Source organism: Engystomops pustulosus, chromosome 11 (genome assembly GCF_040894005.1).
Source record: "Engystomops pustulosus chromosome 11, aEngPut4.maternal, whole genome shotgun sequence".
Lineage (NCBI taxonomy): Eukaryota > Metazoa > Chordata > Amphibia > Anura > Leptodactylidae > Engystomops > Engystomops pustulosus.
This window is the reverse complement of record NC_092421.1, coordinates 62,233,455-62,305,543: the sequence shown is the minus strand read 5'-3', so window position 1 is coordinate 62,305,543 and position 72,089 is coordinate 62,233,455. Positions and strand designations below refer to the sequence as shown.

The 72,089-nt window shown below is 43.2% G+C and overlaps 1 protein-coding gene across 1 annotated transcript; it reads left to right on the top strand.

Moving 5' to 3' along the window:
• Nucleotides 1–31,860: 31,860 nt before the first annotated feature.
• LOC140105883 (opsin-VA-like) lies at nt 31,861–70,507 on the top strand. The gene is made up of 5 exons (XM_072130007.1): nt 31,861–32,699; nt 35,123–35,333; nt 64,697–64,814; nt 65,722–65,961; nt 69,442–70,507. The coding sequence occupies exons 1-5, from the start codon at nt 32,354–32,356 to the stop codon at nt 69,673–69,675; spliced, it is 1,149 nt and encodes a 382-aa protein (XP_071986108.1). The 5' UTR covers nt 31,861–32,353; the 3' UTR covers nt 69,676–70,507.
• Nucleotides 70,508–72,089: the final 1,582 nt, after the last annotated feature.

Genomic DNA, 72,089 nt, shown 5'->3' with positions numbered 1-72,089 from the left:
TTTCTGTTGGGTCGGTTCTGTGACGGCATCTAGACTTTCCCACGATTATGCAGTACAGATTTTGGGGCACATTTACTAAGGGTCCGCGGAACGCATTTTCAGCGGGTTTCCCGAATTTTTTAGTTTTGTGCCACATTTAACTGGGGTTTTTGGCGCATGCGAACGAATTTTGGCGCATCGGTACCGGCTTTCATGTGACAGAAATTGGGGGGCGGGCCGACGGATACGGACGCTGGATTTAACGCGGGATTCGGACGCAGGATTTAACATCTCAGATTGTGTCAGAAGCCAAGCACTTACATGAACCAGGAAGAAGAAGGTGAACTCCGGTGGACCTCAGCGGGGAAGCGACACATGCAGGATCTCGGTCACACGATCTTGGTGAATCGTGCCGGACTTCACCTTCGTCCACCGTCCGGATGGGGGATAGCGACAGGACTGGGTAAGTTAATGTGCCCCATTGTCTTATGAACACAGCTTTAACCCTGGCTTAGTCCCTGGCTTGCCCTCCTCTTTAGTCTGTCTGATGCTTTATGGATTATGACTTTCTTTTGCATTCCTCTGGTCATTACCCTCGGACTTTCCTAGGATTATGCCTCCGAATGAAACGTTTCTTTTACACCCACTGACCCACATTTATCAAAAATAGTGCAGTTTGTCTGTAGAGGGTGCAGTGTGCAACATATTCACAAATTGTGGCACGTTCTTCATGAATCTGGCTCCCCATGCACTTCTCCAGGAGAATACACCAACTTTTATTTGGCGCCCTTTCAACATAGAGCGTGCAGCACAATTCTGTTGGATATCACGTGATAAATGTGTTGCAAACTCTGACTGTGCACCGAAACTCCCCTCTAAGTGCCAGTCCAATGCCACTCCAGAGTGCCAACATGACCTAGTGATTCTATGCAGAAAACTAGAATTCCCAAGGGTTAACGCGTGCCGAACAGAACATTCAGGTTCGGGTTTGTCAGAAATTGGTCGGACCCAAACTTGAACGTGTCCGATTATCCCTACCTAGCACCACATGATTCCATTATTTGGAAAACTGAGCATTATTTGTAGTTTGATCTCATTTGGCTCTTTCTCCTCCTTCTGCTTCTCTCACCATAAGCTTTCATTGGTAAGTAATCTGATCCCTCTGTGAGCTGGCAGCAAAAATCCTCATATCCTCTCCCAAAGATTTTGCAGAGAATAAATACTAAATGTGGCATCTGTGCTGGGGTTGTTTGGAATGTGGCTAATTACCCTGATTTTATCTATGCATGTCATTTTACTGCTGTGTGTGAACACAGGTTTGGTTATATTGCTGTTTGGAGGCAGCTAATTGCACCACACCCATCTCCTCTGCAGCTCACCTCTGGTCCAGCAATAGTTAACCCAGGGCCGGCTCCAGGTTTTAGTGGGCCCCTGGGTGACAGAGCCTTAGTGGTCCCCCCTCCAGTGGCCACACTGCCCCCCTCCCTCCCCGCTCCCCCTGCGGACACACTGACCACCTCCCTCCCCTGTGGAGACACTGACCCGACCTCCCCCTGAGGACACATTGACCCCCCCCCTGAGGACACACTGACCCCCTCCCTCCCCTCCCCTCTCCATCCCCCTCCCCCTGCGGACACACTGCCCCCTCCCTCTCCATCCCCCCTGCCCCTGCGGACATACTGACCCTCCCCTTCGGACACACTGACCCCCTACTCCCGCGGAGAAACTGACCCACCCTCCCCCTGAGGACACACAGACCGCCCTGCAGACACAATGATTCAGTTTGGTGCTGGTTAAAGTCTATCTTGACTCGCTCCATTCCTTGTGAGACAGACTCTGTTTGATGACTTTCTAGTATTCGGGACTTGACTCCTGTTCAGACTTTTTCTTCTTATGTTTTGCATATTAGTACTTCGTAGCTATCTCTGTTGTGACTCTGCTTGTTGACTATACTTGTCTGTTTGTGTTGTTTGTCTTGTTACATGTTTACATTTTGCCATAGGGAGGGCTATCAATCAGTTACTCGCCATCGTTTAGGGTGAATAGTTTAAGCAGACAGGACCTTTTGGGGGGCTTGAGTTTGGGGCTCACTATCCTGTTTGTTTTACCTGAACCTAGTCCCTTCTTTAAAATAAATGAGCAGTTGTGGTCAGGGGAGGAGTAACAAAGCTTGTTAACTAAAAAATGAAGTACTTTGTGGTTTTATTGCCTTAGTTTTGGTTGTGGCTGTGCCTAGTATTACAACTCAATCCCATTGGCTTGGGAGGGGCAGCCTCATTCAGATGTTCGGATAAATAGAACAGGGGATGTCGTCCTTTGTTGTTGAAAATAGTTTTTAAAAAAATTGAAATTTTTTGAAATTAAAGAGATGTTGGATTATTTACATGGGATTGTATGTACATTACCATGTTTAATTGAGATTTGTGGTTCAAAGTATAGTTACGATGTTTACTTTGAGTCCTAGAAGAAGGCATCTAATAATACATCTACTGAGCCCCCAACCGCTGCTGCGGTCAGGAAAAAGGGATATGTAATGATAACTTTAAGGTAAGTTCTCAGTACGTTTTCAATTTTTCAGAGATCAAGGACCCTTAAAGATGCTGAAATCCTAAAGGATGATTAGGAACCATTCTAAGAATCCAGATGTATCTGTTTTTCTAACCTCGAAAAATGTTTATAAGAAGTGACAGAATCTGGCATTCACTTGAAGCTAATTCTTCGGGATTACTTCCATATAAGTACAACATGTAGGTTAGAAGATGTTTTATTATGATATGTGTTTTTATTATTTATCCATTTCTATGTTTCCAGGGTTTTTTTTTGTTTCACTGATTAAGAACAGGTGAGTGGCAGTATTTCCCCCGAAGAGTCCCACGTACAGTAAATGACCTAAGTGTCTGTGATTTGGTGAAAAGCACTGACATGATGAAAATATTAGGATAAAGTATGCTGCAAAGCCAAGGTATATTACATGAAGAACATTCCAGAAACACTTCTATATGTTCTATTTTTTCCATCTTTTTCCTTGTCCTTACAACTCATCATGCCTTGAGGGCACGGTGCACTTACTGTATATCGGCAGCAAGTAAAAGATCTGTGCCATTAAACTTGCATCCTTAGATGGGTTTTCCCAAAAAGAAAAGTTATGCCCTACCCACGGGATAGGGCCTAACTTGCTGATTAGTGGGGGTCTCACACTCCTCCTCTGCCTCCTGCTTGTAACAGCTGAAAGGAAGAAACCTATTGAGTAGTGTATAAGCAGGAGGCAGTATTTTGTAGGATACAGAAGAGATTCTGCACACAAGTATTCAAGGATATCAAGGAGAAAAGTATTCAAGGAGAAAAACAATGTAAATCCCTTTAAAATTCTGTGGGTTTCTTTCTGTTTTTTGATGTTTGTTTGCTGCCAGCATCTGTTCTGGATTAATAGGATTCTCAGAATCCAAGGTTGTTCTATGAACCATTTTTCACATCATCCTGCAGCAGCGAGTAATGGAAAAGAAGAATCTTGTAGAATGGAGGAAAGTGGGTAAGATGAATAGACTGTGACACCAAGTCTATCATAAGGTTAGAGATCAGAGTAGGTAAGCAGAAAAATCCATCCAATATATATTAGGAATGATGAAGCGAGTATGAAGTAATAGGTGTATGCGTTATTCTATGGGGACTGCTTGGCGTATCTTTTTGCATACTCTTCATCAACTAATAACTGAAAGGACATCTTCCACTAAAGTTAAGCTAAATGAAACTATATACACTCACCTATGCTTCAAATTTGACATGTTGGGATCACCTGAAAATAGGAGTTTTAAAAACCAGCTGCGGGCTGTTAATTATTCACGCCTCTTAATCATGGGTGAAGGAGATGACCTCATGCGAGAGGCGTGAATAGTTAAATACCTGCTTTTTATAACTCTTATTTTCAGGCGATCCTGGTGTGTTAAGCTTAAGGGACAGGAGCATAACTACAGTGGTAGCAGCCATAGGGACCGCTATGGGGCCCAAAGTGTCAGGGGCCCCCGGCATCCAACCTGCCACACTAAAGAATGCTGAATGCACACCATTACATACATAAATTGTACAGCAAATACATATATAACAGTGAAATCTTCTACAGTACACAGCTGAGTTGGGAAATCAGATAAGAAATGTCATTTCTTATGTAATGCTGGGGCCCCCTGACACTTCGGGTCCCATAGTGGTCACTTTGGTTGCTACCACTGTAGTTACGCCCCTGTCCCTTAAGCTTCTTATTTTCAGACAATGCCTGATGTTAAGCTTAAAGTATAGGTGAGTATTTGTAGTTTAATTTAGCTTAACTTTAGTGGTCGATTTCCTTTATTGCTAAGGTTCTAGGAAAACATGCATACCACGGCATGCAAGACCCCATTGCAACATCTACAATTGGACCCCCACATACCATGTGTCCAAGGTCGGCTTCAGGTTTCAGTAAGCCCCTGGGTGACAGAGCCTCATCGGGCCCCTTTGCAGTGAACTTATGTGGCAGCATTAAAAATTCAAGAAAACAGTCTCCTGTTCCCTAAAATATTGCCTAGTTTATCTACCCAAACAGCCTCTTCATTGTTATTTTATTTTAAGAAGTGCCGCGACCCTTTGTTACTTTGGATTGTTATTTTATATAAGCCCACATCACCCCCTATGGATTTATTAGACACAGTCCCTCACCCCCTTATTTACAGCAAACTATACTATACAGCTATATGTATCATTCTATACATTCTAACAGGACTCTACTTATATCACTGCAATCCATAGCGTAGAAGTGGTCAATATATCTTATTGAAGTCTAAGGCTAAGGGCAACACAATGGGGCAGATTTACTTACCCGGTCCATTCACGATCCAGCGGCGCGTTCTCTGCGGTGGATTCGGGTCCGGCCGAGATTCATTAAGGCAGTTCCTCCAACGTCCACCAGGTGGCGCTGCTGCGCTGAACAGCATCGGAACGCGCTCAAGTTCACCGGCCTATTCCTAGTGAAGATAAGTGCAAGCTCCGTGACACATTTTTTTTTAAATGCGGCGGTTTTTTCGAATCCGTCGGGTTTTTCGTTCGGCCACGCCCCCCCCCGATTTCTGTCGTGGGCATGCCAGCGCCGAAGCGCCAAAATCCGATCGCGTGCACCAAAATCCCGGGGCAATTCAGGGGAAATCGGCGCAAAATGGAAATATTCGGGTAACACGTCGGGAAAACACGAATCGGGCGCTTAGTAAATGACCCCCAAATGCTGGGATGCTTCTCTGTTTTTTTCAAGCAATAATTACAGGAGAAGGTCTTCAAGTAAAAAAAACGCCTGGTCGTGGGTAGAGGATCAGCTGACCCCCGTTCTCAAAAACTCTATCTTTCCAATCAAAATCCAAGAGGTGAACGTCCAGACAAAATATTGGCATCAACAAGTTGACTCATCATAACTTCTATCAGTCCTGGATCCACAAGCACGGCAGTGATAGTGGGTCATATGCTTTGTAATAGTCGGATCACAGGCGTCTGTACAAGAACTGTGCTACCGGTATTACACAGGTCTGGAGTGATGGCCCGGAAAAAGATGAAGAAGCCTCAACTTCAATATTTTCAGAAGAGTATATCGCCTTAAGTTTGCAAAAAAAGTTTGAAAGGTGAACAGTAGAAGATTAAAAACTGGTGATTTGGAGTGATGAGACGAAAGTCGATAGTTTGGGCATTGATGGGTGCAAATGGGTCTGGAAGAATCAAGGGAAAAAGGGGCTAACGGATTGAGGAATTGTAGGAAGAGGCAAGTGCGGTGGAGGAAAGCCTGATGATATAGAGTTGTTTCACAGTCCAATGCGTTGGATACTTGACCAGGATAGACCAGAATAGATGGTGGTCTCAATGCTGAGCTCTATGGGTATGAAAAGGACAACTAAGTGTTAAAGGAAATCTACCACCAGGATGCAGGATTGTAAATCAAGCACACTGACCTACTGGTGTGTGCTCCTTCTGACCTGCTCTTCTTGTAGCTTTGTATGCCTTTGGTTTTAAGAAAAAGAGGTTAAAAAAATTATGCAGGCGAGCTCCAAGCTCCATTGACATATATAGAGTCTGGAGCCCCTGAGGCTCATTTGCATAATTTGTGGACCATTTTTATTGTAAAAACAAGGTCCTAAGAAACTAAAAGAAAAGCAGAACCTGCCAGAGAGGGCATACTCACCAATATGTCAGTGTGCTTGGTTTACAATTTTTTATCCTGGTGGTAGATTTCCTTTAAAGCATACATGAAGATTGGTTAAGAAGTGGTTCAATGACAATGAAGTAGAGTTTCTAGATTGGCCCTCAAAGTTACCAGACCTCAACCTAATCAAACACTTGAGGGTAGAGCTGAAAGTCAAAAGTACCCATTTTACACTACGTTAAAGCTGGAGGGTCCCATCTATAAGGAATCACTTGTACTGGGCTCTTCATAGTGTGGGCCCCCTATGGCTCCGGGATCTGGGTGCAAATGTACCTTCTGCACCCTCTCAAGTTATACTGTGGCCCAGACCCGCCCCAGTATAATTATATACGTGGGATGTCAATGAGATAATTTATTAGTATTTTGCTCTTATCTCCTCGCTCAGAGTTTCTTCTTCTCCAAATTCCATTACCTAAACTCTAAAAGTCTCCGGAGCCGCTGATCACATTTAAATAGGAGTTTCACATTCCAGTCATCCCCCATAATACCGGGAGCTAATGTGGACATCATGTTTTCTGGCGGATTTCAGTCACAAGTGGATTTTCAATCGTTGTTATTCTCCAGTAAATGTGAAAAAAAAGAAATATTTCTTATCAAGGCCGACTTTAGTAACTCGCCTCCTGGAATTATTTGAGGTCGACACATGAATATTTAAAGGTTCTCTTCGTCGCTAAACTCGACTTCAGCAGATTTTCTGGCGTTTGTCTGCAGCTTTATGGGACACTTCACTTGTGAGGGACTTCATTATTAAATGATTTGATTTGCTCTTAGTTCAGGGTCTGTCTTCTCCGTGGTTCAGTCAAGGTCTGGTCAGCTGGTGGGGTGAGGATGTCAGTCGGACCCCTTGTTCTCTCTATCTGCAGGGGTCTCAGCACTGACACCCCCACTGATCAGCAAGTTAGGTCTTATCCTATGGATAGGGCATAACTTGCCATTGTGGGAAAACCCCTTTAAGGGGCCCCCCAATGAACACTCTATGTGTACATAGTGACGTCACATTCTTAGTCATGTGGACGGAGCTATGATATCAAAAGATTCAAGGCACAGCTGAGCTGAGGTGGTAATGCTGAAATAGCAGAGGCGGAGAGTGACTTGAAGCAAATTCTGCTTCAGTCCTCCCCAAATATTAAGTATCATTTATAGAACTGATCTCTTCATATGGCATAGAGGCACCTTATTGGCACCCTAAGGCACCTGGATGTTGATATAACTACACCCAGGAGTTAATAGGAGCTGGCTGCTGGGAGCGCAGGTAGGAGTATTATTTATTTTTTTTGCTGTGCCATAACTACCTATCTACTAAGGGCCATTTACTGTGGCTACCTATATACTGGGGAGATGTGCTGTGGCTACCTATATACTGGGGAGATGTGCTGTGGCTACCTATATACTGGGGAGATGTGTTGTGGCTACCTAAATACTTGGGAAGATGTGCTGTGGCTACCTATATACTGGGGAGATGTGCTGTGGCTACCTATATACTTGGGGAGATGTGCTGTGGCTACCTATATACTGGAAGAGATGTGCTGTGGCTACCTATATAGTGGGGGATGTGCTGTGGCTACCTATATACTGGAAGAGATGTGTTGTGGCTACCTATATAGTGGGGGGATGTGCTGTGGCTACCTATATACTCTAGGAAAAAATACAAAAAAGTACTATTAATGAAATTAGGAATTTTTGTCACATTTTTGATCCATATTATGCCTTAATGTATGTATATACATCACTTCTTGTTTTTTTTTACATATGTATAGTGTAACTATGCATTTTTATTATGTTTCTTATTATGCTGCTTTTATTTGATTAAGTACACCATGTTTCCTACTCTTTTTACATTTGACTATTTGATCATATAGGATCTGATGAAGAGGGATGTCCTCCCTCAAAACGTGTCATCCTCATATTAATAAATACATTATTCTGTCTAAGTGGAGGTGACGCTTTGGAGTCCCATTTTTGTTTTCCGGATTTTATATATACTGGAGGGGATGTGCTGTGGCTACCTATATACTGGAGGGGAGGGGGTGTGGCTAACTATATACTGGGCGGGATGTGCTTCAGCTACCTATATACTGGGGAGCATGTGCTTTAGCTACCTATATACTGGAGGGGATGTGCTATGGCTACCCATATACTGGAGGGAATGTGCTTTAGCTACCTATACACAGCAGGGGATGTGCTGTAGCTACCTATATAATGGGGAGATGTTCTGTGGCTCCCTATATACTGGGGGGATGTGCTGTGGCTACCTATATACTAGAGGGGTTGTGCTGTGGCTACCTATATACTGGAGGGGATGTGCTGTGGCTACCTATATACTGTGTGTGTGTGCTTTAGCTACCTGTATGCAGGAGGGGATGTGTTGGGGCTACCTATATACTGGGGGGCATGTGCTGTCACTGCCTATATACTGGGGGGCATGGGCTGTGACTACCTATACTGGGAGTAAAGTATTGTTTATGTATTCTGTATTTTATGTTATATGAACACACCCTTAATTAATTAATTGGGGATATTGTAGGTAATCAGGATGTGCAGTATATATATAATATATCGGGAGTGCTGTATTCCAAGAATCTATATATGGAAGAATGAAGTGATGGCACTTACATGCGATGTAGTATAATTGTATAATATAGTAACTGAAGTTGCTGTCAGTGAGGGGCAGATTCCTAGTGGCAGTCCTGGCAGTGCTGATGCAGTGAAGATGGCCCTGGCATCCCTAATGCAGTGGAACTGGTTATTGCAGTGTTTAGGTAGCAGAGCGGACGCAGCAGAACCTTGGCGTGCTTTTTTCTCAAACCGTAGCACAAAAACAGCTTCCTTTTTATTTTAGAAATCCTGTATATTTTAACCTTGTTGCAATCTGTCACATGTGTTTTTGTTCCTATTTCTGCTGCTTTTTGTGCTTGAGCTACATTAATAAAGATAATTATGTCTTTGCAGGTAGACGGGAGACCGAAAAGTGCAACATGGAAGGGACCGGATGGATGTTTGTTGGTGCTGATTAAAGGAGCGAAGACGGAACGCGTCAGGACTGATACACTAATGAACATCCCAATTATTGGCTCTGAGAGGGAGAGGTCAGCGCTAAAATAATGTACATAGGCACAAGACGACACTTCATAATGTTCCCAGAAAGGTGATGGAAATCATTAGATGTTCTTACATTGAGAAGCAGCGACGCCTCTCAACGAATAATCTAAAAACACACTGATATTTTGGCCCCCTATCCTCCCTCCCCCTCATACTGTGCCCCACCCCCCGGTCCCTCATGACTTTCATATTGTGGCCAATTGTGCCCCACACCCCTCATATTGTGTCCTCCGGTCCTCCATCCTCCCTCATACTGTGGCCTCCGGTCCTCCATCCTCCCTCATACTGTGGCCTCCTCTCCTCCATTCCCCCTCATATTGTGTCCTCCTATCCTCCATCCTTCTCATATTGTGTCCTCCTCTCCTCCATTCTTCCTCATACTGTGCCCTCCTTTCCTCCATTCTTCCTCATACTGTGGCCTCTTGTCCTCCATTTTTCCTCATACTGTGGCCTCCTGTCCTCCATTCTTCCTTATACTGTGGCCTCCCCTTCTCCATTCTTCCTCATACTGTGGCCCCTTGTCCTCCATTTTTCCTCATACTGTGACCTCCCCTTCTCCATTCTTCCTCATACTGTGGCCCCTTGTCCTCCATTTTTCCTCATACTGTGGCCTCCTTTCCTCCATTCTTCCTTATACTGTGGCCTCCTCTCCTCCATTCTTCCTCATACTGTGTCCTCCTTTCCTCCATCCTCCCTCATACTGTGGCCTCCTTTCCTCCATTCTTCCTCATACTGTGGCCTCCTGTCCTCCATTCTTCCTCATACTGTGGCCTCCTTTCCTCCATTCTTCCTTATACTGTGACCTCCCCTTCTCCATTCTCCTCATACTGTGGCCTCCTTTCCTCCATTCTTCCTCATACCGTGACCTCCTTTCCTCCATTCTTCCTCATACTGTGGCCTCCTTTCCTCCATTCTTCCTCATTCTGTGGCCTCCTTTCCTCCATTCTTCCTCATACTGTGCCCTCCTTTCCTCCATTATTTCTCATACTGTGGCCTCCTTTCCTCCATTCTTCCTCATACTGTGGCCTCCTTTCCTCCATTCTTCCTCATACTGTGGCCTCCTTTCCTCCATTCTTCCTCATTCTGTGGCCTCCTTTCCTCCATTCTTCCTTATACTGTGGCCTCCTTTCCTCCATTCTTCCTCATACTGTGCCCTCCTTTCCTCCATTATTTCTCATACTGTGGCCTCCTTTCCTCCATTCTTCCTCATACTGTGGCCTCCTTTCCTCCATTCTTCCTCATACTGTGGCCTCCTTTCCTCCATTCTTCCTCATACTGTGGCCTCCTTTCCTCCATTCTTCCTCATACTGTGGCCTCCTTTCCTCCATTCTTCCTTATACTGTGGCCTCCTTTCCTCCATTCTTCCGCATACTGTGGCCTCCTTTCCTCCATTGTTCCTTATACTGTGGCCTCATTTCCTCCATTGTTCTTTATACTGTGGCCTCCTGTCCTCCATCCTCCCTCATACTGTGACCTCCTTTCCTCCATTCTTCCTCATACTGTGGCCTCCTTTCCTCCATTGTTCCTTATACTGTGGCCTCCTTTCCTCCATTGTTCTTTATACTGTGACCTCCTTTCCTCCATTCTTCCTTATACTGTGACCTCCTTTCCTCCATTCTTCCTTATACTGTGACCTCCTTTCCTCCATTCTTCCTTATACTGTGGCCTCCTTTCCTCCATTGTTCTTTATACTGTGACCTCCTTTCCTCCATTCTTCCTTATACTGTGACCTCCTTTCCTCCATTCTTCCTTATACTGTGGCCTCCTTTCCTCCATTCTTCCTTATACTGTGGCCTCCTTTCCTCCATTGTTCTTTATACTGTGACCTCCTTTCCTCCATTCTTCCTTATACTGTGACCTCCTTTCCTCCATTCTTCCTTATACTGTGGCCTCCTTTCCTCCATTGTTCTTTATACTGTGACCTCCTTTCCTCCATTCTTCCTTATACTGTGACCTCCTTTCCTCCATTCTTCCTTATACTGTGGCCTCCTTTCCTCCATTCTTCCTCATACTGTGGCCTCCTTTCCTCCATTCTTCCTTATACTGTGGCCTCCTTTCCTCCATTCTTCCGCATACTGTGGCCTCCTTTCCTCCATTGTTCCTTATACTGTGGCCTCATTTCCTCCATTGTTCTTTATACTGTGGCCTCCTGTCCTCCATCCTCCCTCATACTGTGACCTCCTTTCCTCCATTCTTCCTCATACTGTGGCCTCCTTTCCTCCATTGTTCCTTATACTGTGGCCTCCTTTCCTCCATTGTTCTTTATACTGTGACCTCCTTTCCTCCATTCTTCCTTATACTGTGACCTCCTTTCCTCCATTCTTCCTTATACTGTGACCTCCTTTCCTCCATTCTTCCTTATACTGTGGCCTCCTTTCCTCCATTGTTCTTTATACTGTGACCTCCTTTCCTCCATTCTTCCTTATACTGTGGCCTCCTTTCCTCCATTGTTCTTTATACTGTGGCCTCCTTTCCTCCATTGTTCTTTATACTGTGGCCTCCTGTCCTCCATCCTCCCTCATACTGTGGCCTCCTGTCCTCCATCCTCCCTCATACTGTGGCCTCCTGTCCTCCATTGTTCCTTATACTGTCGTCCATCCTCCACTGGGACCAGGAGGCAGGTCCATGCGGGACATTCTCCTAACCTGAGATTGGGACTTTCCTGCTTATTCTGGGATGGTTGAGGGGCATGCTGCCTCACTATGACTTCTCATGCTCATATACCAAACCGGATCTAATTTGACAAAGGTCGAGATGACTGAAATGTCGACAGTGTGTACTACTAAAACCTAAACCTAAATTTTAAACATGTCAGGCATTGCTGCGTCTCAAAATTTCTGATCCTTAAAACTTTCACACCCACACACAAAAGATATGAGGTAAAGTGGCCAACCCCTTTAAGGTTTGTTTCTTTAAAATTCATCCACCCAATCAAAAAAGATATGACCCCTGGCCTTTTGTATGTGAATAATCTCATACTAGCCAAGGGGGCACTAACTTTGTATTTACATAAATTCCACAGACGCCCATCAGCGCGTGCTTGCATTGCGTTTCTATAGAAATGCCGATGCGATGGGGCCGCGGCCCGCCCCGGTGGGTGCGGCTTGGTCTGCGTTTGCAAACAAAGCGGCATGTCTGACATCACCCTTAGGGCGCATTCACACATTGCGTTTTGGTTGCGTTTTCACTGCGTTTAAAACGCATTACAACAGCTGTGGAGAGGTGATTTGCCTAATGACATTACTATTTACATTTGTTAACGCTATGTTAACTCATGCGTTAACAAAACACATGTGTTAACACATTGTTAACTCATATGTTAACATCGCGTTTACAATGCGTTTTGTAAACGCAAATGTCAACAGTGATGTAATTAGGCAAATCACCTCTCCCCAGCTGTTGTAATACGCTTTAAAACGCAATGAAAACGCAAACAAAAGCGCAACGTGTGAACGCGCCCTCAGGCACAAAAAAAGGCTCAAAAGTTCACATGCAGCTCAAAAGTTGCAAAAAAAAAATTGCCTGGCAAAAGAAAAGATACATGTGCCCAACTATCTATAGGCAAGTTTTTTTTGGGGGGGGGGGTGCCTAAATTTGTTGGACAGCCCAGGGCCTACGGTCTACCTATTCCACCACTGGTGATGGGTTTTACATCCTTTGTCCAGTTGCGGGTCATAATCAGAGGGAAAAATCTTTCCAATTGTTCAATCCACACCGGATTTTGGCTTCAAACTCTGCATTGAAAATCCTAAATGTATCTGCCCCGCCCCCTGAAGAGGAGGGGCTAATGTTCTCAGGTGTCGCAGGTTCATCTCCAGGAGCTTCCTGCACCATGTGACCCCAGAACGAGAGAAAGGAGAAGGTGTAAAGTCATAGGTAACAGGTGAGTAGCCGCCTGATCCTGTACAGACTGAGCGAGGATTTACAGTGTGGGGTCTGTGGGTGTCCAGGGAGGCACGGAGTATATCACAGGGCCACAGGAAGAGCGATCCATCAGGGTGCAGCGACACAGGGCGTCCTGGCGCAGGAGATTTTTCGTCAATTTTGCTTTTTTGTTTGAATATTTGATCTGTTTAAACAAAGTCGGGGTGTAATAGTGATGTCACAGGGAGGGATTAATACACACAGTGATGTCACAGGACGGGGTAATGCAAACACCATATCATAGCTAACACACCAAATGTCAGCCAGGTACTGGTGGTAGGGGATACTACTATTAGGGGTCATACAGGGTCATCTGTGACTGTGAAAATGTTGCAAAGCTGCCATTGTTACCGTAGCAACCAGTCATCACACGACACATTTTATATTCAATCATTAAAATAATAAAAGTCCTGCAAAGGACACGGTGTACAACATACTCAGCTCCTCCTGCTCTATAACATGCTGCATGCAGATAGGACACTATGTACAATATACTCAGATCCTCCTGCTCTATAACGGGCTGCCTGCAGATATGACAGTGTGTACAATATACTCAGATCCTCCTGCTCTATAACATGCTACCTGCAGATAGGACACTATGTACAATATACTCAGATCCTCCTGCTCTATAACATGCTACCTGCAGATAGGACACTATGTACAATATACTCAGATCCTCCTGCTCTATAACATGCTACCTGCAGATAGGACACTATGTACAATATACTCAGATCCTCCTGCTCTATAACATGCTGCCTGCAGATAGGACACTATGTACAATATACTCAGATCCTCCTGCTCTATAACATGCTACCTGCAGATAGGACACTATGTACAATCTGCTCAGCTCCTCCTGCTCTATAACATGCTGCCTGCAGATAGGACACTATATACAATCTGCTCAGCTCCTCCTGCTCTATAACATGCTGCCTGCAGATAGGACACTATATACAATCTGCTCAGCTCCTCCTGCTCTATAACATGCTGCCTGCAGATAGGACACAATGTACAAACTGCTCAGCTCCTCCTGCTCTATAACATGCTGCCTGCAGATAGGACACTATGTACAAACTGCTCAGCTCCCCCTGCTCTATAACATGCTGCCTGCAGATAGGACACTATATACAATCTGCTCATTCCTTTTTTCCCTACAATAAGGTGATGGTAGATTGTTGTATAGAGATGGAACAGTCTATGAGGATGAGGGGTGACACAAAAGCTTACAGTTTATGAGGATGAGGGGGTGACACAAGAGCTTACAGTCTATGAGGATGAGGGGATGACACAAGAGCTTACAGTCTATGAGGATGAGGGGGGTGACACAAGAGCTTACAGTCTATGAGGATGAAAGGGGTGACACAAGAGCTTACAGTCTATGAGGGGGTGACACAAGAGCTTACAGTCTATGAGGATGAGGGGTGACACAAGAGCTTACAGTCTATGAGGATGAGGGGGTGACACAAGAGCCTACAGTCTATGAGGATGAGGGGGTGACACAAGAGCCTACAGTCTATGAGGATGAGGGGGTGACACAAGAGCCTACAGTCTATGAGGATGAGGGGGTGACACAAGAGCTTACAGTCTATGAGGATGAGGGGTGACACAAGAGCTTACAGTCTATGAGAATGAGGGGTGACACAAGAGCTTACAGTCTATGAGGATGAGGGGTGACACAAGAGCTTACAGTCTATGAGGATGAGGGGATGGCACAAGAGCTTACAGTCTATGAGGATGAGGGGTGACATAAGAGCTTACAGTCTATGAGGATGAGGGTGGGACACAAGAGCTTACAGTCTATGAGCATGAGGAGGTGACACAAGAGCTTACAGTCTATGAGGATGAGGGGTGACACGAGCTTACAGTCTATGAGGATGGGGGGGTGACACAAGAGCTTACAGTCTATGAGGATGGGGGGGGGGTGACACAAGAGCTTACAGTCTATGAGGATGAGGAGGTGACACAAGCGCTTACAGTCTATGAGGATGAGGTGACACAAGAGCTTACAGTCTATGAGGATGAGGGGTGACACGAGCTTACAGTCTATGAGGATGAGGGGTGACACAAGAGCTTACAGTCTATGAGGATGAGGGGGTGACAAGAGCTTACAGTCTATGAGGATGAGGGCGTGACACAAGAGCTTACAGTCTATGAGGATGAGGGCGTGACACAAGAGCTTACAGTCTATGAGGATGAGGGGTGACACAAGAGCTTACAGTCTATGAGGATGAGGGGTGACACAAGAGCTTACAGTCTATGAGGATGAGGGGGTGACACAAGAGCTTACAGTCTATGAGGATGAGGGGTTACACAAGAGCTTACAGTCTATGAGGATGAGGAGTGACACAAGAGCTTACAGTCTATGAGGATGAGGGCGTGACACAAGAGCTTACAGTCTATGAGGACAGGGGGTGACACAAGAGCTTACAGTCTATTTATTTAATCAAAATAATCCCCTCTCCATATCCTTCACCTAAAAGAAAAAGTTGTAAATATATAAAATGACTACATGGGGTCTCTTTTAGCTTTGAGTCCTTGGTGCTGAGGTGGAAGTTATATGGAGAACGTAATGACTGGTGAAATAAACTTCACAAACAATACAAACCTGTCCTCAGAAGACGTGATGAAGCTTCTTGTCTGCTTCTCTTTGTTTTGAAGAACGCTGGAAGGAAAACTTCCTGGAGAAAGATGAAAGAAACGTTGTCATATTTACTTTATGGAATCTATGATAGAAATACAATATGGATTCCACAGCGTTCAGTATGTGTCTCCTCCTATAAAAGTCTTCTGAAATCAATAGTGATAGAACTTCTATCAGGACCTTGTAGTGACCTTAGAAAGTTTAGTTAGATGCCTTCAAGGGCATCTACCACCAGGACGAAGGTGGTAGATGCCAATGGAGCCTGGAGCCCCTCCGGCACATTTGCATACAGTCCTTCATCCTGGTGGTAGATGAGCGATAACCAGTATTAGTACGAGTCCATTGATGGAGTATGTAGCGCGCTAAAAGGCTGAGCCCTCTCCATACAAGGCGGGTGCTGACCCTTAGATTGCCACTGGCGGTGCATGGGTCCCACCTTATTGGCTTTGCTCATCGCTCCCTATGATGTCATCGTGGAGCAGCGATCAGTTGACGTGATGGCCTGGAGCCTTTATAAGACAATTTCTCCATATACTACAATACAGTAGTATATCAGTATATGGTAGGATCCAATAGGACAACCTTCATTTAAAGTACCCAAGGGGGTCTAGAAAATAGTAAAAAAATATAAATAAAGTTGAAATCCCCCTTTCCTAATAAAAATAAACAAAATCATAAACATAAATCATAGACCTGATCTATCAAAATACAAAATTTATTCTCAATGTTGAACCCTGCTGCTGCTGTCAACAGATTGGTAGCAATGAAAACATCAGCTTGTCCGGCAAAAATGACACCTCGCACAGCTCCAGACACCGAAGTAGGAGAAAGTTATTGGCGTCAGAAGATGGCAAATATTTTGTACAAAAAAAGTATTTGCCATATTGTCAAATCCTGAGGCCAGTAACTTTTTCACACTTTTGGTGCACGGACCTGTGTAAGTGTCACGTTTTGCAGTACAGGCTGGCGTATTATCTTATCTTGGGATGTATATGACTGTTTGATCACTTTTATATTCATGAATGGAAAAATTTCAGAAAAGTATCGATTGGCACATTTGGGCCAGTGGCGTAACTAGGAGAGGCAGGGCCCCATAGCAGACTTCTGAAGGGGACCCCCACCCGGCTTAAAAATATACATATATTACATTCCTATATACATAACCATACAGTTCATCACTCATACATACACATTTGTACACTGTTACACACATATAGAGCATATACACATCACATATACACACATACAGTGCCATATACAGACATACAGCATACATACACACATAATGTACTGTATTTATACACACCATACACCATATACACATACAGCATATACACATCACAGATACGCACACATAAACACTATATATACCACAATGTGCAGCATAATATGTATATAATGGTGCACATTCTTCATTCTTTAGTGTCAGGTCGGATGACGGGGCCCCCTGACACTGAGGGCCCCATAGCGGCTGCTACGACTGCTACCGCTGTAGTTACACCCCTGATTTGGACGCTGTTTTCCGTACGGTGTTCACAGCCAGGAGTTATTTTTTTTAATTTTTATTTCTTAGGTTTTGATTTTTTGATCGATCGGGCATTTTGGGACGTGGCGATACCTAACATGTTTCTGATTTTTACTGTTTATTTTTTATGTGTTTTAGGCAAAGGAAGGGGGATTTTAAACTTTTACAGTTTTTCGATCGCCGCCCTCAGATGATGTCATGGGGAGCAGCGAATGGGCCATCTGACAGAAATGTTAGGTGCAATGGTTAGGTTAGAAGCTCTTAACAGGTTAACTGCGGCAGTAACAAGCGGCTGTATTATACAGCTGACATCCAAAGACAATATTGAAACAGGAGGGACGGGATCATCACATTACTATTGTCCACTTGTATGGATCCCCAGATATTGCAGCCAAAGTTATGGCTGATAACTATGCATCAATCCTATTATACCCAAAGGAAGGATCCCTTAAAGGAGAAAAGCCAAACTAAAAGAATGTATACACATAAAATTATTTTATGTGTATACATTCTTTTAGTTTGGCTTTTCTCCTTTAAGGGATCCTTCCCTTTGGGTATAATATGTTTGATACAGCTGACATCCGCGGTGTATAGAGAGAGAGCTCAGCTTGTGAAGCAATCAGAGCTGTGTGATGGTAACAAGGCGTGCACCTGTGTGACATCACATGACCAGGGATATAATGAGCCATGCACCTGTGTGACAGCACATGACCAGGGATATAACGAGCTGTGCACCTGTGTGACATCACACGACCAGGGATATAACGACCCGTGCACCTGTGTGACATCACACGACCAGGGATATAACTAGCAGTGTGCCCCTGTGTGACATCACATGACCAGGGATATAATGAGCCGTGCACCAGTGTGACATCACACGACCAGGGATATAATGAGCAGTGCACCTGTGTGACATCACATGACCAGGGATATAATGAGCCATGCACCTGTGTGACAGCACATGACCAGGGATATAATGAGCCATGCACCTGTGTGACAGCACATGACCAGGAATATAATGAGCCATGCACCTGTGCGACAGCACATGACCAGGGATATAACGAGCTGTGCACCTGTGTGACATCACACGACCAGGGATATAACTAGCAGTGTGCCTGTGCGACATCACATGACCAGGGATATAATGAGCCAAGCACCTGTGTGACATCACACGACCAGGGATATAACTAGCAGTGTGCCTGTGTGACATCATATGACCAGGGATATAATGAGCCATGCACCTGTGTGACATCACATGACCAGGGATATAATAAGCTGTGCACCGGTGTGACATCACATGACCAGGGATATAATGAGCCATGCACCTGTGCGACATCACATGACCAGGGATATAATAAGCTGTGCACCTGTGTGACATCACATGACCAGGGATGTAACGAGCCATGCTCCTGTGTGACATCACATGACCAAGGAAATACTGAGACATGCACCTGTGTGACATCACATGACCAGGGATATAACGAGCCGTGCACCTGTGTGACATCACATGACCAGGGATATAACGAGCCATGCATCTGTGTGACATCACATGACCAGGGATATAACGAGCCCTGCACCTGTGTGACATCACATGACCAGGGATATAACGAGCCATGCATCTGTATGACATCACATGACCAGGGATATAATAAGCCGCGCAACTGTGTGACATCAGATGAGCAGTAATATAACGAGGTGTGCACCTGTGTGACATGACATGACTAGGGATAGGTATTTATGGTAGTTATCAATGAAGCTTCCTTTATGACAGAAAGCAGAGGTCTAGAAAACCATGAGGAATTGGTAGAGATGGCATATTGGAAAATTATATAACTTATTGTTCACAAACAATATTATTTATCTGCTGTGATGTACTTAAAGTGGACAGCCCCTTAAAATGATCAAATCTGAGGAAGTTTTAGATAAGTAGCCAGAGAAGTGTAGAAGTTTATAGTGAGTAATGGATGTAACACACAGACAGAAATCCATCCATTAAACCTGCTCCAATCCACGAGGGAAACATACAGGAGAGCATCAAGAAAGCGCAGCTCAGGTACAGCCATTGAACTGGATATCAAAGCCTGATGGGAAATTCCCTTGTTTCTCCGCTCGAAGAGAGATGAAAAAGCAGTAAGTGAGCACCTCGCAGCACATGACCCCCGATCCGTGCAGCAGGGAAACGCGGGACTAATCTTCATGGCCACCACCTGCTCTCTCCTCTCCTAGATGTAGTCATCACATATCATCTATCCCCATCTTAAACCTCATATTTATCAATCTATATCTACCAACTATAAGGGACTGATGTGGCAGCCGTGTGCAGCGCTGCGTAATCTGTGTGCGCTATATAAATTATGTCATTATTATCTACCATCTAATATCTATCTTTCTATGTAAAATATCCCCGCTGTATCTGTGTTACCATCTATCCATGAACCCATCCGTTTATTTATTTTATATTAAAATAGATGTATATGTATCTATCTACTAATCTATACTTACTACTTATCCATAATATCTATCTCATATCTATCTCATATCTATCTCATATCTATCTCATATCTATCTCATATCTATCTATCTATCTATCTCATATCTATCTATCTATCTATCTATCTATCTATCTATCTATCTATCTATCTATCTATCTATTAATCTATACTTACTACTTATCCATAATTTATCTAATTATGTATTTATCTATAGATAATCTGACAGGGATAGCACCAACTCCAGGCAATAAACTATAAGGCTACATTCACACGAACGTATGGAGGACGTATATACGGCCAATATACGTCCCCCATACACTCCTATGGGCGCACGGCACCCTACGGGAGCGGTACGGTGCAGCACACGTGCGGCACCGTACCGTTCCGTACCCGGGAAAAAGATAGGACATGTCCTATCTTTCCCCGTAATACGGCGCCGTGCGCCATAGGTTGCTATGGAAAGGGGCGGGGGTGAGCTGCGCTCACCTCCTCCTCCTCTCCCCGTACACTGCCGTTGCCCGCTACGGTACGGTACGGGCGGGCAACGGCAGTGTGAATATAGCCTCAAAGGATTTAAACAAGTTCAAAGTAACCTATCACATCTATCATTTCTCATATATGTATGTCTATCTATCTATCTATCTATCACCACACTGTGATTTGGTGCCATAGGGGGCCATGATCAGGTCACCAGTCTTGCGGTCCATTAGGCAGGTATCTGTTACATGTGGCTTTTTTTTAAACGGGAAAGTTCTACAGTCTCCATCACTTTTCACAAGCAAAAAACACAAGCATAACCAATACTTGTCTAAACGCAACATAACAGATGACATAATACTTAGATGTCAATGGGATTTTTAATTGATGCGTTAAACCTCCTATCGTTAATTTTTTTTTTTTTAAACGGAGGAAGGTTGAGCAGTAGAATTAATTTAGCCTTTTTTTATCATTAAAGATTATAATAATAATAATTCCTTTATTTATACAGCGCACACAGATTATGCAGCGCTGCACAGAGCTTTCCAAATCAGTCCCTGTCCCCAATGGGGCTCACAACCTAATAAACCTGCCAGTATGTGGAGTGTGGGAGGAAACCAGAGGACCCGGAGGAAACCGACACAAACACGGAGAGAACATACAAACTCTTTGCAGATGTTCACCTGGGTGGGATTCAAACCCAGGACCCCAGCGCTGCAAGGCAGAAGTGCTACTCACTCAGCCACCGTGCCGCCCTCTAATCACTAATAATAAGCAATAATGATTAGTAGTAGTGTTTGATATTCAGTATGTTAATATAGATTTGTATTTTAATGCTAGTAATCATTTTAAACTATTTTATTATATGTTTTAAGAAAATAATAAAGTTCCGACAAGAGATGTGCAGTTTAGAGAGAGATTTTATTAAAAATATTTTAAAAAACATATATATAAAATATTCAAGTACAAATGACATCCACCAACTCCTATGATGGCAGCTGAGGGAGTGTGCCGCCTTGGACTGTGGCCCGTCCTGCCTATTCCTCGTCTTTGAAGCTCACTCTCCCATTACAGCTAATAACTTCTCTGTTATCTCAGGGTTCAGGGATATAAAGGAACATCTTCAAATAATAAAGGCAATTCCATGGAGACCAAAGCTTTATAGGAGGTCGTCTCAGGACATGTGATGGAGGCCTGGAGATCAGTGCACAAAAAGCTTTATAAAAAGATATAGTATATAACTATTACTGTATATACACACATAGGATATAGATGCATAACCACACGTGGAATATCATTTATAGGTCTGGCGCCACCTTGTGGGTATCCTTGAAATTGCAACCTAATTAATCCTACTCGTCACCTGATCAAATCATTGCAAAAATCAAACCTTAAAAATAGGTTTACTACCAGGATGAAGGATTGTAAACCGTGCACACTGACATACTGGTGTATGCTCGCTCTGGCAGAATCTTCTGTTCTTATAGATTCCTATGCCCTGGTTTTTTTAAAAAAAAAGCTTTTAAAATTATGCAAATGAGCCTGAGGGGCTCCAGGCTCCATAGGTATTAATAGAGCCTAAAGCTTATTTATTTATTTATTTTTTAATTATGATGGGCTTTAGGCTCCAGGAGCTCCTGAGGCTCATTTGCATTATTTTAAAAGCTTTGAAAAAAAAAAAAAAAAAAACGGGGAATAGGAAGCTAAATGAAGAGCAGATCCTGCCAGTGGGGGCACGCACCAGTACGTCTGTGTGCTTGGTTTACAATCCTTCATCCTGGTGGTAGATGTCCTTTAAGTGGATAATAGCCAGAATCCCTCATGAGTAGCCGCATATAAAGATGTAGAGCATTCAGTACTGTTATCGCTGTGACATGTATACAGTTTGCCTGCCGCATGAGAGAAAAAAAATCTACATTGATGTAGAAAAAATATATAATAATATAATATATATAGCTGCTCCACAAAATAATAACGGCAGGTCAAACACACGTCTTGCAGCTCCATTCATTGGTATTGGAGTGGAGTAAATTGCAGAGCACAGCGCCCGGGTATCTCCAGCAGTCACATACACAGCGAATGGGACCACTCCAATATTATCGGTTTAGGATTAAACTTGTCCAGTCCTAGTCCCCACGAGTTGTGGTCGCACTTAGACCCAGGAGTTTTCAGCTATCTGCATCGAAAACGCACAGTCATTATGGGGGAGATTTATCATAGGTCTCTTCGAGCAGAACTGTTCTAGTTACCTATGACAACCAATCAGAGCTCAGCTTTCATTTTCCCACAGCTGTTTATAAAATTAAAGACTTCAGTGTAAAAAAAAAAAACATGTAAAAGTCTGCTAGGACGCACCAGAGAAGCAGCACGGTCATTATTTTATTTTCCGCACTGAGAAACAATTTCTATGTGGGAAATAAATTTGTCTACATTACTTAGTGAAAATCGCAATCACTTTAACTCCTTTGCGGCGCAGCATTTTTTCGTTCTTTTCTCGCTCTCCACCTTCAAAAATCCATACGTTTTTCATTTTTCCGTGTACAGAGCTGTGTGAGGGCTTATTCTCTGCGTAACAAATTTTACATCTTAGTGACATCATTTATTATTCCATGCCGTGTACTGCCGTTTATAAAGGTTTTAATGCGTTTTAATGCGTTTTTAATTTTTTTTAAAATTAAAACAATGGGGCACATTTACTTACCCGTCTCGTTGACGCCGCCGATCCGGAATGTCCGACGAGGATTCGGACCTGCCGTGATTTACTAAGATTGTGCGTCCAATTTCCTGTATGTGCTGCTTCCCCGCTGAGGTCCACCGGAGTTCACCATCTTCTTCCCGGTGCATGTAAGTGCTGATCTTGCGACACAATTTGCTTTTTAAATTCCACGGTTTGTCCGAATCAGATGCGCCACAATCCGATCGCGTGCGCCAAAAATCCGGGGCAATTCAGGGCAAAACAGTAAAAAGTCGTGAAACCCGATGCCCCAACGTGTACGAAAATAACATTTTTAGTTTCAATATCTTCTGACACTAATAACTTTTTCATACTCTGGTGTACGGCGCTGTGTAAGACGTCATTTTTGGCGACATGAGCTGATGTTTTCATTGCTACCGTTTTGAGGACTGTGTGACCTTTTGAAAATCACTTTTTATAAAATATCGTTATGTAAATTTGGCATAAGAGTGGCGGTTTGAAAATTGGACGCTATTTTCCGTCATGGGTTTCACCGCAGGGAATTACCGGTTTTTAATATTTTGATCAGGCATTTTGAGACGCAGCAAAACCATACAGTCTTTGTAAGACCCGAGGCTGTCATGGGACCATCTACTGCTGCTTCCTTATGAACAGATGAGGACTGTTAAAGGGGTTGTCCAAGATTGGGGCGGTTGGGGGCTCCATAAAAAAATAAACTTGTACTCACCTCGTCCGACACTCTACTCTCCCGTCCCCCTGTTTGTTGAACGGGACACTGTTTGCACGGGCGGCAGCGCAGCCCCCGCCACCTGATACAGCACCATGTCAATAGTGTCAGGTGGGCGTGGCCAAATGCTATCTGAGCGGAGTACAACAAACGGTTACGGCATGGAGGGACCGTGGCTCGGAATATCAGGATGTCAGACGAGGTGAGCGCAAGTTTGCTTTTTTATGCAGCCCCCAGGCCGCCTCCATATTTTTTCCCTCCTTACCAACAACCCTCTTTAAAGGTCATGGTACAGAATTTGTGGTCCAGCAAGTTAAGCTTCTAGAGATGTCTATCAGCGACTTTCTCCCCCCTCCTGATTTGGGACACATGCATGCTCAGCCATCTATATAGCTGCGCCGGATACTGAGGACGCCGTATACCGAGCCGTATAGTGAGCTGTATACCGAGCCGTATAGTGAGCTGTATACCGAGCCGTATAGTGAGCTGTATACCGAGCCGTATAGTGAGCTGTATACCGAGCCGTATAGTGAGCTGTATACCGAGCCGTATAGTGAGCTGTATACCGAGCCGTATAGTGAGCTGTATACCGAGCCGTATAGTGAGCTGTATACCGAGCCGTATAGTGAGCTGTATACCGAGCCGTATAGTGAGCTGTATACCGAGCCGTATAGTGAGCTGTATACCGAGCCGTATAGTGAGCTGTATACCGAGCCGTATAGTGAGCTGTATACCGAGCCGTATAGTGAGCTGTATACCGAGCCGTATAGTGAGCTGTATACCGAGCCGTATAGTGAGCTGTATACCGAGCCGTATAGTGAGCTGTATACCGAGCCGTATAGTGAGCTGTGGACTGAGCTGTAATGGTTGCAGGGAATTCTGTATTTGCAGAGATTTAATAATGTGAAGACTTGTGATCCTCCACAGGGGGCTCGGCAGCTATACCCAGATGTATACATAGGGGGGGTTCGGAATTCTCCTCCGATCAATAGACAATACACATAATAGTTAACCACTTATCTGCTGTGCTCTCATTACAGACTGGTAAATGCCTGGAGCTGTATCTATATGTGATGCCGCTGCGCCTCCAGCAATCTGCTCATTTACTGACTTACTGTCCCATGAGGACCTCCACTATGAGGACCTCCCCGGGGTCAGGTCACCTGCTCAGGTGATACCAGTCCTTACAACATTAAGTGATTCCATCCTTCAGGTATCGCTATTCCATGTATCATTCAACATTCGGCACGACAAGAGTTAATTGTCCAGATATCCAAGGTGCAGGGGGTGCAGGGACCTTCCGTCATGTTATCGCCTGTCACCGAGCAGGGAGTTTAAAGGTCCGATTGTCTGCGGCGCCTGCACTACGCAGCTAGCGTGTTATTGTATTGTTCCCATTAATATGATTCATTCCTTAACCTTTGGTTATAATAGACTTTTTAACTTGAACAGCATTTGCCACCAAGGACAGAATGTTAAATAACTTCCCTCATTTCATAGCCACTACGGCCCTTAAAGGGGTTTTACTAACCATGCAAGTAATCCAGCTGGTGGGGGTCCCATTCACTAATTGGTGGTGCTGTAGGTTGAGTGTGTTGAGTGCCTAACACAGCGCTCAGGTATCTCTAGCACTCATGTGCATTGTTAATGAGAATGTATTAGATACTGAGCGCTGTGCTCAGCAATTTCCAACTCTACCATACAGTTGAACGTGACAGGCACTTGTCCTGCCACTCCACCCATTAGTGAGAACGGGATCCCTGTTCACCAGATCATTGGCGTCAGATCAGTGGGTGTCCCAGCCATCTGACCCTCCCACCGATCACCTTGTTATTCTCTATCCGGAGGATCCCCATTCAACAACCAGGTACATCTCCACGTTGAGGACCAAGCCCCATTTTTCAAATCTGACTTTAAGGGCATCTACCACCAGGATGAAAGACTGTATGCAAATGAGCCTGAGGGGCTCCAGGCTCCATTAATACCAATGGAGCCTGGGGCCCTTCAGGCTCATTTGCATACAGTCTTTCATCCTGGTGGTAGATGTTCTTTAATGTAATATTCATTTTAGAACCTTATTCTTAGAGAGTTTTTCATGGCACATTTTTGTTTATTTTCTCCCTTTTTTAGACAGATATTCTGTTACTAACTTACATATTTTTAAAAAATGTTGTCTTGTTACAACGCTACAAAGATTACATATTGAACAGCAGATTTCAAAGGGACTAAAGAAAAGGATAGGGCTGAATGGTTTTGGATGTAACTTTATTCAAATGATGTAACAATAAAAGGGATAATAAACCAAAGCTAAAATGTTGTTAAAAAATTCTAATAACATAAAGATAATAAAGAAAAGATACAATTGTAAATTACTCAAAAATCCAGTCACCCCCTTGCCCCGATATATATAAAATATTTGCTTGTAGAGATTGGACGCAAGAAAACATTTTTTATTTATTCCTGTTCTTGTTGAGAAATGTAGTTTAAGGATGAGCCTGCAATAAATATTATAGATGTTATAAATGTTGGATATAGAGCAGGATGTAGTTTGGAGGGGGACAAGGCTACAGAGAGGGGGAGGGGGTTATCGGAATCACAGGAACCATTAACACTTATACACACACGTATCCCAAACATACAAACTGCTCTCATCAGATTCCAAGGCATAAAAGTCAATGGGGCTCATTTTACTAAGGGTCCGAATCGCGTTTTTCGGCCGGATTTCCCGAATTTTTCCGTTTTGCGCAGAATTGCCCTGGATTTTGGTGCCTACGATCAGATTGTGGCGCATCGTCGCTGGCTTTCACGTGACAGAAATCGGGGGACGTGGCCGTCGGAAAACCTGACGGATTCGGAAAAAACGCGGAATTTAAAAATAAAAATTGTGTCGCAAAAATAGCACTCACATACACCGCAGCAGCGACACCTAGTGGACATCGGGCGCACGACCTTAGTGAATCCCGGCAGAACATGAATCCGCGTCGAAGAACGCACCGCTGGATCGCGACTGGACCGGGTAAGTTAATCTACCCCACTATCATCAAAAGTTGGTGGTTTTGTTTCTGTCAATTAAAATTGTGTGAAATATAATAAAATTTAGAAATAAATATTTCTGAATAACCATGAAAGCCAATAACTTGCAATCTATGAAGAGCAGGACAGCACCTTAAAGGGGGCATGTCAACCCCTCCACCAACTCCAAGTCTTGGCACTCTTTAATATGTGTCGTTCCACTGGTTCGGCAGAAATGTAAACAAGGAAGCATGTGTAATGTAGCAAAACAACACAAGGTTACTTTATTAAAGAATTGGATATAAAACAAACATCAGCAGGACAAAAAATGAATAAAACCATTTAAAAAGGGATGCACCCCAATGCACCCATCAATGCAAAATCAACTGGAGCCCGACACCTGATAATGTCAGGTTATCCAGACCTGAGCCACTCACAGACCCATCTCACAACCTAAGCTCCGAAATATATGAGTGTAGAGGTAGGGCATGTGTCTGTGGGTTATGGTGGTGAGGTCACTATCAGCAAATCCGGCCTGAGGATGTGTGGAAATGAATGCACCAATGTGCATAATCTTCCTCTGTACCGGAATGGCTGGTGTGCTATGATAGACCCGCAAAACACTAATCCAGGCTAAAGATTTTTTACCGGAGGATGTGAGGTGGAGGTGAGGGCTCAGGACAGGTCGCCCACTGGTTCCACTGGTTCTGGCACAGTTGGATTTTTTTTCTCCAGGCCCCCCCCCCCATTCCTGAGAAATTGGTCAGTATGGTGGGCAGTTTTGGATTGTAGTAGAGAGCCCAAACTTCTTTCTTGTTTGATCTTGAACAGTGAGAGCTAGAGAGAAAATTCCAACTGTGCCAAAGTCTGTGGAACAAAACCTATTAAAGGGGTATTTCCATAAATGTACTCAGGATAACAAAATAACACATTCTCTAATTCACTGTTATTTAACAAAAATACATCATTTCACAGATCCAAGTCCAAACTTACCCTATTAGTCCGGTTGCCCTGGGATCCGACCGTAAATATTCTGGTTTAGGGTTGGGAAGGGCAGGTTCTTCTTATGAAAATCTTCTCCTTTCTGCTCACTGCAGTCTGTCTGCACTCCAGCCTCTGCTGTCAGGACTTTACCCAGTGGACTCTGCTGTCCTGCAGATATTAACTGAGCTATGCAGCTCTCTGGGCAGCTCCAGTGCTGATCCTTGGGCTAGTTTTTGTTCTTCCAGTTCCCTTGGTTTTGCTCCACCCCTTCTTTGATTGAACTTCTTTTTTAAACCCGGCCTTGCTTATCCTTCCTTGCATGATTATTGTGCTCCCGGCCTGTGATGTAGCTTGTCTCTTACTCTCCTGCGATTGACTTCTACTGTGTAATTACCACCGACTTCCTCCTAACTATGATTCCCGCCTGCCTCCCCAAAACTGAAGCTGATTTTCTGTGCAACGACCACCGGCTTCCTCCTGGCTATGATTCCTGACTGCTCCTCTGTACTGCTAAGTCCCTACTGTGCCCCTACTGTGTGCTGCCTTTTGGCTTCACCGACCACAATTTCTGCCTGCAATTACCCAAGAAAGTTGCAACACTTAGAATCCAAAATCAGACCCAGATTGTTACACCTGCATTTCAGGACAAGCTCCCACACAGACACTCAGAAACTTCCTGCCGGCAACCAGCAGCATGAGGAGACAAAATCTACACACAGCATTGCTGACCGTGTATTAAATAGCTCAGAGGTAGCAGAGATAAAGTGTGTTATTGTGTGTTATATGCATCTCAGGGATCTCATCATCTCTGATCTGTCTCATTTCTATTTTGTCTGTGTCAGATACTAGTAGAATAATAAAGTAGTATATAAACCCTGTACTCTTATAATCTAAGCACATTTTAAACACACAGGGTCTCACAGCACAGAGGAATCATGAAGTGTCTGCTTAGAGAGTCCCCGCTCACACTCTGGAATGTTAAACTGACCATCACTAAGTAATAGAAGCTATAACAGCAATAAAACTGAGTAAAATTGTAAAGTCAGGGGCACAATATTTGACTAGGGGATTTAAATTTGAGATCTCTCTTTCATTGTAATTTATGGAAGTTCTATTTTTTTATCTTTATGGAAATTAGCTTTTCTTTGTCCGAGGTGGAGTTCCGGCAGATGTAGCCCCGCCTCTAGTGCTCTGAAAATAATTTACACAAACGTGAAAATGGAATTTATTTTCAAAAATTAGTTTGGTGACAGGAAAGGTTTGTCTTATACACAATGATATTTTACATGTAGGGTGATTTGAGAGTTGATCGACCCCTTTAAACACCTCTAAAAATCTATAAATCACCAGGTACGTGGCTCCTGAGACGAACTCTAGAAAAATCAGTATTCCAGGCACCAGCCTGTCCTCGGAGTTATTCCTGGAAGAGTCATTTCTCCCAGTAATTAGAACAACCTCTCTCTCTCTCATTTTCGTAAATCGAGTCTTTTACAAGTCGTCGCTGTTTTCAGTGGTGGTAATTGTTTTGGAAATGTAACTAATTACTTATCTTTGCTTGAAAGTGCAAGTTTATCTAATGTGTACTTAAAGGGATTGTGCCAGAAAATCCCATACACTAGACCCTGTGGGGACTTGACCCCCGGGATTGCCTGAACGTTTCTCTGTACATGGAGCACCGTTGTGTATATGACCGGTACTCCATGCACAGAGAGAATTTGAAGGTTCCCTACTGTTGTACACCCAGCATACTGTAGGGTAATTCTTCTCCTGTGAATGTAGCCATATATAGGGGAACTAGATGGGGTCCTGTAGAAACTCCACAATATGGTGCCTATTTGAGTCCTTACAAGATAGTTAACATTTTATTGTGTCCTGTTATCTCTGTGCTTTCAGGATCTGTACATTGAGGTGAGACTTCTCTCTAAAATTCTAAATTTAGTTCAAAATTCTAGAACGGACGATAAACGGCCATCTTGCCTACGTTTGCCTCCATCTTGGAAAACGTATTTGCATATTTCCCATAATCCTTTAGTAGATTATCAATGGCTATAAATTTTTACACGCCTGCAAGGTGGCCTTACTTGGTAAAGTCCCCATAAGGAAAACTCTTACCTCCTGGCCCTATGCAATAGCCTCTCACCAGTTCTCTGTACTGTACTGAAGAGATAGAACCATGTTGACAAAGCACTGTCTATAGTTGGGAATCTGTTTCTTCTGGAATAAATATACAGGCTTGGCTTTAATCTGCACATCATGTCATTAGGCTACTTGAAAGTCATTTTTCATGGTAAGGGAGCTGCCTTATAAGGTAGCAAAAGAGGCAATGCCTTCCTTATTCCATCCTGGAAAACATATTTGCATATTTCCCAGAATTTCCTAGTGAGCATCAATGGCTATAAGTCTCCATACCCTGCAAGGTGTCCTTAATCGGCAAAGACTGCCTGTCCCTAACATGAAAAGGAGTGGTTCTGATCCTGTGCATTACATCTGTAATGGGATATTCATCTTATATAGATGAACTTTTAATTGGGTTGCAGATTTGGCATACTAGGAGAACCAAGCACAGTTTAAGGGAGTCTATCAGCTTCACAAAGTGTTATAATGTGCTGGCAGCATGAATTAGAGAAATAGACTGTTTTCCACACATTTCCACACAAATAGACACAGTTTTCCACACATTATTTCGGTTCATTACGCAAATTACAAGATAATCCCAGTTTAATCCATATGCTAATTAGGCAGTTGATGCACCCCTGTCATGTCCTGAGGGCCAGTAGCACTGCTATTCCTGCCTGAATCACTATCTTTTCCTACCCGTGTCGCCCCATTCTACTCACAAGACAAATCCAGTGATAATCTGAAAAGGGGAGAGGTCCAAACATTTATAGCAGTGCTGAGGACACGCCCCGGTGCAACGACTGCCTCCTCAACATACGGTTTAAAATGGTTTATCTCGTAACAGGCAAAAAGTAAAAAAAAATAAATAAATGTTATATTAGAAATTGTAATGCATTTCTCTACAATATTCTTCTGATGGATTAGAAAGTTTTGGGGAGTTGGTCGACTTCCTTTAAGTCCACTGAGAATGGCCGGACAGAAAGTCTTACTGCTCTGTGTTATATTATAAACTGTATTGGTATCCTAGGGACTTCAATACATCTGAGGACCTCTCCTTGTTCTTTCCAACCAGTCCAAGCTTTGTGTAGGGACCTCCTTGGTCTCCCGTGTTCCAAACATTTGTTTGGGAGGTGAACTCTGAAATTCTGTTATGTTAGTGTGTATATTAGCTCAGGTTTTGTATATTCATATGAATATGGGTTTTTTCTGGGTATTACGGCAGAGCTGCTGCCATCAATTTTTGGAATTTAGATTAAAAAACGTGTAAATGGAGGCAAATTCTTACAACCTGAAACCTCTTAATTCCAGCATCAATAATTACAAAGTAATTACAAACTTTTTATAAAAGTACTTTTCAGGATTTCCTCCTTTTAATCCTTAAAACTACATTTAAGTACTTTCAGCACCTACTATGTTCTGTACTAAGCCTGTGTTTTGTTTTTTCTTCGATAGTATTTTTGCTTTTTTTTTTTTTTTAAAGGCTTATAATTTAATGAAACTTCCCCTTTCAACATAAATACAATAATTGCCTTCATTGATTTTCTAAGATTCTTATACTCCAGCATTAACGCTGCTAAAAATCGAATAAACGCCTTCATCAATCATAGTTTTACAAATGATATTTCTTTTTTAGATTTTTGTTAAATAAAAACATAAAATTTAATGAGTCTTTTTCCTTTATTTATAAAGTAAAATGCCATGACTGATGAAATCTTGCACTTTATATGGTGATTTTTTTTTTGTTATATATATATATTTTAAATGGTAGGAAGAGATTTAATGCTGGAGTGCGAGGACATGGATTGTGCACCTTAAGGCAGTGTTCACACATCATATCTGACTGCCCTAATAAATAGCCCTTGTTCTGCTGAGGAATGTTAGATTGTTCTTGGTCACACAGGGATTTACAGGATTCGGCTCCCTGGTGTTGGACATTACTCCATCCTAGGAGGCTACTTGTCCCCCTGTCATCATCTCCTGGCACTTTTGCTTAGCAGAGGAGACTACGAAACTGCGAGACACACTGTATTCAGGAACCCTGCCTTCTTCGGAGAAGGGAGGGGATTAACTCTTTTCCTTCAGTCTGTCAGGGAGGGATCCTAGTCTTATGTTCTACTACAAATCAGGATTGCCTGGTGAGGTTTTCAGCTCTGCAGCCGTCATCTGAAGGGTGGCTGCATCTAAGGGGGGGTATTGAGCACATCGGCACGCATGGATCAATGGCACATGTCCTGGTATATAAGGAGGACAACTCAAGATGCAACATTTGCCTGGAGTTCATTGATTCTCTTGGCGACCAAACTCTTCTGAGAGTTCTTGCTTCATGTCTTGACTGGACCCCCCCACCCCAACAGATAAACTTAAAAACCAAAAATGACTGACTCTCCTACAAGACGACCAAATTCTCCTACACGTTGGAAGACTCGCAGCTGAACTACTCACAACTTCATCACCCGAGAAGTTTACACCGTCGACATGCCAACCAATGATTCGCTACCAGCCAGTCCAGAGACGACCACCCAGTGGAGCCCCTTCCATGGACCCCTGAAGTCAATCGAGCCGTGGAACTTCCAACTCTTGACAGCCCTCATGTTTCTCATCACCACGTTGTCCATTATTGAGAACTTTATTGTCATCATTGTCACCTTGAAATTCAAGCAGCTGCGGCAGCCTCTAAATTATATCATTGTCAACCTGTCCGTGGCGGACTTCCTGGTGTCCATAGTCGGCGGTAGTATTAGTATTGCCACCAACAGTAGAGGATACTTTTACCTGGGACCATGGGCTTGCGTGCTGGAAGGGTTTGCAGTAACTTTTTTTGGTAAGAAGTGGACCTTGATGACTGCGTTGCTCTTCCTCGCCTTGTTTTTGCACTGTGCAGATGCAGTAGAGCTGATTTTATCACTTACCTCCTCAGGGCTGCCTTGTTCTTTCAACTTTTTGAGACAATAGGTTTAACCCTTGTAAACCCACAGTGGTGCCAACGAACTCAGCCTAGAGCAAACTTGGCTCTGCTGCATCTTTCTACAGTGGCTTCATCTAACCACGTTTTTCTTTCTTCAACAGGTGTTTGCTGAATTTTGAGCGACTCTTATGTCCTCCCGAGCTGTCGTATGATATGATTAATTCACACGGTTCTGTACTGGTGACTTTTGAGAGATCAGATCTGCATACAGACAAGCACTCGGGAGCCGGCATGCATCCCCTTCATATTAAATAATAATCACTTTTTTTTCCATTTTTAAAGGGGAAAAAAATTCTTATTCTACCCTCGAGAGATCTGATGGCTGGAGATCTGGGTGTTAATAATTCTCCCTCTGAGAAAGTTTCGTTACGTCTGCCCTGGGGGGTGTAATGTAGTGCAGCACTTCTCCATTGCTTATCATTATTCCATAGCTGCACCTTGTAGTTCTCTAAAATTCCCATTTGCCGGAATATTCAATTTCCAAATTTAAGGCAATGTTTCACATTGTGTTAACCCTTCATTGATGGCTCCAAATCAGAACTTTTTTTTCTTCTGCTGCTTGTGTTGAATGTAAATGACAGAGGAGACTCCGTATAGATAGAATCAATGGAGTTTATAAAGATTTTATGGATTTTATTTTCGCGCTTTTAAACAGGCAGTAGGAGAGGAACACGGTTTTTTAAGACTTAGCATGTAGGCTGCCATTAAAGGTCACATGCTTCTGTGCTGTCTGCTTATTGGCTGAAGGGTCCAGATCTGGGAATTTCAAATTTGCTTTAACGCAATATTGTCATAGAGTAACTGTTATACATGTGGTTGTGTTACTGCCAATATAATGTATAATAAAATACACTATTCTTAATGTAGATAGGAAGGCTCCACAGAAACGTGGTGTAATGTCTCTTATACACTATGAGAAAGGATGTATATATAGAAATAAAGCTTTTATACTTTGTAACAGTTTCTCACTATTGTAAAGATCTCTGATTGCTGTCTTTGAATGAGAACACTCCAAAGTTAGTTCCCCTGTACTATTCTATTCCTGATGTTAGGTGAGAAGTGTGTAGCATCCCTTTAGCTTATAGAGCATTATCTGGACTAGAAACATAGCTGCAGGGTCGGCGTTAGGGGGCGGCAAACTGAGCATTTACTCAGGGCCCCCTGTCCTATAGGCCCCCCCTGTATGTCGATTTTTGTGGGCAGAAAATGTAATACCTCTTGGTTGAATGCCTGATTGAAGATGCTTATCATCTATCTCCTGTCTATATATCTATCATCTATGTGTCTAGTTATCGATCTCCTATAATCTGTCTATTTCCTATCTACATATCTGTCTATCTATTTATATTTATCTAGCTTTTTGTCTATATATCTTCTATCTATATATTATCTATCCATCTTCTACCATCATCTATCTATAAATCTATATCATCTTTCATATTTATCTTCTATTATCCATCTCCCCATCATCCATCTCCTATAAGATTCTCCTACAGCCCCATATTACAGATACTTACCTACTACTGTGTGTAACTACAAAGTGTTATTATTGTGCAGGACTAGAGGAGCCTCTTACTGACTGTGACTGCTCATAAAATAGTTTTATTTGGGGGGCCACTTTGTCTAAAATTGTCTTTTTGTGGCTGAATAAATCTCTGCTTGTTTGCTACAATGTGTCAGTCTACAGTCCGGGTTGAAGGTTTCCCATTATTGAATAAATAGAATAGTTTGTGTTTGGGGGATGTAATGCCCCCTTGTAATCTGGGTCTAGTTACTTCATATACAGTGGCGGCTCAAGTTCTGGAATGTTTCACTTTTTCACAACTCCATAATAATAAGAGACTGGCAAAGGGACAGAACAAATAAAGACGGCAGAGATTTCCAGTCATGTGGCGTCCTCTTCAGACAAATTGAACGAGACGATGATGTACGATCTCGCTTTGAGCAAACAAACGTTTAGTTGTTGTTGGTTTCTTTTTGAAGTTTTTGTACAAGTCGTTGCGTTCCTTTAAAGAAGTATTATGTGGATACAGATTAATTTTTTTCCGTAATAAAGATAGAAAACCTTTCAGAAAATGTTATATCTCGTTTCCTCATCAGTATTGGCATCTCTGCAACCCTCGTGGTTGGCTCCCGGTGGATGAATATCCATCCTGATCCGGATTAAGACTGGACCTCTCTCTATACTGTGTTACGTGGTCAGAGTTTGCTGTTCTATATCGTGGGTCCACTACTTTTACTTGTGTATCTCAAATATCTCCCAATTCTTTCCTCCTCAGGTATCGTAGCCTTGTGGTCCTTGTCCATCCTGGCCTTCGAGAGGTACGTGGTGATTTGCCGACCACTGGGAAATCTCCGTCTTCGTGGGAAACATTCGGCCATGGGCATTCTGTTTGTCTGGGTCTTTTCTTTTGTTTGGACGATTCCTCCGACCATGGGATGGAGCAGCTACACGACAAGTAAGATTGGAACCACGTGTGAACCCAACTGGTAAGAAACGGTTTATTCTGTTTTTCTTATGATTTACGGTATAATTTACATCAGGCTCCACTTGTAGCCTCCATTGCAGATTGCAGGAGACCTTTATATATAGACAAAGGACACAATTTTGACCACTATTTGAGGACAAGACAATATTTGTCTTGACCAATTGTTCCCAACCTTGTTACCCCCAAAGGAACCCATTAATTTTTTTCCCCCATTGGGACCTCATTCCTTGACCATTTATCAACCCCTTTATAGCAAATATTTCTTACTATGGTGGGCATGAAGAGGGTTGACCATGATGAGAAAAACCTGGCTGCTTTCTTTTAGACTCAATGCCCCTATCTACCCTGACCGGTGTAAACTGTACTACCACGTCGGACCTATGGAATGGTGTGGTGCTTTTTCATGTTTGAAATTTTAGACAAACTCTATTTTTACATAATTTTTCAACCCGATTTCCCAGTGGCAAAATGTATTGTATAGGAGTACAGGCTTTCATACGACCCCTAGTTACAAACGGACCTCTGGATATTGGTAATTTATTGTGCTTTAGTCCTAGGCTACAATAATCAGCTGTAACAGTTATCACAGGTGTCTGTAATGAAGCTTTAGTGTTAATATTGATTTTTATGACAACCCAAAATCCAATTGTCACAGACAATTTTTAAAATCCAATTGTCACAGAGACCAAAAAAGTTCTGTCTGAGATTACAATGATAAAATATACAGTTCCGACTTGCATGCAAATTCAACTTAAGAATTTGTATGTTAAAGTTTTAAACTTTGCTCCATGTGTGTATATAGAAGATCCTATTTTATCCTGGAGATAAGTAGCACTCAGTATCGGGCCACCCCTGATCTCCTCTTCCTCTACATATTGTCCACGTTTAGTCCAGTCTTACATAGATTTTAATGATGGGAATGGGGCTGATGGCTGTAGGGCAGATCACGTCTGTGTCTATGACCATTATCTGATGCCTTTAGGCAGTTGTAGGTAAGTAGACACGACCCTGGAAATTATTTAATGCCGATTGGTCATTCTGAATTATTCCCTGCACCATCTCCATGCATTGCAAATACCCAACTTGCTGTGGAAATTGAATCAAAAAAGTGAAATCTATGTAAAGATGAGCCGCTCCATAGATTTATCCTGTATTAAAGTGTAAGGATCATCCGATAGCTGAAAATCCTAGAACATGTGTGACACAGAGTCTGGTGGCAGAAGCCCAGTAATAGCCAAGTGACATCATAAATATGTAAAACCCAGTCCTAAAATACCTCCACACCGGTGCTGCCGGGACAGAAGAGCTCATATTAATAATGGATCAGCATAAGAAGAGCAGAGACAATGTAACATCCACTTCACGGTGCTTTGAAGCCTCTTGGATCCATAGATTTATGTCACATGTTATTGGGAAACAATGGGACCGTCACTACTTAAAGTCAGGGCCATTTTAACACTTTGGTGTTTCCTGTTCAAAGGTGCCTCCCATATAAAACTATATACACAGGATAGGAGTAGTAGTACTGTGCCCATATATACAGGATAGGAGTAGTAGTACCGTGCCCATATATACAGGATAGGAGGAGTAGTACTGTGCCCATATATACAGGATAGGAGGAGTAGTACTGTGCCCATATATACAGGATAGGAGGAGTAGTACTGTGCCCATATATACAGGATAGGAGGAGTAGTACTGTGCCCATATATACAGGATAGGAGCGGTAGCACTATGCCCATATATACAGGATAGGAGGAGTATTACTGTGCCCATATATACAGGATAGGAGCAGTAGTACTGTGCCCATATACACAGGATAGGAGCAGTAGCACTGTGCCCATATATACAGGATAGGAGGAGTAGTACTGTGCCCATATATACAGGATAGGAGTAGTAGTAACGTGCCCATATATACAGGATAGGAGGAGTAGTACTGTGCCCATATACACAGGATAGGAGCAGTAGCACTGTGCCCATATATACAGGATAGGAGGAGTAGTACTGTGCCCATATATACAGGATAGGAGTAGTAGTAACGTGCCCATATATACAGGATAGGAGGAGTAGTACTGTGCCCATATATACAGGATAGGAGGAGTAGTACTGTGCCCATATATACAGGATAGGAGGAGTAGTACTGTGCCCATATATACAGGATAGGAGCGGTAGCACTATGCCCATATATACAGGATAGGAGGAGTATTACTGTGCCCATATATACAGGATAGGAGCAGTAGTACTGTGCCCATATACACAGGATAGGAGGAGTAGCACTGTGCCCATATATACAGGATAGGAGCAGTAGCACTATGCCCATATATACAGGATAGGAGGAGTATTACTGTGCCCATATATACAGGATAGGAGCAGTAGCACTATGCCCATATACCAAGGATAGGAGGAGTAGTACTGTGCCCATATATACAGGATAGGAGCAGTAGTACCGTGCCCATATATACAGGATAGGAGGAGTAGTACCGTGCCCATATATACATGATAGGAGGAGTAGTACTGTGCCCATATATACAGGATAGGAGGAGTAGTACTGTGCCCATATATACAGGATAGGAGGAGTAGTACCGTGCCCATATATACAGGATAGGAGGAGTAGTACCGTGCCCATATATACAGGATAGGAGGAGTAGTACTGTGCCCATATATACAGGATAGGAGGAGTAGTACTGTGCCCATATATACAGGATAGGAGGAGTAGTACTGTGCCCATATACACAGGATAGGAGGAGTAGTACTGTGCCCATATACACAGGATAGGAGCAGTAGCACTATGCCCATATATACAGGATAGGAGGAGTAGTACTGTGCCCATATACACAGGATAGGAGTAGTAGTACCGTGCCCATATATACATTATAGGAGGAGTAGTACTGTGCCCATATATACAGGATAGGAGCAGTAGTACTGTGCCCATATACCAAGGATAGGAGGAGTAGTACTGTGCCCATATATACAGGATAGGAGCAGTAGTACTGTGCCCATATATACAGGATAGGAGGAGTAGTACCGTGCCCATATATACAGGATAGGAGGAGTAGTACCGTGCCCATATATACAGGATAGGAGGAGAAGTACTGTGCCCATATATACATTATAGGAGGAGTAGTACTGTGCCCATATATACAGGATAGGAGCAGTAGCACTATGCCCATATATACAGGATTGGAGCAGTATTACTGTGCCCATATATACAGGATAGGAGCAGTAGCACTATGCCCATATATACAGGATAGGAGGAGTAGTACTGTGCCCATATACACAGGATAGGAGTAGTAGTACCGTGCCCATATATACATTATAGGAGGAGTAGTACTGTGCCCATATATACAGGATAGGAGCAGTAGTACTGTGCCCATATACCAAGGATAGGAGCAGTAGTACTGTGCCCATATATACAGGATAGGAGCAGTAATACTGTGCCCATATATATAGGATAGGAGGAGTAGTACCGTGCCCATATATACAGGATAGGAGCAGTAGTACTGTGCCCATATATACAGGATAGGAGGAGTAGTACTGTGCCCATATATACATGATAGGAGCAGTACTACTGTGCCCATATATACAGGATAGGAGGAGTAGTACTGTGCCCATATATACAGGATAGGAGGAGTAGTACTGTGCCCATATATACAGGATAGGAGCAGTAGTACTGTGCCCATATATACAGGATAGGAGGAGTAGTACCGTGCCCATATATACAGGATAGGAGGAGTAGTACCGTGCCCATATATACAGGATAGGAGGAGTAGTACTGTGCCCATATACACAGGATAGGAGGAGTAGTACTGTGCCCATATACACAGGATAGGAGCAGTAGCACTATGCCCATATATACAGGATTGGAGCAGTATTACTGTGCCCATATATACAGGATAGGAGCAGTAGCACTATGCCCATATATACAGGATAGGAGGAGTAGTACTGTGCCCATATACACAGGATAGGAGTAGTAGTACCGTGCCCATATATACATTATAGGAGGAGTAGTACTGTGCCCATATATACAGGATAGGAGCAGTAGTACTGTGCCCATATACCAAGGATAGGAGCAGTAGTACTGTGCCCATATATACAGGATAGGAGCAGTAATACTGTGCCCATATATATAGGATAGGAGGAGTAGTACCGTGCCCATATATACAGGATAGGAGCAGTAGTACTGTGCCCATATATACAGGATAGGAGGAGTAGTACTGTGCCCATATATACAGGATAGGAGGAGTAGTACTGTGCCCATATATACAGGATAGGAGGAGTAGTACCGTGCCCATATATGCAGGATAGGAGTAGTAGTACCGTGCCCATATATACATTATAGGAGGAGTAGTACTGTGCCCATATATACAGGATAGGAGGAGAAGTACTGTGCCCATATATACATTATAGGAGGAGTAGTACTGTGCCCATATATACATGATAGGAGCAGTAGCACTGTGCCCATATATACAGGATAGGAGGAGTAGTACTGTGCCCATATATACAGGATAGGAGCAGTAGTACTGTGCCCATATACACAGGATAGGAGGAGTAGTACTGTGCCCATATATACAGGATAGGAGCAGTAGCACTATGCCCAGATATACAGGATAGGAGGAGTAGTACTGTGCCCATATATACAGGATAGGAGGAGTAGTACCGTGCCCATATATACAGGATAGGAGGAGTAGTACTGTGCCCATATATACAGGATAGGAGAAGTAGTACTGTGCCCATATATACAGGATAGGAGGAGTAGTACCGTGCCCATATATACAGGATAGGAGGAGTAGTACTGTGCCCATATATACAGGATAGGAGCGGTAGCACTATGCCCATATATACAGGATAGGAGCAATAGTACTGTGCCCATATACACAGGATAGGAGAAGTAGCACTGTGCCCATATATACAGGATAGGAGCAGTAGCACTATGCCCATATATACAGGATAGGAGCAGTATTACTGTGCCCATATATACAGGATAGGAGCGGTAGCACTATGCCCATATATACAGGATAGGAGCAATAGTACTGTGCCCATATACACAGGATAGGAGGAGTAGTACTGTGCCCATATATACAGGATAGGAGGAGTAGTACTGTGCCCATATATACAGGATAGGAGGAGTAGTACTGTGCCCATATACACAGGATAGGAGGAGTAGTACTGTGCCCATATACACAGGATAGGAGGAGTAGTACTGTGCCCATATATACAGGATAGGAGGAGTAGTACTGTGCCCATATATACAGGATTGGAGCAGTATTACTGTGCCCATATATACAGGATAGGAGCAGTATTACTGTGCCCATATATACAGGATAGGAGCAGTATTACTGTGCCCATATATACAGGATAGGAGCAGTAGTACTGTGCCCATATATACAGGATAGGAGGAGTAGTACCGTGCCCATATATACAGGATAGGAGGAGTAGTACCGTGCCCATATATACATGAGAGGAGCAGTAGTACTGTGCCCATATATACAGGATAGGAGGAGTAGTACTGTGCCCATATATACAGGATAGGAGGAGTAGTACCGTGCCCATATATACAGGATAGGAGCGGTAGCACTATGCCCATATATACAGGATAGGAGCAATAGTACTGTGCCCATATACACAGGATAGGAGGAGTAGTACTGTGCCCATATATACAGGATAGGAGGAGTAGTACTGTGCCCATATATACAGGATAGGAGGAGTAGTACTGTGCCCATATACACAGGATAGGAGGAGTAGTACTGTGCCCATATACACAGGATAGGAGGAGTAGTACTGTGCCCATATATACAGGATAGGAGGAGTAGTACTGTGCCCATATATACAGGATTGGAGCAGTATTACTGTGCCCATATATACAGGATAGGAGCAGTATTACTGTGCCCATATATACAGGATAGGAGCAGTAGTACTGTGCCCATATATACAGGATAGGAGCAGTAGTACTGTGCCCATATATACAGGATAGGAGGAGTAGTACCGTGCCCATATATACAGGATAGGAGGAGTAGTACCGTGCCCATATATACATGAGAGGAGCAGTAGTACTGTGCCCATATATACAGGATAGGAGGAGTAGTACTGTGCCCATATATACAGGATAGGAGGAGTAGTACCGTGCCCATATATACAGGATAGGAGGAGTAGTACTGTGCCCATATACACAGGATAGGAGGAGTAGTACTGTGCCCATATATACAGGATAGGAGTAGTAGTACCGTGCCCATATATACATTATAGGAGGAGTAGTACTGTGCCCATATATACAGGATAGGAGCAGTAGTACTGTGCCCATATACACTGGATAGGAGGAGTAGTACTGTGCCCATATACACAGGATAGGAGTAGTAGTACCGTGCCCATATATACATTATAGGAGGAGTAGTACTGTGCCCATATATACAGGATAGGAGCAGTAGTACTGTGCCCATATACACAGGATAGGAGGAGTAGTACTGTGCCCATATACACAGGATAGGAGGAGTAGTACTGTGCCCATATACACAGGATAGGAGGAGTAGTACTGTGCCCATATATACAGGATAGGAGTAGTAGTACCGTGCCCATATATACAGGATAGGAGGAGTAGTACTGTGCCCATATATACATGATAGGAGCAGTAGTACTGTGCCCATATATACAGGATACGAGAAGTAGTACTGTGCCCATATATACATTATAGGAGGAGTAGTACTGTGCCCATATATACAGGATAGGAGCAGTAGTACTGTGCCCATATATACATTATAGGAGGAGTAGTACTGTGCCCATATATACAGGATAGGAGCAGTAGCACTGTGCCCATATATACAGGATAGGAGCAGTAGTACTGTGCCCATATACACAGGATAGGAGGAGTAGTACTGTGCCCATATACACAGGATAGGAGGAGTAGTACTGTGCCCATATACACAGGATAGGAGTAGTAGTACTGTGCCCATATATACAGGATAGGAGGAGTAGTACTGTGCCCATATATACAGGATAGGAGTAGTAGTACTGTGCCCATATATCCTGCCTTCTATATACAAAATAAAACTACTACAATACCTTCTCCAATATACAAGCCAATTACTATAATACTGCCCCCTATGTACAAGAATATAACTACTATAATACTGCCCCCTATGTACAAGAATATAACTACTATAATAATGCCCCCTATGTACAAGAATATAACTACTATAATACTGCCCCCAATGTACAAGACTATAACTACTATAATACTGCCCCCTATGTACAAGAATATAATTACTATAATACTGCCCCCTATGTACAAGAATATAGCTACTATAATACTGCCCCCTATGTACAAGACTATAACTACTATAATACTGCCCCCTATGTACAAGAATATAATTACTATATTACTGCCCCCTATGTACAAGAATATAGCTACTATAATACTGACCCCTTTGTACAAGACTATAACTACTATAATACTGCCCCCTATGTACAAGAATATAATTACTATAATACTGCCCCCTATGTACAGGAATATAACTACTATAATACTGCCTCCTATGTACAGGAATATAACTACTATAATACTGCCTCCTATGTACAGGAATATAACTACTATAATACTGCCCCCTATGTACAGGAATATAACTACTATAATACTGCCCCCTATGTACAAGAATATAATTACTATATTACTGCCCCCTATGTACAAGAATATAGCTACTATAATACTGACCCCTTTGTACAAGACTATAACTACTATAATACTGCCCCCTATGTACAAGACTATAACTACTATAATACTGCCCCCTATGTACAGGAATATAACTACTATAATACTGCCCCCTATGTACAAGAATATAACTACTATAATACTGCCTCCTATGTACAGGAATATAACTACTATAATACTGCCCCCTATGTACAAGAATATAATTACTATATTACTGCCCCCTATGTACAAGAATATAGCTACTATAATACTGACCCCTTTGTACAAGACTATAACTACTATAATACTGCCCCCTATGTACAAGAATATAATTACTATAATACTGCCCCCTATGTACAGGAATATAACTACTATAATACTGCCCCCTATGTACAGGAATATAACTACTATAATACTGCCCCCTATGTACAAGAATATAATTACTATAATACTGCCCCCTATGTACAGGAATATAACTACTATAATACTGCCTCCTATGTACAGGAATATAACTACTATAATACTGCCTCCTATGTACAAGATTATAACTACTATAATACTGCCCCCTATGTACAGGAATATAACTACTATAATACTGCCCCCTATGTACAGGAATATAACTGCTATAATACTGCCCCCTATGTACAGGAATATAACTACTATAATACTGCCCCCTATGTACAAGAATATAACTACTATAATACTGCCCCCTATGTACAAGAATATAATTACTATAATACTGCCTCCTATGTACAGGAATATAACTACTATAATACTGCCTCCTATGTACAGGAATATAACTACTATAATACTGCCCCCTATGTACAGGAATATAACTACTATAATACTGCCCCCTATGTACAAGAATATAACTACTAAAATACTTCCCCCTATGTACAAGAATATAACTACTATAATACTGCCTCCTATGTACAAGAATATAACTACTATAATACTGCCCCTATGTACAAGAATATAACTACTATAATACTGCCCCCTATGTACAAGAATATAACTACTATAATACTGCCCCCTATGTACAAGAATATAACTACTATAATACTGCCCCCTATGTACAAGAATATAACTACTATAATACTACATATATACACAGAAGCGAACATGAAAAAAAATCAGTATGTATCATATGCAGCTACAGAAAACACATGAGATCCTCACCTTTTGCATCCAGTGACATCAGGTGACGTCTCCTCGGATTGTATTCGTTCCTCATCTTCTCCATTAGTTCCACCATCACCTTGTCTCTTCCTCCAGGTACACAGCATTCCTGCAGAGTTTACCACACAGACGTCTTATGTTCTGCACTTTCCCGTTGTCCCTTCTTCTGCTACCACCAATACTGTGCCCCAAATACTTTAATAGAGCCCCCTACAATATTAGTACCACACAAATAGTGCCCCATAATGTAACACACTGTAATGGTAAGGGGAATTTATTTCTTCTTTCTCTTCCACCCCAGACATATAATAAATGCCCCCTGCCTACCCCAGACACAGAATGAATGGCCCCTGCCCACCCCAGACATAGAAGTAATGGACCCAGCCTGTCCCAGACATAGAATTAATGCCCCCTGCCTGCCCCAGATATACAATAATGTGCCCACCATATAATTAATGCTCCCTGCCCTCCCCAGACATATAATTAATGCCCACTGCCAGCCCCAGATATACAATAATGCCCCCCCCACCCCAGACACATAAATAATGCCCCCTGCCAGCCCCAGATATAGAACAATGCCTCCCGCCATATAATTAATGCCCCCTGCCAGCCCTAGATACAGAATAATGTCCCCCCCTGCCCCAGACACATAAATAATGCCCCCTGCCAGCCCCAGATATAGAATAATGCCCCCCGTCATATAATTAATGCCCCCTGCGGGCCCCAGATACAGAATAATGTCCCTGCCCCAGACACATAAATAATGACCCCTGCCAGCCCCAGATATAGAATAATGCCCCCAGTCATATAATTAATGCCCCCTGCGGGCCCCAGATACAGAATAATGCCCCCCCACCCCTGACCCAGACACATAAATAATGCCCCTGCCAGCCCCAGATATAGAATAATGCCCCCAGTCATATAATTAATGCCCCCTGCGGGCCCCAGATACAGAATAATGCCCCCCCACCCCTGACCCAGACACATAAATAATGCCCCTGCCAGCCCCAGATATAGAATAATGCCCCCAGTCATATAATTAATGCCCCCTGCGGGCCCCAGATACAGAATAATGCCCCCCCACCCCTGACCCAGACACATAAATAATGCCCCTGCCAGCCCCAGATATAGAATGCCCCTTGTCATATAATTATTGCCCCCTGCGGGCCCCAGATACAGAATAATGTCACCCCCCCCCTGCTCCAGACATGTAATTAATGTCCCCCTTTCTATAATTAAAAAAAAAAAAAATACATAATACTCACCCCTTTGGCGAAGGTTTCTTCCTGTCCTCGGTCTTCAGCAGCTTGGTGTAAGAGGCGCGGGATAGTGACGTCACTGCTCCGCGCCTCTTACACCAAGCCGCGGAGCTGCAGGGAGGGCCGGAGAGCTGACAGCCGGTGAGTGTCAGCCTCCTCCACGCTACACAGGTCGCGCAATGACGTCGATTGCGCGACCTGTGTAGCTGCTTGTACACACAGACGCAGAAGCAGCGGTGCTGCGCTGCGTCTGTGCACTAATCAATAGTAACTGCATCATACGATCGTACGATGCAGGTACTATACATTAAATCAAAAATTGTAAGGAGGGAGTACCCGGTGGGTACAATGGGCAGTCCGCCCCTGACTGTGCCCATATACACAGGATAGGAGGAGTAGTACTGTGCCCATATATACAGGATAGGAGGAGTAGTACTGTGCCCATATATACAGGATAGGAGGAGCAGTACTGTGCCCATATACACAGGATAGGAGGAGTAGTACTGTGCCCATATATACAGGATAGGAGGAGTAGTACTGTGCCCATATATACAGGATAGGAGGAGTAGTACTGTGCCCATATACACAGGATAGGAGGAGTAGTACTGTGCCCATATATACAGGATAGGAGGAGTAGTACTGTGCCCATTTATACAGGATAGGAGGAGTAGTACTGTGCCCATATATACAGGATAGGAGGAGTAGTACTGTGCCCATATATACAGGATAGGAGGAGTAGTACTGTGCCCATATATACAGGATAGGAGGAGTAGTACTGTGCCCATATATACAGGATATCACAATCTATGACAATCTACCAGCTGCCCGTGACGCGGGGCAGAGGTAAAAAAAAACGGGACTGTCCCGGCAGTAGAGAGCTATGTATACACACATACAGTACATACACACCCCATACACCATATACACATACAGCATATATATGCAGACATCAGATATCCACAAAAACACTACACGTGATGCAAAATATCTTTCTTTATCAAAGCATTTGTATACAAAATGACACATACCAAAAACTGATTCTGTGCATGAAGGTAAAGTCCATTAGTGGTCCTTCAAAAATCTTGAGAAAGGGGGAGGACTTCCGAAACTTAGCAGGCGTGAGCACGCAACAATCTCATGTTTGGAGTGGATTGCTGTACAGTCTAATGGACTTTTGAAGGACCACTAATGGACTTTACATTCATGCACAGAATCAGTTTTTGGTATGTGTCATTTTGTATACAAATGCTTTGATAAAGAAAGATATTTTGCATCACATGAAGTGTTTTTGGGGATATCTGATTGTCTGCATGTGTGGTGGAGGTGTATATGGTGTATGTATATACCGTATGTGTGTATATAAGCTGTATGTGTATATGGTGTCTGCATGTGTGGTGGAGGTGTATATGGTGTATGTATATACCGTATGTGTGTATATAAGCTGTATGTGTATATGGTGTCTGCATGTGTGGTGGAGGTGTATATGGTGTATGTATATACCGTATGTGTGTATATAAGCTGTATGTGTATATGGTGTCTGCATGTGTGGTGGAGGTGTATATGGTGTATGTATATACCGTATGTGTGTATATAAGCTGTATGTGTATATGGTGTCTGCATGTGTGGTGGAGGTGTATATGGTGTATGTATATACCGTATGTGTGTATATAAGCTGTATGTGTATATGGTGTCTGCATGTGTGGTGGAGCTGTATATGGTGTATGTATATACCGTATGTGTGTATATGGTGTCTGCATGTGTGGTGGAGGTGTATATTGACTATGTATATACCGTATGTGTGTATATGGTGTCTGCATGTGTGGTGGAGGTGTATATGGTGTATGTATATACCCTATGTGTGTATATAAGCTGTATGTGTATATGGTGTCTGCATGTGTGGTGGAGGTGTATATGGTGTATGTATATACCGTATGTGTGTATATAAGCTGTATGTGTATATGGTGTCTGCATGTGTGGTGGAGGTGTATATGGTGTATGTATATACCGTATGTGTGTATATAAGCTGTATGTGTATATGGTGTCTGCATGTGTGGTGGAGGTGTATATGGTGTATGTATATACCGTATGTGTGTATATAAGCTGTATGTGTATATGGTGTCTGCATGTGTGGTGGAGGTGTATATGGTGTATGTATATACCGTATGTGTGTATATAAGCTGTATGTGTATATGGTGTCTGCATGTGTGGTGGAGCTGTATATGGTGTATGTATATACCGTATGTGTGTATATGGTGTCTGCATGTGTGGTGGAGGTGTATATTGACTATGTATATACCGTATGTGTGTATATGGTGTCTGCATGTGTGGTGGAGGTGTATATGGTGTATGTATATACCCTATGTGTGTATATAAGCTGTATGTGTATATGGTGTCTGCATGTGTGGTGGAGCTGTATATGGTGTATGTATATACCCTATGTGTGTATATAAGCTGTATGTGTATATGGTGTCTGCATGTGTGGTGGAGGTGTATATGGTGTATGTATATACCGTATGTGTGTATATAAGCTGTATGTGTATATGGTGTCTGCATGTGTGGTGGAGGTGTATATGGTGTATGTATATACCGTATGTGTGTATATAAGCTGTATGTGTATATGGTGTCTGCATGTGTGGTGGAGGTGTATATGGTGTATGTATATACCGTATGTGTGGTGGATGTGTGGGAAGACCCTCCTTATGTGATTTTGAATCCACTGCAGTTTAATTGGGTCTGCTCTATTTGTTTGTACATGCAGCATATATACACACATACGATATATCCACACACCATATACACACATATACACCATATAGAAGTCACTTATATGTTATATACATCTTGTGCTATACAATGTGCAGCATAATATGTATTTAATGATGCGCATCCTCCATTCTGTCGGGTCAGATGACGGGGGCCCCCCTGACACTGTGGGCCCCATAGTGGCTGCTACCACTGTTACACCCCTGATTTCGGTGGTAATTGTTTTTTTTCCCAGTTTCTTCAGTTCCTGGGGAGTTAAAGGCCATTTTTTTAAATGAAAAACCACCATTAAGGACTACCTGCCCCGGTAGTGTATTGTAAGGACTACTCATTACCGTATTCACAATACTTAAGGGTTCTATTCACATCGTCGGTGAAGACTTGATCAGAACATTTCCCATCTGCTGATTACGTGTGACAGGGGCTGAATTTATCTGCATTGTGCGAAGGTAGAACAGAACGGTTCTGTCTGGAGTTCACAGACGAGGCTTTAACCACTTTACTCTTATGATGGGTCCTCGTCAGGGTTTTTTTTCATTCTTTTTACTTAACGTTTCAAACTTTTTACTTTTAAAACTTTCTGATTCGCCTCTCTGATGGTCTTAAGACACTTTTTCCTTTTTGTTTTGCAATTTGTTATTAAGGGAACTTTGTCATTTCATTTCTGTGGCAATTCAATCCAGTTTTATGTCAACTGTAGATTAGATTTGTTAGACTGATTGTTAAGGAAGTCCCTAAGGGTGAACTTTAATGGAGTCTAGCAGCAGTTTTTAATCACAGCAGACGGTATTCGGTATTAGAAGTGGAGAGATGTTAATCACAATTGAGCAGCAGGGCTGTGAAAAACAAACTTTTCACTCTAGGCGGCAGCTCTGCAAGTGCTACTTAGGGAGGTGCTTCATCCTGAAGAGCTTCCTGTTCTCTACATTGGGCTGCTCCGCAAACCCTTCCCTTTGCTGATGGCTGTATGACCTTGCTGGGTGAAACTACAAAGGGAGCAGGGGGCAGCTCAGAGAACAGAGCTCTTCATGTTTTTAAGTAATGGGTGTGTAAGTGTGGGGGGGTGCAGGATATTAGGTAATTTATCAATATACATCCAGTAATAGTTCTGTTCCACTTTCTTGATATGTAAAGTGAAGCCTCCTGTCTTTTACCTCATCAGCCAGACATTACTGTCCATAAAATGGACGCAGATGGAGGGTCACGTGATCTCTATCTGTCCATGAGCAATCTCCCTGCCGGGACATGTTCTATCATAAGGTCCTGGCAGTGGGGTTGTTTAAGAGCCAATAGAGGAATGGGTGGAATGTGTAGAATATTCATCACTTTTTCTCCGTGTGGATTAGGCTTACACACACTGATGCTAAATACTGACCTAAATACTTCCATGTGATTGTAGCCCAAGAGTATCTCATCCTTCAGCTGCATTCTGTAGCTTGGACCATTATGTTCACAGACCGGTTCGTAGTCCACAAGCTCCTTCCAGGTGTAAACAGGATAAGATCCCACTTGCTGATGAAAGATTTAACATTTTGACCTTTGCTTGTAGTGTGGAGACTACGTGACCAGAGTAAATGACAGATGCAGGTCCTACGAGGGCTCAGGGCTGAAGATGGTGGACATAACATTCCCCAGTATTCATTAGTCCATGGTTCTAGCAGGAGATTGCAGCTTGACAAGAATTCTTGCTAATGTATCAATAAATCAGGTTTTCTCTAGAGATGTTCTCCACTATAGTCTCCACTAGTTAGATGTAGAGTCAGACACATAGACAATGCTTTAGAAGATTGGATTCGGGACTCTGGTCTTAAGCCCATAGGGTTTGCGAAAACTTATTGGATATTAATTAAACAGTCCACTTAGCAGGTAATTGAGACCAACATAATGGATTCCGCTGTCTCTTACTTTGAGTCTCTGTGGAAAATAGTGATTTACAGATTTTTTTTTTTTGTAGAAAGTGAAACTTGTGGTGAGCTCCGATGTTGGAGTCCATTGGGGCACGTTTACTAAGGGTCCGAATTGCGTTTTTCTGTCGGTCTAAATTTTTCCGTTTTGCGCCGAATTGCCCCGGGTTTTTGGCGCACACGATCGGATTGTGTCGCCACCCTTACATGTACTAGGAAGAGGATAGTGAACTCCAGCGGACCTCGGGGCAGCAGCGACACCTAGTGGATATCGGCCGGAAGACCTGAATCCTCGTCGGAGAATGCGCCGCTGGATTGCGAATGGACCGAATAAGTAAATGTGCCCCATTATTTTGGATGTAACTTTCACAGAAGCTGCTGTGTACCTAGGGGTTGATGCGACCACTAGTGTGAAAGAATTTTGTTTCTTTTATGGGAAATAAGTTCTCCTTTCGAGGACATTTCACCACTTCCACCAACTCGTTCCATCCTTCTAGGGTACAGTCACACTTACCGCCAGTGCAGGGGAGCCGTGCCTCGGTCTTGCCAGTGAAACACATGCAGTTGCTTACCGATTGCATGCGTTTCACTGCAAACACAAATGCATTTGGGCCGAGGCACGCACCCATCCATTTCCCTGTTTACAAGCGCAACGCTATTGGTAGGTGTGACCGTACCCTTATAGGTGCAGCTTTATTCTTCGGACAGTTTCTTTGCCCCCAACATTCCTTCCGTCAGCCGGGCACTAATTGGTAATCTACTGCGGCCCAGGATGACCAATTTCACAAAAGATATGGAGATTCAAAATAGACGACAAAGTGCCAAAACTAAAAGTACCGATGTGCTCAGGAACCGGGAACAGATGTCGGCATATTCTACCCACCAGATTTGGGGGGCACTAGTCAAGGCTGAACTGTACGGACTTGGCTGATGCCCTGTATGTTCCAGTAATGGAGATGTTCTCCTTTTCTCTAATCGGTCTCTAAAGTCCCAGCTCAGATGTTTGGACAGCTCATTGTATGTGTGTACAGTAGTTATGGATACAGCCCAGACGGTGTATGATCGTTCACGTGTAGACCCTACTAGCCATGTATATGGTATTAGCTGTATTATACACAGTGCTGGAGGCCGTCTGTATGTAGAATTATTTCCAAGTCATGTCTCCTGCATATTTCCTTCTCTAGTTCGTTAATCCCCTAATCCCCCCTAGTATTTTATTAATTCACAATTCAGTAAATGGCTTTAACCCTTACTATGGAAGTGTAGATTTTTGCCACCTTTTTCCACATCTCTTACTAACTTGACGTGTGAACTGTGTGAGGGCTTGTTTTTTCCGTAACAAATTGCACTTCATAGTGATGATATTTAATATTCCATGCTGTGTACTGGGAAGCAGGAAAAAAATTCCAAATCCTGTGAAATGGGTGAAAAAATGCATTTGCACCTTTTTTTCCTTGAGGGCTTGGATTTTACGGATTTCACTGTACGCCCCAAATGAAGTGTCTACTTTATTCTTTGGGTCGGTACGATTACTGGGTACTAAATTTATATAGGTTTTATAATGTTTTCATGCATTTACAAAAATTAAAACCTGTACAAAATTTTTTTTTCTTAATTTTGCCATCTTCAGGCGCTAATTATGTTTTCATACTTCAGTGTACAGAGCTGGGGGGGGGTCATTTTTTGTGAGACGGCACTTTCAATGCTAACTAATTTGAGGAATGCACGGCTTTTTGATCACTTTTCATAAAATTTTAGCAGAAAATGGCAAAAAAGTGGCATTTTCAAGTTTGGGCGCCATTTCCCATTAGGGGGTTACGCTGGGAATAACAGTCATTATAATTTGATAGATCGGACATTTTGGGATGTGACGATACCTAACATGTTTATTATTTTTACTGTTTTTATTTATATTAGCTTTACCGAAAAGAGGTGATTTTTACTTTTTATTTTTTAATATATATATTTTTTTTATTTTTTCACCATTGTTCAAACCCCTAGCGTACCCTGGGTTGTCTGATTGATCCTAGCATATTCTGACATACTGACATATTACAATGTGCAAATCACACTTTCACACATCATACAATAGATGTGCTAAAATCATAGCCTTTGTATGACCCGAGGCTCCCATGGTACCAGATCGCTGCTCCAAGATGACGTCACAGGGAACGATGACCCAAGCCAATATGACAGCGCCCACTTGTTATTTTGCCGGTACCGATCGGAGGGTTAACACCTGATTGGTGCTAGCACCAATCCCTGGTGTTACTGGTGGGTGTGTGCTGTAGTATGCAGCAAACACTCACCTTCTATGGAGAGGGCTCAGCCTGTGAGCCCTCTTCAAACACCCGCTGCCGACGTGTTATGTACTAATATGTCACATGTCAATCAGGGATTAAATCTGGTACATCGACTTCTATTTGCTGGCAGATGTTTAATTTAAGTGTTTTGCCACATTTTACAATAACACATATTAGATGGAGAGCAGCGGATACTTCCTCAGTGTATATACATTGTGCACTGCAGTTTGATGCTCCACAAAGAACTTTTATCACTGTGTTCCTCTTCCAGTGAAGGGAATCTTTCTAAGGCTACATTCACACAGCCGCTATGGGGGCCGTGATCAGGTCACATGATTTCTATGGCTTCCGGTCATGGCGCGGTGAGCACATGGTGCATCACCGCCCGGGACAGAGTCGGCATAGGACTTGTTCTATACTTTGGCAGATTTGTGGCATGGTGGCTCGTCTGTCTATGGAGGGGAGATGGGTGAAGAGCGGTGACCCCTCCCCCAGCCCTGGGATCTGGTCAGTGTGAATGAGACTTAAAGTAAACCTACCACTTGTAGTGGCAGGTTTCCGATGGCAATACCGGGCACCAGCTCAGGGTGAGCTGGTGCCGGAGCTTATTTTTGTTAGTGTTTTAAACCGTGGTATCGTGGTTTAAAACACTTTTTAAACGTTATAGCCAGCGCAGGCAGGTACGCGCTCGGCGCTTACCGTGCCCGCGGCTACATAGGAAGTGAATGAGAGCCGCGTGCATGGTAAGCGCCGAGCGCGTACCTGCCTGCGCCGGCTATAAAGTTTAAAAAGTGTTTTAAACCGCGATAACGCGGTTTAAAACACTAACTAAAATAAGCTCCGGCACCAGCTCACCCTGAGCTGGTGCCCGGTATTGCCATCGGAAACCTGCCACTTCAAGTGGTAGGTTTCCTTTAAGAGTGATATAGAAATAGTCAAAGTCCCCGAACATTTCAGATACCAAAAAGAAATGACATATCTGATACCCAGCAAGTAATGAGGGGGATCTATCTTTTAGGCCACGTCAAGTGCATGACCGCAATCTTGGATGGAGGTCAAGTTTTTACAATGGGAAGGTGATCATGTAATATATTAAGGAAGATCATAAATGTCTCAAACTGATTTCCACAAACCAACTTTCTTTGTTGTTAAATAATGAAAATCTAACAACCTTTAGGCACGTTCCCTGTGACGCTACTTGCAACATCCCCCACCAGGGCCTAGCCTTTCTTCAGACAAGCCGGGGCCCAGAATACCTGAGTGCCTGGCTTATGCGGCCTTGGGCATGCTATGGTATTGGGTCTGATGGACGGGCCTACATCCTGGCAGGTCTCCAGCAGGTGGTGTGTGCAAGAAAAGTGGAGGGAGAGGGTTATGAAGGAGGTTTCTCCCTGGGGCAACCCCTGAGGTGTATATTATGGAGGGTATAGAGCCAGTGATGGTGAAGCAGGGAGGCACATTGTGCAAATCAATGAACAGTTCTTTATTGTAACTTCCACAGTAGGCAACAGCCTAACATCAGCAGCAAGTTCAGCAAAGCTGGAAAGGTGGTGGGAGATAGCTGGTCCGCAGGAAGGGTTGCTCACAGCCTGAGAGTAGCTTCAGACTGGGCTGGTAAATGGAGCAGAGACCGGACAGTAGACGTCTGCCTGAGGCACCTCTTCTTCCTGGCAGTGTGCCTGGATGGCAGCTCTGCAGGAGCTGCACACTGGACCTGCTTATTACCTTGTGCTCCCACCCACCAGGGTTTTTTTTTTTTTACTCATCTGGTCAGATGGCAACACTCTCCAATCAGCTTCCAGCTTGCTTTACAATGGCACAAAGGATATAATTGGTTACTAACATTTCACATGTGACTTAAGCTTTGTAATTGCATCTGTATCAGGACTGTAGCTTCTGAGTGAGTTGTGCAGGCTCACTGGATAGCTCTAGACAAGGAGAAGGCGCTATTCGCAACAACCACCTAGCCTATGCTTTGGCAGGGGTGTTGCACACAGCTGTGTGATTTGTTGTCCTTGGTGCTGAACACCAAGCTAAAGGTGCGGGATCCAATTGTTATAAACCCACATTAGAAGTTATGGAGAATCTCTGTGTTGATAACTTTTTGAACCACAAGAGATGTTACAGATCTGATTGTGAAAATTGATTTCTGAGACGATTCTGGTTGGGAACAACTTGAACATAACCCAATATGGTGACTTTAAAGATGGCAGCGTGTTCTGGACATTTCCCCCCCTTACCCATTACCTGCTGGGGTATCAAATATTACATTTTCTATTTAGTTTCTGAAATAATAGGTGTCCTGGGACTCTTGCCCCCCTGTAGAAGTGTCCTCCTTCCCATATACACTCACCGGCCACTTTATTAGGTACACCTGTCCAACTGCTCGTTAACACTTCATTTCTAATCAGCCAATCACATGGCGGCAACTCAGTGCATTTAGGCATGTAGACATGGTCAAGACAATCTCCTGCAGTCCGAACCGAGCATCAGTATGGGGAAGAAAGGTGATTTGAGTGCCTTTGAACGTGGCATGGTTGTTGGTGCCAGAAGGGCTGGTCTGAGTATTTCAGAAACTGCTGATCTACTGGGATTTTCACGCACAACCATCTCTAGGGTTTACAGAGAATGGTCCGAAAAGGAAAAAACATCCAGTGAGCGGCAGTTCTGTGGGCAGAAATGCCTTGTTGATGCCAGAGGTCAGAGGAGAATGGGCAGACTGGTTCAAGCTGATAGAAAGGCAACAGTGACTCAAATCGCCAAATTACAACCAAGGTAGGCAGAAGAGCATCTCTGAACGCACAGTACGGCGAACTTTGAGGCAGATGGGCTACAGCAGCAGAAGACCACACCGGGTGCCACTCCTTTCAGCTAAGAACAGGAAACTGAGGCTACAATTTGCACAAGCTCATCGAAATTGGATAGTAGAAGATTGGAAAAACGTTGTCTGGTCTGATGAGTCTCGATTTCTGCTGCGACATTCGGATGGTAGGGTCAGAACTTGGCATCAACAACATGAAAGCATGGATCCATCCTGCCTTGTATCAACGGTTCAGGTTGTTGGTGGTGGTGTCATGGTGTGGCGAATATTTTCTTGGCACTCTTTGTGCCCCTTGATACCAATTGAGCATTATTGCAACACCACAGCCTACCTGAGTATTGTTGCTGACCATGTCCATCCCTTTATGACCACAATGTACCCAACATCTGATGGCTACTTTCAGCAGGATAATGCGCCATGTCATAAAGCTGGAATCATCTCAGACTGGTTTCTTGAACATGACAATGAGTTCACTGGACTCAAATGGCCTCCACAGTCACCAGATCTCAATCCAATAGAGCATCTTTGGGATGTGGTGGAACGGGAGATTCGCATCATGGATGTGCAGCCGACAAATCTGCGGCAACTGTGTGATGCCATCATGTCAATATGGACCAAAATCTCTGAGGAATGCTTCCAGCACCTTGTTGAATCTATGTCACAAAGAATTGAGGCAGTTCTGAAGGCAAAAGGGGGTCCAACCCGTTACTAGCATGGTGTACCTAATAAAGTGGCCGGTGAGTGTATATGTCAGCAGATGAGTAGCTTTTCACTAAACGATTTTGTGTTATGTTTTCCTATGTTTATCCTCTATACGCGGCCACCCCGGGGTTTGGTTGTGGACTGAATCTTAAACCAAATTCAAGCTAAGACACAGCTGTTCCTATGATATAAAATTCAGCGACTGTAATATCGATGTGTGCAGTTACCCTAAACCTGAGAGAACTTTAGCGATTTCGGAAATCTCATTAGTTTTCTCAGCAGCATCAATACTAAACGTCCTTTTATCATTGTGACTGCGCTCTCTGATCCGCATCTGTCCAATTATGACTTCTGACGACGAATAGTTATTGGAGGTTTGGGGTTTCTACGGTGAAGACTAGAAAGCCACATTCTGCTCCGTCATTCCAGAATATTTATGTCTCTAAGCACAGCAGTAGAATATAGGCAGTCCCCAGGTTACATGCAAGATAACAACAAACCTATAGAGCCCAAGTTAAATTTGTATGTAAGTCGAAACTGTATATTTTATCATTGTAAATCCAGACAAATTTTTGCCCCGGTGACAATAGAAGTTTATTTCTGTAATGTAATTTTTTTTGCTGTAATGGGACTAAGGATTACGAATAAAGCTTCATTACAGACATCTTACAGCTGATCATTGCAGTCTGGGACTATAGTAACATCCAGAGAGGTCACCAGAGGTCAGAGTGGGCAGAGAGGGTCTGTCTTTAACTAGAGGCCGTCTGTAAGTCTGGTGTCCTTAAGTAGGGGACCGTCTGTATCAGGGAGCAGTGTTGTATCTATGTGTAAGATGAATGCTGGACGGATCATCCAGGAATTCCGTAGATCTGGGAAGGTGGGAGGTTGGACAAGAGGAAGGAAAGTGTTAAAACAAGAGGTCACGCTCCTAAGCTGGGGGTGAAAGTCTCCCGGGGAATGGGCTCTAGTACATGGAAGTCTCCTACTGTCAGGTGTGTGGAGTGGGAGCGGAGATATCCCGGCTTGGCAGGATCCTCGGAGAGAATACGAGCAGATTTGGAGCGGCCGTCCTCGGGTTTTGTGGCTAGAGTAGAATGGAACTACACAGCGCGGCACAATGAAATGGCTTCTATTATGTGGAATGTGCGATGGTTGGAGAAGTTTGTAGAGTATTGTGTTCTCACACATCTCCTCCAGTCTTCCTGTAATTGTCTCCACTTATAAAGTGATAACGAAAGTCTGGGATGCTTTGTATTGTTGTGAGCTGCAGTACTGTAGTCAGTGCTAGATGCTGGCGTCATGTCGAAGACTCTCCACTTATTTCAACATTGGTGTACAGGGTAGTGACCTATAGGTGGCGCTAGTGAGAGCCTTTGTATTTGGACTCGGTAGATTTCCTTTAATATGGGGCCAGAGGTCGCACTAACATTTTTCCCAAAGGGTAAAAATACTCCTCTTACTATTTTTGAGGAGTATTTTTAGTCGAGGAGGAGTATGAAAATTTCGGTAATACATATAACTAAATAATATACAATAGCCGTATATAATGTTAATAGACGCTATTTAAAAAAAATAAAAAATCACCTGTCTGCTCACCGCGCACAACACACACACACACACTCGCACACTCCCTCACTCCCTCCCTCCCTCGCACAGCGCACACTCACTCCCTCCCTCGCACAGCGCACACTCACTCCCTCCCTCGCACAGCGCACACTCACTCCCTCCCGCGCACAGCGCACACTCACTCCCTCCCGCGCACACTCACTCCCTCCCGCGCACACTCACTCCCTCCCGCGCACAGCACATAGCACACTCACAGTGCACAGCACACACTCACAGTGCACAGCATTCACTCACTCCCTCGCACACCTCACAGTGCACAGCACACACTTACCACACACACACCACACAGCGCATGGCACACACTCACCACACACACACACACACACACACTCACAGTGCACAGCATTCACTCACTCCCTCGCATAGCACACACTCACCACACACTCACACAGTGCAGAGCACACACACACTCACACAGCGCATGGAACACTCACAGTGCACAGCATTCACTCACTCACTCGCACAGCACACACTCACAGCACATGGCAGACACACGCAGCACACACTCACCCAGCGCATACACAGAGTGCAGTGTACCCACGGCCGCGGCTCACACTCACCCGGCACTTCTCTCAGGTCCCGCCGGGATCACATAACCGCTGGCCACTACTGCGGGCATCGAGACCTTGAACAGCAGCATCGCGGGGTCAGCGCTCACAAATCCCACACATCTCCGCATCCTGCTGAGCGGCCCGGCGCGCGCTGCGATCGCTACTGACATTCCCCTCATTTGCTGCGTGCGCTTGGCCGCTCAGCCTGCGCGCTACACGGAATAATTGCCAAGCGTATCTTTACGCATGGCAATTATTTTGGGGGGTAATGGCGCCTAATCACGCGTCTATGACACGTGGTGAGGCGTTAGTGCGACCTCTGCCAGGGGCATTACTCATAGATACAGGCACTGTGGTAATCTTATTATATGTGTTATCCCTGGCCTCCTGCCTTCTAAAAATCAACCTTTAAGATTATGCTAATGAAGCACAAGGGGCCAAAGGAGTTACCAGAGCCCCTCTATGCTGTTACAATGTCTCCCCCTCCCCCTCTCTTCCCTGGTAGTTAAACCCTTACGCTTTATGTTGACAGTCATAATGGAATATTATAAAAACAACCACACTATTGCTCCCATCTTGTTCCCTACTTGGACAGAATTCAAAAAAAGGTTAAGTACTTTTTTAAATATAGAAATAAAACTCCACATCCACCTTAAGCCATTAAAATTATTCTAGTGATCAAAAAAAGCGACTTTAGTAAACTTGTTTTTTTTTTTTTTTTTTGTTTTTGGTAATAAATCATTTTATTAATACAATCCATTATTTAGCGCACTTATCTACTACCAGAATGAAGGATGTAAACCAAGCACACTGACATACTGGTGTGTCCTCTCCGGCAGGATCCGCTCTTCTTTTAGCAACTTATGCTCTGGTTTTTACAAAAAAAACAAAACAAAAAAACTTTAAAAAAAATTATGCAAACCTAAAGCACCTATCCTGTATGTAACCCGGGGACTGCCTGTACATTGTCCAAGTCAACTATTGTCATCTTCTCCTCCGTAATTTCTGGAATAAAAAGAAATGTCTTCAGAAGTTTAGTTCCTCTAAAACTAGTGCCCCCCCTCCCCCCACTGACCGTTTCCGGTCCTGCACAATTGAGAACATTGTTGGGTCCCATCTGTTATTTTGTCCTTGTGTATTTTTAATGGATGCGTCTGGATCGGGGATAACCTTGTTACACTGGAGAAATGGGAAGTGTAGAAATAAGTTATAGGCAGTTTTAGCTTTTCTGATTTTGGATGCTTGACCGAAAGTAGAATAGGAAGGTGCAGCCTAAATCGTATCGTAAGATACATGACGTGAGGCGTAGGGTTAGACGTTATCCCTTAGTTAAAGGGGTTGTCTCATCTAGGACCACCCTAATCAGAACGCCAAGGTCATCCGATCGCCTTGTGACCTGCTTCTGGCGCAACGCAGTAGCCCTTTAACATTACACTACACTCTACCTGTACATATGACATATGTGATAACCCCCGAGCCCACCACAATGGGAGAATTGGAATTAAATTTCCATTTCCTTTTACAAGCTTTAGGGCAGTGGTGGCGAAGCTGTGGCACGGGTGCCAGAGGTGGCACTCTGAGCACTCTCTGTGGGCACCCAGGCTATCACCCCAGCACAAAATTTCCGGACAGGACTAAAAACCTCCTCCTGCAGTCCATGGCCACCCAGGATGTGCTGTGATCAGGGCTATTTTAAAACTACACATCGTTAGCTGCCCAGGACTACAGGAGGACCAAGGAGGTGCAGACAAGGCTGCGTTATTATTGGAGCTCTGGGTCCCGCGATTCTTCCTCTTCAGGGTACACTGAAAGGCAGCTACAATGATAATCTGATTTTCTCCTCTTTCTTTCAACTGTATTGGTGTCCTCAGGTCGCCAATACAAAAGCTGTGACAAAACAGGTAGCAACATGTTACTGCTTAAATTGCCACGTTGGCACTTTCTATTTAAATAAGTGGGTTTGGATGTAGTTTGGGCACTCGGTCTCAAAAAGCTTCACCATCACTGCTTTAGGGTAACTGCATAGCTGAGATTTTATGTGGCAAATCCGCAGTGTAATACAGTAGCATTTTAAGTGGTTTCTGATGATTCTACAACATCTATGGATAAACTTCTGTATATGGACTGGGTAAATGTTAAAGCCGAGTCTTAACTGCACCGTTAAAAGTTTTTTTTTTTTGTTTTTTTTTTTTTACTGAGTTGTACTGTGAATGCGAACTGAACAGATGTTTTTCCCCCCTCTCACAGCGCCAGTCTCGCACAGAGAGGGAGCTACTGCCGCTCACCATCGTGGCACCATCACGTCCCATGATTAGTACTATAGCAGGTTGCTGTGTGCCAAGACCTGACACATGAATGATGCGTTCACAGATTATTATATACAACATCTGACCATTGCAGATAAAGGGAAATACACCATGAAAATCCATCCTGCTAAACCAGGGACATTACCACAGTCACAGTGCCTGGATCTATGAGTAATCTTATATTTACTATCCATGGCTTCCTGCCTTCTAACATCAACTATTAAAATTATGGTGTTTCCAGAGCCGCTCAGTGACTGATTTTCAAAGCAGGTCCCCCCTCCCCCTCCACTTCCTTCTGCTGCTAGATTACACAGGCAGAGGGAGAGACATGTTCTACTCATTGTAACAGCTTGTGAAAAGACATCACTAAGGGGCTCTGGAAACACCCACCAGAGCCTCTCAGGTTCATTAGGATAATTTTTTCAAAAGTTTATTTCAGAAGGAAGTGGGCCATGGATAATGAATATAAGAAGATTACCACAGTCACAGTGTCCGGATCTATGATGTCTGCTTGATTTTGATGATAGATTTTCTTTTTCTTTAGCTTAAATGTTGTCAACTTCCTCCACCTTGTCTTTTATTTGCATAATGGACAGAAATAAAAGTTTACTACAATTTCTGAGAAATTCTGATTTTAATCCATATGCTAATGAGCAGTTGATACAACAAGCTCATCATGTCCTTAGCACATCGAGTACTTCTATTCTTGCCTGGACCACTCCCCTTCTCTTCAGAGTCGCCCACACTTTTAACAAGGCAAATCTCTTGCTTATCTGATGAAGAAGTGGTGGTTAAGGTGGCAATAACCTTGCCTAATTAGCATACGGATTAAGTTGGGAATTTCTTGGAAACTATATAATGGACAAAAGGTGATATTTGGAATCTGTGCATTTTTTTCATTAATTCTGCCAACAGATTATAGTGTTTGGGGGGTTAGTAAACTCCCCTCTAAGCTGAACTTCGCCCCTAGCGGCCTCCATTGTTTAATGCACCCTGTCTGTACAATGCCCTTGTGGCACTTATTTTGTCCTCCTTTGCTTATATTGTCCTAACTCCTACTAATACAGCCCCTCTTTATGTAGACACCCCCCCCCCCCAAAAAAAAAAATAAAAAAAAAATCCTGGGGGAGGATGTGATACTTCTTATTTGCCAATTCCAAGCTTTACCGTTAGAATCCTTTTGACCAGAACAGAAAATCTGGACTTTCCTGCTAAATCTGGGACACTGGTGGTATTCTGTTTAATTTTCCCCCTTTGTGCAGTGTAGCAGAGTCTTGATTAACCCATTGTAAGTAAATAGATCGAAACAGGAAAATTTACACCTACATATAGGATTTTTTTCAATTTATCATAAATCCTATTAAATGGGAATATTTGACACCAGTGTGAACAGAGCCTAAAGGAATGGCCGCAGCAGCAGATGAGTGTGCCAATTCTGCTGCAGGCAGTGACCTTTTTGCTGCCTCCAGAGCGGCACCTTTCTATTTTTGTATAGATAATTGTTCTAAAACTCGTGTCTCACACGGTCTATAAATTGGATATTACTAGTGCGGTGTTAGTTGGTAGTCAAAATATCAAAAATATGATGCTCCAAACATTAAATTTCATGATGAGCCTCTGTATCCCAAAGGGCATACAACCAGGAGGTATATACCAGCTGCAATAACGTATCCCACAAGAAGATAGTCATAATCACATTGGGAGTGTAAGACATTACTCCACGTGTGTTCCCTGTTGGGCTGCACTTCGGATCCCCCGTCCCTGTTATCACTGAGCTGCAATAACTGAGTCTCTGCTCTTCATTAACCTGTGATGTTGTCAGAATAATAATGGCTGGGGGAAGTTTGTATTTGTATGCAAAACTTATCAGTCGCCCTGTAGGTGAAATTAGGGCGTTCCTACTCGGGAAGCCTAAAGAAGATGTGTTAACTGAAGTCCTCAAAAATTCTTCCTTGCCTTAATCCTGGCTGGACGTGTGTCATGTGATGGACAGCTTTGCTGAGCAATGTTATTTAGTGATCCTATCACACACGACGTGTACAGTATATTCTGCGTCTACGTGTTGTGGTTTGCAGCCTGTTGCTAGCGGGTCATGATATTGTCTTGGATATCATGAATTAATTTAAAAAAAATTAAATTCTGACTTTACATGACCGGAGTATTTAAAGCAACAACTTTGCCTACTATTTTGATTATTTACGTGCAGGAATTTCTTTGCCATCCTCCTCAGTTTAGCCTGGCTCTGCAGTGTCCATGTCTTCTGGCTATTTTGATTCTCCTGTGATTTTCGTACAGTTGTTTAGAGAGATGGTTTCTTAGAGGGGCTGACCGCACTTTCGGACATCCTGACTATTTCCGTTTTGCGCCGCTGGGACAGGGATTTAAAAGTTTTTTTGTTGGCGCACGAGATCGGATTTTGGCGCAATCACGCAGGCTCTCATGCGACAGAAATGGGGGGGGGGGGGCGTCGGACGATCCAACGGATTCGGATAAACCGCAGGATTTAACTTCAAAATTGTGTCGCAAGCCAAGCACTTTACATGCACTGGGGAAGAAGATGGTAAACTCCGGCGGACCTGAGTGGGAAAGGGTGACATCCAGGATATCGGGCGCATGATCTTCTTGAATCGCGGCACAGTGCATTGTCGTCGGACAATGCACTTTCGGGATCCCCTCCGGGCTGGGTAAGTAAATGTGCCCCAATGACATGTCACTGGAAGATTATCATTGCTCTATGATTATATTCAGGGTAAGTGGATATAGTATATACTCATAGCATTCAGAGTCCCCAGTTAGGAAAATCATACTTTTTGTTCAAAATATTTTCCATTTTGGAAATGTGCACCCAATTTCTAAAGATCAAATATGTTTAAAAAAAAAAAATCATATAAAAAGTAATTTTATATATGTATTTCCTACCCAGGGTCTACTTGCTTGTAATATATACTGTAATAGTGTACAATTGCCATAAACCTATGTATATTGAAGGCTGTGGAGTCCTTGGAAGGCTTTCTCAGGGTAGTGACCACTCCTCCAATCACCATGGTGGAAGAAGTTACCTTAAAGTAGACCCTTAAAGTGAACCTGTCACCAGGAATGTCAGTTTAACCTAGAGACAGGTTCCAGTTAACTGTGTTTTATTGATTTTAAGAATGCCTATGTCAGCATTCTACATCAGTAGTTTAGAATATATATTTTTTTACATTACCTGGCTCCTTGCCAGCAGTTTGTGATGAGTCCCGGTGAAGGATCAGCTGCAGCCAGTGTGTGCCTGTGTCTCCTCATGCATTCTTCCTCTCCTCCACACCATCCCCCTCCCTCCCCTGCCTGCTCAATGCACATGATAGAAAGCAGTGATGAATGAGGGTGTTGGAAGTAGTGATGGGCATTCCGGCTCTTCATACTGTAGTGAGCTGAGCCTAATAATATGGCTCTACTGGCTCCTGAACTTTGGTAAGCCACCAGTCCCAACCCCACTTTTTACTTGAAAAGGGCCAGGGTTGCTAGATTCAGGCAAGGTTTAAGTGAGCCGACCACTCTCGGCCAAGAGCTGACTGTTTTTCAAATGACCTATTACTGCTTGGATGACTGTGGAGGAGACTGCCACAGGAACACACAGGCAGCAGTCGCCCCCTCTTCCTTTTCCCGGGATGCTCGAGCCTGTCACCAGTTGTAATGACATTCCTGGTGACAATTTTGCGATAAAAGTTTTAACTGTATAACTTTTGGAATTGGAAGGGTTTATGGTCTGTGACTGGAGTGGTCTGCAATCATGAACCATAACCTTGGGTCTCTGCTATGTGAAACATGAGAAAAAAAGACACCTAGAGCCATCTTTAACTGAGCACAGCACTATCATCCATGGGGGCTCTGTTTTTAGGATCTTGGTCTGAGTTTTGACCTTTCACTAATTCACTTAACTATTTTCGGCACAGTTGTAATTCTCTAGTCCCCACTGTTCCGGTACTATTAATTTTGGCACCAATTTGCTATTTAGGATCTGTACTGTCGGGTCGTAACATTATTAGCACAATGGGTGCCAAAACTAATTATACTGATGCTCGGGAATGGTGGCTGGAGAAACAGGCGGAACATCACCTGTTAATGGAGTTGTAGCCGAAGGAGGTTGTGAAAGGTTTTTTTCTTATGGCCCACCTCAGTTTGCTTGAATTTAAAAAAAAAAAAAAAAAAAAAGAACGTGCAATCCTATTTTATTTTCTTTTAATCTCCTATTAGTCACTGACTTATTCCTTGTTTCCTGTTATTTTGGCACAGGTATTCGGGCAAAATCGAAGACCATACCTACATCATCACATTCCTCATGACGTGCTTTGTTCTACCTCTGCTACTCATATTTGTGTCTTACGGAAAGTTGATGAGAAAGCTGAGAAAGGTAAGTGATCGTAGGCTCAGAGAAGTTACTAGAATACGTCTGTATCCATATGTGGGAAAGACCGAAACGGATCCCAGTTCAGTAAAAATATTCAAAGGGTTTGGGTTTCTGTATTTAGTAGCCAGGTAGTCTCAGATTTAGTATCATTCGGCATATTTTTCTATTTGATGCCTCTTGGATTACAGATTTTTCTACTTTATCGTAAAAAGTATTTAATGGGTTTCCTTATGATTGTTGGGTTCAGAGCGACCTTTCAGGTTCAGCTGGACTCCAAGATACGGGACTGTAGCACCAGGACCCCTCTATCCTTCCCTATCTTGGGGATCCAAAGCTGATGGTTTGGACAGATTTGGTGACCCCTGTTGACTTATACTCGCGGCTCTCCATATATGTGTTCAGTGCCAACCATCTGTCAAGTGCCTTACTTTCTTAAGAGATACCAAAAAGTGGAGTCCTCAACCATTGTGTATTTATAAAATAACTTGTGGTTGGAAGATGGAGAATGTTCCCAAAGGTCAATCTCTATTTCCTAGGTCCATCACATGGTCCATCACCCATTTAATGAGTGCACTTATCAAATTGGGGCAAACATTTTCAGGGCCTGATCATGGCTACATCCTTGGATGTGGGATACATGGGCACTTCCCCTGTGAACATGGGAACCAAGTTGGTTTCAAGCCCAAGTTACCCATTTAGGGAACACTGTCTTGACAGCATGGGACAACACGATTTACCCAATTTGATACCCCAGATATAGCTACCTGATGAACGGCCATTACTCATATTGTTGTGGTTTAACATTTTCTACAACACTACTGTGACGAGCATACAAGAGGGGTCCCATACAGCTAAACCCATGGGGGTGTATAGAAAAATGTATGTATTACCTATTGTCCTCTCTCCATAGGTATCAGACACTCAGAGCCGCCTAGGATCTACTAGGAAACCAGAGAAGGAAGTCACCCGGATGGTTGTAATAATGATTCTGGCTTTTCTCATCTGCTGGACGCCATACGCTGCCTTTTCCATCCTGGTAACGGCACATCCCACCATAGAGCTGGATCCGCGTCTCTCGGCAATCCCAGCATTCTTTGCCAAAACTGCTTCCATGTATAATCCCATTATATACGTATTTATGAACAAACAGGTACAGTATATACTCAATATAACACATCTCTAAGAACATGACATATCTATGTGACAAGAACTGTATACAGCCATACAACCATTAAGTTACTCATAGCCCTAATATGTAAGTAAGAACTACACTCTATCCCACTGAAGTGAATAATTGGGTAGCAAAGGCTCGTAGTTATTGGCCCTGGAGATCTTTGTAATCTAAAATCAACTTTGTGTATGTTCTTAGTAACAGCTGAACTGTGGGGAAAAAAATGAATTTGTGTCCCAGAATTGTAGCTGGACTTTGAACTGGGGGCGTGTCCTCACACTGCTATGCAATGAAATCTCTGCTTTTCACTGTCCACAAAACTCTACCCTTGCTCTGTGTAAATGGTGCAGCAACTTAAACAATGTGGAATAAAAATGAAAGGACTGGTAAGCTCAAAGCCAGAGAGCCAAGAGCACAGCAGTGTGAAAATATCTCTCTAATACACTTGGATTAATAACCTACAATTGGACCTTGTCACAGTTCTGCTGCCTTCCACTGGGCAACTCTGATGAAACATGAGGCCAACAAATGTAATGTCCATCTTTTTCAATGAGGAGACTGAGCTTTAAAGGATTCCCTCAAAATCTATCCTGATAAACTGTAGTTATCTTCTTGTATGTGTTATCCATGGCCTCTTCCTTCTAACAAACTTTATAACTAAGCTAATGAGCCTGAAAGGCTACTAGGGTAGATCCCAGGGCATTGTAGACCAGTTTGTGTAAGCAGCCTTTTTGCATGGACCAACGTGTTGAAATCTCTGAAGAACACCAAAATGAATCCAGCGTGGAAGGCCGTCCATTTCACAAAAACATCCGACTTTGTTCCAACATGATATATATCCAAAATTATTCAATTTAGTTAAAAATGCTTCCTGTATAACAAACTGCACTTTACAGAATTAAAAAAACGGCAGCATAACAGTCGACGCATTTCTGGTGTCGTGCAACACGCTTGCTCATGGAGGAGTAAGCGTTTTTTTTTACCATATAGAATAATTTTGGATATATTTCATCTTGGAATAAAGTTGGATGTTTTTATGAAATGGACGGCCTTCCACGCTGGACTCATTTTCGTGTTCTTCAGTTTCCAGGGCAAATGTTGATTTGACTTAGTCTGTTTGCTGTTGGTGCCTAGTGTTATCCCATTGTGGTGCAACAGCAGAATGTGCTGTACAATCCTACAACAGCACAATTATTGTTATTTCCAGGTAGTAGAGAATTATACACAAATTAGGTTACAGGAGGCAAACTGATAAATTGCCTTATGCCATGCAAGGTAAACCTCATCTACTATGCAGCTGCTTTGTTGGCCGATCGGCTGCATGACTCCCCTATGTCTACCAATCTTAAAGGAAACCAACCATTGCAAAACCATTTTTTAAAAAACCCTACAAATACTTACCTCCGCTTCTCTTCATCTTGTTCCCGATGCTCAGAATCACCTACAAAAGAAACTAATAATTAGCAGAACAGGGACAAGATGTCCAGTTCTCCGGGCTGCTATTTATGCACATCCTCGCACCTCCCTCTCCCTACACAATAATAACCCACAGTAGTATCTGTAATATGGGACTATAGGAGACGTTTATAGGAGATAGACCGATGATCAGCATCTTCACCCGGGCATTCAACCAAGGGGTAGAACAGGGGGCCATGGCCAAATGCCCAGTATTCACTCCTAATGTCGGCCCTACCAAATGCCCAGTATTCACTCATGTCGGCCCTACATATTTATTGGCAGCATGTTATGGAGCAGTAGGAGCAGAGCTGATTACAATATACAGGACTGTACAAAGTAAAAGTAGCTGAGAAGATTGTGCATAGATTTGTATCTGCAGGCAGTATATTACAATCTACTCAGCTCCTCTTGCTCTATAACATGCTGCCTGCAGATGGGAAACTCCTTAATATTTAAATATGCAGATTACTGTCCTAAAATACATGAAGTATCAATAACATTCGCAAGGGTGCTTATTGAAACCTAACCTATATACATTTGGTATTCTGATACAGATTAAAGGGGGGGGGGTCTTATTTGGACCTCATCAATAAAAGTCGTAAATTACAAAAATGAGGGGCAATTGGGATAAATGCAAAATGCTGTACACTGAACAGAATATCAAATGCCAAACCCAAGCTGTATGATGGAAATATAAAGAAGTTGTGGCTTTTGAAGTGCGGGAAGTAAAAAACATGGAAGCCTTATTGTTTCCTCCTTAAAAGGTTACAGAAAGGAGGAGATGATTTTCTACAGCCCCTTTAAAATGGTTACTGCTTGATCTACTTCCTTAGACAAGCAGAAAGGAGGAAATCAAGATCACATACCGGACCTGCTCTCATTGATCTGTATTGACCCGGTACTTCCCTTAGGATACTGATAATTAAACAATGAGGAACATGATTGATGGGTTCTACTCACCTTGTCCACAGAGTTATTACTGTGCTGTGTCATGTTCTAGAGAGTTATAAATTTTAGTTTTTGATAAGTTGAAAACAAAATAAAGTCCTGTATTCCTGCAGGGACACCCCTCCATGGTAACACCCTACGGACTCCGATAAGGTTTTCCTACTAATCAAGGATAGTAGGATAATCAAGGATCACTAATCAGTGATGAGACCCCCACAGATCATGACAAAGGGGAGTCTGATGGGGTCCCAGGTACCGTCAGCTCTACTTATCTCCGGGAGCGACAAGGGGTTCGATGGCGGTACCTAGGAATCTGTCGGACCTCCAGTTCTTGTGATCTGTCACTGAGACCCCCATCATTCAGCAAGTTAGGCCCTATCCTGTGTATATCCTTTAATTTGCATAATTATAGAGGTTGATTTTAGAAGGAAGGGGGTCATGGATAACACATATAAGAAGATTACTCATAGATCCAGGCACCGTGACGTTTATCATGATGCATTTTGATGGTAGATTTCCTTTCATTTAGTTTTGTGTGTAATCTACAGAAAATTACAGAAATTTAGATTCATTCATTTAATAGGCTGCACTCTATACCTACCTTACTTTTCCCCTCAACTTAAAAAGTTTGTAAAACTTATTTCTGGGTGCTCTCTGCAGTAGGGGGCGCCGCCTTGTTATGTTATAATCATTGTACCCAGACAAATACAGGCAGTCCTCGGTTACATACAAGATAGGGTCTGTAGGTTTGTTCTTAAGTTGAATGTATGTAAGTCGGAACTGTATATTTTATCATTGTAATCCCAGCCAAAACTTTTTTGGTCTCTATGACAATTGGATTTTAAAAAATGTTGGGTTGTCATGAGAATCAGGATTAACACTAAAGCTTCATTACAGACACCTGTGATAACTGTTATAGCTGATCATTGTAGCCTGGGACTAAAGTACAATAATTACCAATATCCAGAGGTCCGTTTGTAACTAGGGGTCGTATTTAAGTCGAGTGTTCTTAAGTAGGGGATCGCCTGTAGTAAATATGCCATTTCTTTGCAGTTCAGGAGGTGTCTGCTTCAGATGTTCCACTGCAATGAGATAGAACCAAAGGAGTCCAATAACCAAACTTCAGAACGGGTCGTCCTGAACCGCACCAACCACGGTGGGGAGATGCAAGCCATCGCCGCGCACATAACCTCAAACAATGGCAACCGAAAGACTGAGGACGAGCAGAGTAGCTGCAACTCGTTTGCACAACTTCCGATATCGGAGAACAAAATCTGCCCAATGTAGACTGATCCGGTATTATCCGGTAACTCTCGAGGATTGACGAGAGGAACAAGGCTCTAGCGCTCCGCTTCATCATCCAGAGGATTATAGGACATGTAACCGGTCAATGCTTATTCATATATGGACACCAGGAGACTACACAGGTTTATCAATGTCTGAATGCATTTCATGCTGAAGATGTTTGATCACGTTACAATAAAAGTCCATTCACATAATATTTCCTTTGTCACACAGAAGACTGGGATCAAAAGGAAGAAATTCCATATAACCCTGAATAAATCATGCTACACTCCACCCACATAGTACTAAGGTCTCTTCATAGAGTGCACAGTGTATGGCACCGGGAGGGTACACCAGATATATACGGAGGAGTCCTTGTCTACTCAAGACGTCATACACTCCAACTCCATAATGTCACAGTAGACAATGCTCCAATCAATAGTGGATGATAATACAGGCAGTTTGGGTGGTGGCCCGAGGGCCAAACCTTCTAGGGGGCCAATAGCCACCCAAACCTCCCACCAATATTTATACTGAGGAGGAACTTCACCCATGGAATCCTTGTACAGCTGTTCCTGCTCTCAATACACATATACACAAGAGCTATTTCAGGACCTTTGAAGGTCCTCCAAAGGTCCTGGACCCACAGACTGAAAACCGGCAGAAGGGACCCATCCTCCATTCCCCAAGAAGCTGATTCTAGAACCAGATGTAGGAAGTGATTCCAGACTTGTAGGGGCTATAATATTCATACAGCCCTGGGCAGTCTTACTACGCCCCTGTCTGCAATGTATCAACAGGGAGTAAAATAATAAAACAGCCACCTCCATTACTAGGTCTGGAAGGCTTGTGCATTTGTTCATTGGCTTGTACACTTTCAGCAAATCGGATATTTGTGTAAATACAAGTTCTACAATTTTGCAGTATACTTTATGTATGAATTTCCCACAGTTTTCTAGATCTCTGCTTGTTGTCAATCTATAGGAAGGATAAACACTGGTTCATGGTCATACGATGTCACAGGTGCATGGCTCATTATATATCACACATCACTGATTACTTTCTGTTAGAGCCATTCACCTGTGTGACGTCACATGACCAGGGATATAAAAAGCTGTGCACCTGTGTGACATCACATGACCAGAGAGATAACGAGCCATTCACCTGTGTGACATCACATGGCCAGGGACATAACTAGCCATGCACATGTGTGACATCATATGACCAGAGAGATAACGAGCCCTGCACCTGTGTGACATCATATGACCAGAGAGATAACGAGCCATTCACCTATGTGACATCACATGGCCAGGGACATAACGAGCCATGCACATGTGTGACATCACATGACTGGGGAGACACTGAGCTATGCACCTGTGTGACATCACATGACCAGAGATATAACGAGCCCTGCACATGTGTGACATCCCATGACCAGGGACCGGTATATATCCACAGGAAGTAAACTATGAAGCTTCCTATAGAATGACAGCAAGCAGAGATCTAGAAAAATTATTATAACTATATTATCAAACTGTAGAGCTTTTCATTACAAAGCTCTACAAATATTTTCTAAAAGTTTGCAACCCCTTTAGAAACAAACAGATCAATAAAAAGTGGCTTTGAAGTTAAAGGGACATTTCTCTTAGCACCTCCCCTCTCTCCCCAAAAAACTTACAAATTGATTCCCCTAACAAAATCTATTTTTTTTTGTCAGCACTGTTGTTTAGAAGGGGAAGTGGGGACTCCTTGCATCATAGACGGATATGAGCAGTGTGGTCAGCCGGACACAGAACACTGCACGGTCCAGGATCACGATCACTGAGCTCTACTCACTTATACAACACCAACAATAATAATTTATATAGCGCCGTCAGATTCCATAGCGCTAGGACATTACCAAACTACAGTCACAAGGTCGCTGGGGATGATGACCTAAATGCATCCAAAATCTAGCTACAATTGAGGGAAAATAATGATTTCAATGTTTTGTACCACATTTATCATGTGTGAGCCAGAATTGTGCCAAAAACGTAAGTCTACACTGTCCAAAGAAGGTACATTCTCCTCCTGCCACTATAATATGGAGCATTAGACTAAAGGAAGGTCAGACAATGCGCACACATAACAGAACGACTGCCGCGGATCCCCCTGGGGTCAAATGCACAGATACAGGACCTGCCAAGGAACATAAATCTGCAGCGGGAAGTGGTTTTCTGCCGTGTGTTTAAGGGATTTTCTTAAGTCCCAAACGCTACATCACTGCTGTATTACACTGTCCTCATTAACCCCCCATGCAAGATATCCAGTGTAGCTACCGGAGAAGGGGGGTTGGGGAATGAGGACAGTGTGGCTACCCAGTTGGGGGGTGAATGAGGACAGTGTGGCTACCCAGTTGGGGGGTGAATGAGGACAGT

Coding starts and splice junctions, on each gene's coding strand:
- LOC140105883 (XM_072130007.1), top strand. CDS start 32,354: ATGCCAACCAATGATTCGCTACCAGCCAGTCCAGAGACGACCACCCAG. Junction 32,700..35,122: donor GTTTGCAGTAACTTTTTTTG/GTAAGAAGTGGA, acceptor TTTCCTCCTCAG/GTATCGTAGCCTTGTGGTCC. Junction 35,334..64,696: donor ACCACGTGTGAACCCAACTG/GTAAGAAACGGT, acceptor ATTTTGGCACAG/GTATTCGGGCAAAATCGAAG.